Source organism: Salmo trutta, chromosome 36 (assembly GCF_901001165.1).
Source record: "Salmo trutta chromosome 36, fSalTru1.1, whole genome shotgun sequence".
NCBI classification, from domain to species: domain Eukaryota; kingdom Metazoa; phylum Chordata; class Actinopteri; order Salmoniformes; family Salmonidae; genus Salmo; species Salmo trutta.
The window spans coordinates 23,508,372-23,580,460 of NC_042992.1; the positions used below are offsets into that span (position 1 = coordinate 23,508,372).

The following is a 72,089-nucleotide window of genomic DNA, read 5'->3' on the forward strand; positions in this document are numbered from 1 at the left end:
CTTCAAACTCAGTGCCTCTTTGCTTGACATCATGGGAAAATCAAAAGAAATCAGACCTCAGAAAAACAAAAGGTAGACCTCCACAAGTCTGGTTCAACCTTGGGAGCAATTCCCAAACGCCTGAAGGTACCACGTTCAACTGTACAAACAATAGTACGCAAGTATAAATACCATGGGACCACGCAGCCATCATACCGTTCAGGAAGGAGACTGTCTCCTAGAGATGAACATACTTTGGTGCGAAAAGTGCAAAACAATCCCAGAACTACAGCAAAGGACCTTGTGAAGATGCTGGAGGAAACAGGTACAAAAGTATCTATATCCACAGTAAAACAAGTCCTATATCGACATAACCTGAAAGGCCGTTCAGCAAGGAAGAAGCCACTGCTCCAAAACCGCCATAAAAAAGCCAGACTACGGTTTGCAACTGCACATGGGGACAAAGATCGTACTTTTTGGAGTAAAGTCCTCTGATCTGATGAAACAAAAATAGAACTGTTTGGCCATAATGACCATCATTATGTTTGGGGAAAAAGGGGGAGGCTTGCAAGCCGAAGAACACCATCCCAACCGTGAAGAACGGGGGTGGCAGCATCATGTTCTGGGGGTGCTTGCTGCAGGAGGGACTGGTGCACTTCACAAAATAGATGGCATCATGAGGCAGGAAAATTACGTGGATATATTGAAGCAACATCTCAAGACATCAGTCAGGAAGTTAAAGCTTGGTTGCAAATGGGTCTTCCAAATGGACAATGACCCCAAGCATACTTCCAAAGTTGTGAAATGGATTAAGGACAACAAAGTCAAGGTATTGGAGTGGCCATCACAAAGCCCTGACCTCAAACCTATAGAAAATGTGTGGGCAGAACTAAAAAAGCGTGTGCGAGCAAGGAGGCCTACAAACCTGACTCAGTTACACCAGTCTGTCAGAAGGAATGGGCCAACATTCACCCAACTTATTGTGGGAAGCTTGTGGAAGGCTACCTGAAACGTTTGACCCAAGTTAAACATTTTAAAGGCAATGCTACCAAATACTAATTGAGTGTATGTAAGAGAGAGAAAAGAAAGGAAAAGAATGGAGAAATAGTATAGTGATATAGCATGTTCCAGGACTGAGTCTGTCTGAAAATGAGTTTGAGTTTAATGGAGGACCCTCTCTCCCTCGATCCCCCAGTTACAACCAACTTCCCCCAGACAGACCACGCTGCTCCGTCACACATACACACAGTAACAGGTTGTTGGTCGACAGGCAAACTAACAGTCCAGGTTGGGAAATTGGCAACTAGTACATTGTTACATGGTGGTCCTCCTGCAATACTTTTAAAATATCTTCTTTTTTTGGTTCTTTTCCAAGGTCCTGTAGGGCGAGAGAGAGCAATGTTGATTAAGAGGCAGAGCTCTTCATAAGGAGCTGTGTATACAGTATTGGCTGTGGTGTGTGCGATATCAAGGAGCATTTTGGCTGAGCCCTGTGCCGTTTTCAGACTTTCAACAGGTGTGTATTGTCTTAAAGGGTGTGTGTTTTGATCTCTGCCCTTTCCTCCAACCTTTGAGACAAGTCTGTTTCTCAACAAATGGACACTAAGTAATATTCCATCATATTCTATGAAGGTACAGGATGAGGTGAGGAGTAGAAAAATAAATATTGTATTATACAACACCACAAAAATAGGTTGAATAATTGTTCATGGTTCACTCCATGTAATGCTGTTGTATAGAAATGTGTTGTAGTAGTGTGTTGTACCTGGAGGAGTCTAGTTTCTGTTGCTCCAGCACCCTCTGCTGTGCCTCCCAGGTGTTCTTCTCATCCTCCAGCTGGCGTCTCTTCTCCTCCAGCTCCTTGTGCTGGGCCTCCAGGTTCTTCTTCATCTGCTCGTGGCGCCGCTGGAGCTGCAGACAGGATACAGGACAGTTTGCCTTATTTGCATGGCTGGAGTCGTGTGTGTGTTATATTCGTACGTGTGCGCGCGCATGTGCACATACAGTATGTGTGTGTGTCTGAGGGTGTGTTTGTAATTCAATCTGAAGTGCCAGAGTGCGCTTTGGACACAGGACGCTCTGGCCAAGGAGTAGGGTTGATCCGAGCGTTCTGACCTAACAACTGCAGTCCTGCACCCAAGCTAACTGGCCAACGTTGGCTACCTACTTCCAGACACAAATGAGAGAATAGCTCAATCTGACCGTTTTACTCGCCCTAGCAGAGCTGGGTTAGGTTGTTTTCATGTTATCCAGCGCATTGGTGACTAACTGTGCTGCTGGCAACAATTGAATTACGTTAACTAACACCGGTCATATTCAACGGGTGCTGAGCTTTCGTAAATTCATCAGTTATTCTGCGCTCTGGCACACTCAGACAAAAGTGCTCTGAAATCAGAGTAGATAGCCAGAGTGAATTTATGAACGCACCCTATGATGTAATCACAGCTATGACCATATTAAAACATTTCATCATGTCTGCTGTGAAGAGTCAGAGTTAGTGATGATTTGAAAGCATTCTGCCGTTCCCTTGGTGGTTCTAAATCCTAAGAATACATTTACATTTGAATATGATGATATCACAATTAAATAGAGCAACTTCAGTAGAATGATTTGAATTTAGAATGTTTGGTTGTAAGGCGCCAATGTGGATTTGGAACTCAGATTGGTGGCAACACCCCAAGACTGGACGTGACTTGTTTCTTCTAAGCTTGAGTGACTTCATCCAGCATTTTGTCCAGGCTGTACCATGGATGGCATCATGGATAGCAGAGGTTGAGGGAGACAGCCCGGGTCTCTGGCAGCGTGTGCAGTACTGGACATCCCAGCTCAGACATGTGACCATTCTCCTTGAACACAGCCAGCACCCGTCTGATTAGGAGCAGAACCTTCTGGTTGACTGGTACACGGAGGTGAGGAGTATGTTTCTCTTTTACAGAGCGACAGTGAGATAGACCCTGGACAGATTCATGCAGCATGAGAGGAGAAAGGCTTTGAAGTGGGAGGAGTGACCAACAGTTGTCACGTCCTGACCAGTAAAAGGGGTTATTTGTCATTGTAGTTTGGTCAGGTTTGGTCAGGGTGTGGCAGGGGGTGTGTGTTTCGGTGTTTTTCGTTTAGGTTCTATGTTTTCTATTTCTATGTAGGACCTCCAATTGGAGGCAGCTGGTTGTCGTTGCCTCTAATTGGAGGCCATATTTAGTTGGGGTTTATTTCACTTGTGTTTTGTGGGTGGTTGTTTTCCTGTATAGTCTGTTTCGTCGTTTTTATTTTGTTTGTGTTTTCTTTAAATAAATTAAGAAGATGAGCACTTTACCCACTGCGCCTTGGTCCAATCGTTACGACGCCCGTGACAGCAGTGGCTCTTTTCTTATGAGAAACTGGAAGCCATTCTGAGGGTGTTGGAGCTGCAGTGATGGGCTTCCTGTCTGCCTCTAAATCATCCTCTGATTGACAGCTCTAGCCCTCTATGGACTGTACCCATGTTGAATTACTAATGATGCATTTTGTAGTGGTAACTTCAGGTAAGATAAGGCCTATTATCTATTTTTCTGTTAATAAATTAAATCAATTTAACCATTCAAAATGGTGGTGCGTCTTTTTAGTGAGATCGCTCTATGGAAAATAAAGAGTATTTCAGTGATTTGTGTGAAGGTGTTCTGTTAGGTTCCTGTATCTCTTGCTCAGAGTCTTTGAGCTTCTGGATCTTCTCCTTGAGCTTCATCTCAAACACCTGTTCCATTTCCATCTTGGCCACGTGCTCCCTCCATCTGGGCCAGGGGACTCCTGCAGGGTTCAGGCACATGCACACACATCCATCAGTCTAAAGCCTTGCGCCCCAGCCCAGAGTAGTCAAACTCAGACTTTGGGCCAGGGTGGAAATTCCTGTCACGATCTCTTGCATACACTTATGCCTGGAGGAGGATGAGGACAGGCAGGGGAAGGCCCTGGATGTGGAAGACCCAGCGATTCAATAGCCATTTCTGCCTGTGTTAGCAAAGCCACCAACAAGCTCTACTGGTACGGATGCTGAGTGAAGCTCACAAAGCAAGCAACAGCCTAAACACAGGACAACTATTAGAGACTATTCTACCAACAAGTATTCAATGAAGACTTCTGGGCAGTTTGCTAGAGTGCCGTAGAATGATATCCATTTCATGACCTGGTAGGGGCCTCTAGCGTCAAATAAAGAGCAGCATCTCTATACAACACAGATATCTGTATGAGGGAAAAACAGAGAGGAGAGTATAGAAACATGGCTAACGAGGGGTTCTTGAAGAACTGAAATGACACATGCCTTCATTTGTGTCAAATCTAAAAAAAACAGAAACATACACACACTTAGCATGCTGATATTATGATGACCATGCATTAGAGAGCTATTAGCTAGCTAATGGATGCTGGTGGTTACTGTGATATTACGGTGCATCATTTTAGTGAGGTTCTCTGTACTTGACTGAATCTAAACTCAGCAAAAAAATAAACGTCCTCTCATTGTCAACTGTGTTTATTTTCATCAAACTTAACATGTGTAAATATTTGTATGAACATAAGATTCAACAACTGAGACATAAACTGAACAAGTTCCACAGACATGTGACTAACAGAAATGGAATAATGTGTCCCTGAACAAAGGGGGGGGGGGGGGGGGGGGTGAAAATTAGAAGTAACAGTCAATGCAGCTGGTGGCCACACCAGATACTAAGTACTGCAGTGCATCTCCTCCTCATGAACTGCACCAGATTTGCCAGTTCTTGCTGTGAGATGTTACCCCACTCTTCCACCAAGGCACCTGCAAGTTCCCGGACATTTCTGGAGGGAAAGGTCCTAGCCCTCACCCTCCGATTCAACAGGTCCCAGATGTGCTCAATGGGATTGAGATCCGGGCTCTTTACTGGCCATGGCAGAACACTGACATTCCTGTCTTGCAGGAAATCACGCACAGAACGAGCAGTATGGCTGGTGGCATTGTCATGCTGGAGGGTCATGTCAGGATGAGCCTGCAGGAAGGGTACCACATGAGGGAGGAGGATGTCTTCCCTGTAACACACAACGTTGAGATTTCCTGCAATGACAATAAGCTCAGTCCGATGATGCTGTGACACACCGCCCCAGACCATGATGGACCCTCCACCTCCAAATCGATCCCGCTCCAGAGTACAGGCCTCGGTGTAACGCTCATTCCTTCGACGATAAACGCGAATCCGACCATCACCCCTGGTAAGACAAAACCGCGACTCGTCAGTGAAGAGCACTTTTTGCCAGTCCTGTCTGGTCCAGTGACGGTGGGTTTGTGCCCATAGATGACGGTATTGCCGGTGATGTCTGATGAGGACCTGCCTTACAACAGGCCTACAAGCCCTCAGTCCAGCCTCTCAGCCTATTGCAGACAGTCTGAGCACTGATGGAGGGATTGTGCTTTCATGGTGCAACTTGGACAGTTGTTGTTCCCATCCTGTACCTGTCCTGCAGGTGTGATGTTCAGGTGTTGTTACACATGGTCTGCCACTGCGAGGACGATCAACTGTCCGTCCTGTTGTACTGTCTTAGGCGTCTCACAGTACGGACATTGCAATTTATTGCCCTGGCCACATCTGCAGTCATGCCTCCTTGCAGCATGCCTAAGGCACGTTCACGCAGATGAGCAGGGATCCTGGGCATCTTTCTTTTGGTGTTTTTCAGAGTCAGTAGAAAGGCCTCTTTAGTGTCCTAAGTTTTCATAACTGTGACCTTAATTGCCTAACATCTGTAAGCTGTTAGTGTCTTAATGAACATGTACCTGTGGAACGGTCATTAATTGTTTATTATTCGTTTAACAAGCATGGGAAACAGTGTTTAAACCCTTTATAATGAAGATCTGTGAAGTTATTTGGATTGTTGCGAATTATCTTTGGAAGTCAGAGTCCTGAAAAAGTGACGTTTCTTTTTTTGATGAGGTTAGTTGATGATCCCTGCTGTTTTGGGATATGACGGAGTCAGTAGTTATTCACTGCCCCCTGCTGGTAAAATATAGCGTGCATCTTGGTGAGAAAGACAATTCATTTCAGAAGACAGTTTATGGCTTGTAATTTCACTCAAAAGTGAGCTAAGCCACATCTTACCACAGTAATTCCCTTCCATTTTAACAAAAACCTTCAATAAAACCACGCTGAGTTGTATCATCACAAGTTTATTACGGGACTATAAAAACAAAACAAAAGACAAATAAAAAATAGATGCAGTACATGAACAGTGTTAAATGTCATGTTTGGGAAGGGAACCCCACAGTTGTTTATTACAGTCAATATAGACTTGTTTATTTACAGACATTGGAAATTGTAAGTAAACAACAATAACAACCATAGGGTTGTGTTAACGGGTTGAGTCAACAACCAAGCATTCCTCCCCACCGTCTTCTAAAACAGGGTTTCCTAGCCGTGGTCAAGGGGGCCTACTATGTGTCAGCTGGAGTGAAATCCAGTGTGCACAGTAGACCTCCAAGACCAGAATGGGAAACGCCTGCAAACAAACATGAAACGAATAATGAACAAATGATTACTGTAGCAGGGCCAATATAAGAGAACCAAAAATTTTAAACAGAAAAAATAATAATAAATCAAATGTTCTAACATGCCGTCCATGGCTAGATCATTTAAATTACAAGAGAGATGGAAGAGCATATCATTTTGGGATCAGGATTACAAAAATAAAAGCGACAACTAAATAACAAAAACGTTATAAAACAAAACGCCTGAGGTGTGTAGCTTGAGGTGAGTAGCTTCCTACTCTGCCGTTTGGTCATTTGGCGTTAAATAGAACACTACAACATAGCAGTGCAGTCTGTCTCCAAGGTCATTAACTAGAAAGAGAAAAAGGAGGTGAAAGAAAAACAGTTGTGGCATTCTGGAGTTTAAAATGAAAAACAAATCATGAAATCATGAAAGAGCTGATACCGGTGTGTTTTGTTTTTCTGTGTGTCATACTGAACCACAAAACATGATTGTACAACCATTTAATGTGCCCACTTCAGGAACAAAAATATATTTATATAAATAAAAAAGAGACAGAGATAAAAGGAGAAATAGTATAGTGATATAGCATGTTCCAGGTCTGAGTCAGTCTGAAAATGAGTTTGAGTTTAATGGAGGACCCTCTCTCCCTCGATTCCCCCAGTTACAACCAACTTCCCCCAGACAGACCACGCTGCTCCGTCACACATACACACAGTAACAGGTTGTTGGTCGACAGGCAAACTAACAGTCCAGGTTGGTAAATTGGCAACTAGTACATTGTTACATGGTGGTCCTCCTGCAATACGTTTAAAATATCTTCTTTTTTTTGTTCTTTTCCAAGGTCCTGTAGGGCGAGAGAGAGCAATGTTGATTAAGAGGCAGAGCTCTTCATAAGGAGCTGTGTATACAGTATTGGCTGCGGTGTGTGTGAGATCAAGGAGCATTTTGGCTGAGCCCTGTGCCGTTTTCAGACTTTCAACTTGAGGTCGACCGATTAATTAGGGCCGATTTCAAGTTTTCATAACAATCGGAAATCGGCATTTTTGGATGCCGATTTGGCCGATTTTTTATTTATTACATTTTTTTTAACCTTTATTTAACTAGGCAAGTCAGTTAAGAACACATTCTTATTTTCAATGACGGCCAAGGAATGGTGGGTTAACTGCCTTGTTCAGGGGCAGAACGACAGATTTTTACCTTGTCAGCTCGGGTGATTCAATCTTGCAACCTTACGGTTAACTAGTCCAACGCTCTAACCACCTGCTTTACATTGCACTCCACGAGGAGCCTGCCTGTTACGCGAATGCAGTAAGAAGCCGAGGTAAGTTGCTAGCTAGCATTAAACTTATCTTATAAAAAACAATCAATCATAATCACTAGTTAACTACACATGGTTGATGATATTACTAGTTTATCTAGCCTGTCCTGCGTTGCATATAATCGCTTAGGTACACGTTGCTCCAACCATAAACATCAATGCCTTTCTTAAAATCAATACACAAGTATATATTTTTAAACCTGCATATTTCGTTAATATTGCCTGCTAACATGAATTTCTTTTAACTAGGGAAAATGTGTCACTTCTCTTGCAAACAGAGTCAGGGTATATGCAGCAGTTTGGGCCGCCTGGCTCGTTGCGAACTGTGAAGACTATTTCTTCCTAACAAAGACAGCCGACTTTGCCAAACGGGGGATGATTCAACAAAAGCGCATTTGCGAAAAAAGCACAATCGTTGCACGACTGTACCTAACCAGAAACATCAATGCCTTTCTTAAAATCAATACACAGAAGTATATATTTTTAAATCTACATATTTAGCTAAAAGAAATCCAGGTTAGCAGGCAATATTAAACTAGGGAAATTGTGTCACTTCATTGCACATGCAACAGTTTGGGCCGCCTGGCTCGTTGCGAACTAATTTGCCCGAATTTTACTTAATTATGACATAACATTGAAGGTTGTGCAATGTAACAGGAATATTTAGACTTAGGGATGCCACCCGTTAGATTAAATACGGAACGGTTCCGTATTTCACTGAAAGGAAAAACATTTTGTTTTCGAGATGATAGTTTCCGGATTCAACCATATTAATGACCTAAGGCTCGTATTTCTGTGTGTTATTATGTTATAATTAAGTCTATGATTTGATATTTGATAGAGCAGTCTGACTGAGCGGTGGTAGGCACCAGCAGGCTCGTAAGCATTCATTCAAACAGCACTTTCGTGCGTTTTGCCAGCAGCTCTTCACTGTGCTTCAAGCATTGCGCTGTTTATGACTTCAAGCCTATCAACTCCCAAGATTAGGCTGGTGTAACCGATGTGAAATGGCTAGCTAGTTAGATGGTGTGCGCTAATAGCGTGTCACGTCCTGACCATAGTAAGACGTTCTTTTCTATGGTAGAGTAGGTCAGGGCGTGATAGGGGGTGTTTTGTGTTTTTCTATATCTATGTTTAGTTCTAGTTTTCTATGTTGTTTTTTGGGATGATCTCCAATTAGAGGCAGCTGGTCCTCGTTGTCTCTAATTGGAGATCATACTTAAGTAGGGGTTTTTCCACCTGTGTTTGTGGGTAGTTGTCTTCTGTACCTGACTGAACTGTGCGCTTTCGTTTTCTGTTTGTTATTTTGTCTTTAGTGTTTTGAGTTAAAATACATTTCATCATGAGCACTCAACATGCTGCGCTTTGGTCCCCTCTCTACGACAGCCGTTACATAGCGTTTCAAACGTCACTCGCTCTGAGACTTGGAGTAGTTGTTCCCCTTGCTCTGCATGGGTAACGCTGCTTCGAGGGTGGCTGTTGTCGATGTGTTCCTGGTTCGAGCCCAGGTAGGAGCGAGGAGAGGGACGGAAGCTATACTGTTTCACTGGCAATACTAAAGTGCCTATAAGAACATCAATAGTCAAAGGTATATGAAATACAAATCGTATAGAGAGAAATAGTCCAATAATTCCTATAATAACTACAACCTAAAAGTTCTTACCTGGGAATAATGAAGACTCGTTAAAAAGGAACCACCAGCTTTCATATTTTCTCATGTTCTGAGCAAGGAACTTAAACGTTAGCTTTCTTACATGGCACATATTTCACTTTTACTTTCTTCTCCAACACTTTGTTTTTGCATTATTTAAACCAAATTGAACATGTTTCATTATTTATGAGGCTAAATTGATTTTATTGATGTATTATATTAAGTTAAAATAAGTGTTCATTCAGTATTGTTGTAATTGCCATTATTACAAATAAATAAATTTAAAAAGTAAAAAAAAAAAAAAAACGACCGATTAATCAACAGCGACGTTTTTGTCCCTCCAATAATCGGTATTGAAAAATCATAATCGGTCGACCTCTACTTTCAACAGGTGTGTATTGTCTCAAAGGGTGTGTGTTTTGATCTCTGCCCTTTCCTCCAACCTTTGAGACAAGTCTGTTTCTCAACAAATGGACACTAAGTAATATTCCATCATATTCTATGAAGGTACAGGATGAGGTGAGGAGTAGAAAAATAAATACTGTATTATACAACACCACAAAAATAGGTTGAATAATTGTTCATGGTTCACTCCATGTAATGCTGTTGTATAGAAATGTGTTGTAGTAGTGTGTTGTACCTGGAGGAGTCTAGTTTCTGTTGCTCCAGCACCCTCTGCTGTGCCTCCCAGGTGTTCTTCTCATCCTCCAGCTGGCGTCTCTTCTCCTCCAGCTCCTTGTGCTGGGCCTCCAGGTTCTTCTTCATCTGCTCGTGGCGCCGCAGGAGCTGCAGACAGGACAGTTTGCACCATTTGCATGGCTGGAGTCGTGTGTGTGTGTATATACATACACACAGTACGTGTGTGTTTGACTGAGTATGATGTAATCACAGCTATGACCATATTAAAACATTTCATCATGTCTGCTGTGAAGAGTCAGAGTTAGTGATGATTTGAAAGCATTCTGCCGTTCCCTTGGTGGTTCTAAATCCTAAGAATACATTTACATTTGAATATGATGATATCACAATTAAATAGAGCAACTTCAGTAGAATGATTTGAATTTAGAATGTTTGGTTGTAAGGCGCCAATGTGGATTTGGAACTCAGATTGGTGGCAACACCCCAAGACTGGACGTGACTTGTTTCTTCTAAGCTTGAGTGACTTCATCCAGCATTTTGTCCAGGCTGTACCATGGATGGCATCATGGATAGCAGAGGTTGAGGGAGACAGCCCGGGTCTCTGGCAGCGTGTGCAGTACTGGACATCCCAGCTCAGACATGTGACCATTCTCCTTGAACACAGCCAGCACCCGTCTGATTAGGAGCAGAACCTTCTGGTTGACTGGTACACGGAGGTGAGGAGTATGTTTCTCTTTTACAGAGCGACAGTGAGATAGACCCTGGACAGATTCATGCAGCATGAGAGGAGAAAGGCTTTTAAATTTAACCTTTATTAAACTAGGCAAGTGAGTTAAGAACAAATTCCTACTTACACCGACGGCCTAGGAACAGTGGGTTAACTGCCTTGTTCAGGAGCAGAACGACAGATTTTTACCTTGTCAGCTCGGGGATTCGATCCAGCAATCTTTCGGTTACTGGCCCAACACTCTAACCACTAGGCTGCCTGCTGCTTTGGAGTGGGAGGAGTGATCAGCAGTGGCTCTTTTCTGATGAGAAACTGGAAGCCATTCTGAGAGTATTGGAGCTGCAGTGATGGACTTCCTGTCTGCCTCTAAATCATCCTCTGACAGCTCAAGCCCTCTATGGACTGTACCCATGTTGAATTACTAATGATGCATTTTGTAGTCGTAACGTCAGGTAAGATAATAGGCCTTATCTATTATTCTGTTAATTAAATCAATTTTACCATTCAAAACAGTGGTGCCTCTTTTTAGTGAGATCGCTCTATGGAAAATACACAAATTAACATGGGAACAAACAGAGTATTTCAGTGATTTGATTGAGCGGTGTGAATGTGTTCTGTTAGGTTCCTGTACCTCTTGCTCAGAGTCTTTGAGCTTCTGGATCTTCTCCTTGACCTTCATCTCAAACACCTGTTCCATTTCCATCTCCATCTTCATCATCTTGGCCACGTGCTCCCTCCTCTCCTCCTCCATCTGGGCCAATGGACTCCTGCAGGGTTGAGGCATGTGCACACACAACATCCATCAGTCTAAAGCCTTGCCCCCAAGGCCCAGCCCAAAGCAGTCAAACTCAGACTTTGGCCAGGGTGGAAATTCCTGTCACCATCTCTTGCATACACTTATGCCTGGAGGAGGAACATGGGAGAGGAAGACCCAGCGATTCAATAGCCATTTCTGTCTGTGTTAGTAAAGCCAAGCAATTGCGTCGCTGAGTTAGTGAACACCAAGTCACCAACAAGCTCTACTGGTACGGACGCTGAGTGAAGCTCTACTGGTACGGACGCTGAGTGAAGCTCACAAAGAAAGCAAGAGCCCCTTCACAGGACAACAAATACGATTTTCCAGGAAGACTATTGGAGACTATTCTGCCAACAAGTATTCAGTTTAGACTGGGCAGTTTGCTAGAGTGCTGTAGAATGATATCATCCATTTCATGACCTGGTAGGGGCCTCTAGCGTCAAATAAAGAGCAGCATCTCTATACAACCCATATATCTGTACGAGGGAAAAACAGAGAGGAGAGTGTAGAAACATAGCTAACAAGGGGTTCTTGAAGAACTGAAATGACACTTACATGCCTTCATTTGTGTCAAATCTAAAAAAAAACAGAAACATACACACACTTAGCATGCTGATATTATGATGACCATGCGTTAGAGAGCTATTAGCTAGCTAATGGATGCTGGTGGTTACTGTGATATTACGGTGCATCATTTTAGTGAGGTTCTCTATACTTGGCTGTGAATTAGCAGTGGCTCAGGGTTATGAGACTGTGTTAGATCCAGCCCAGATGCTGGGCTGTGTGTGGATGACTGCGTTAGTCCCTGTGATCAGAGGAGTGGATTGCGTTAGTGCAGGGCTCGTCTCCTTCCCTTCATCCACGCTGTTACAGAAGACCTGGAATGGAGAGAAATGGAAAACAGAACCACATACAAACACCATTGGTCAACTTTTGGTTAGTACTCACTTGGTCATTGGTCCCTTGTTCTTGTTGTTGTCCACTCCGTTGTATGTGACGGCTGCCAGCTTCCTGCTGCGGTAGTTCTCATAGTGGACATTGTTGGTCACGTCCTTCAGGTCCTGCATGTGGGTTCTGGATCAAAATAAAACTTTATTTAGACGACATGTAAGTTCTGGAACAAGAAGACAGAACCACTGAAATCAAATACAACTTTATTTCAACAAATTAATCACAGCAATACACGTTACAGTAAAAAACGATAGTGACACTAAAATCCATTTAAACAGTCAGAGAGCAGTGAGGAATGACATGGCACTGAAAACTGGCACCATAATCTCCCTACCATCTGCTGCTGCTCATGCAGCGTTTAAACCAGGACACTCAGTGGAGCATGACCATAATGCAGAGGAGAGTGTGTGTGCTGTAACGGTACCTGATGAGCATGTTCCTCAGGATGGTGAAGTCACAGTGCTCTCCATTCTCCACTAGAGAGAGAACGGAGAAAGAGTTAGAGTACAGTCAGTAGCCACCAGGGGGTGTGGCAGTCACAGGAGAGAGAGAGAGAGAGCGCGCTCGAGAGCTAGGCTCAGCTCCAGGGAAGATCTTAATTGCATTCTCCTTGCAAAACCCATTAGAAAAGGTCAGAGGGGAGGGACCTCTGGCTTACTCATCCAATGGGTTCTGAGAAGGTGACGAGGAGAGAGGACGCAAGGAGTATGCAACTGAGATCTGTTCCTAGAGAGCTGTGGGGAGTAGACAGGGAGTGTATGGGTGTAATACTGTCAGCAGCCACAGGGTGGTGCCAGACACCACATACTCTTCCACATACACTAGTTCCTCTGAGGTTTCTGTTTGACTGCTGTAGGGAGTGGATCACAAAGCTGAAGAGTGGCCTTGCCCTCTCCCGCCCTCTCTATATTTACACACTTACATGGTGTCTGGAAAAAAAAATTCATTCCAAAACTCACTCCCCATGGGCGGGTAACATGCAACCACCACAAAGGTCTCATCTACATACAGGACTGCCTGCTCAAAACACACCTCTCCATCTAAAGGGCCCGTTCTATTGAATGGAAGTAGAACTAAATAGTTAGAATTTGATACATAGCAACAGTCATACGATCTCAATGCTTGTCATTTTTTTAGACATTAACAAATGTCATGTTCGCTGTATGCAATATGACATAAGTGCTACTCTATTTGTTTAGAACATTCCATGGTCATTATGTCACCAGTAGATAATGCTGAGTTTTAGCAGACAGAGTTTTATCACTCAAGACACACACACAGGGCCAGAGAAAACATAAGAATATGTTGATAACACAACATACCTCTAAAAGTCAACTGTTGGGCAGGAGGCTACTGAACTTAACCTGGTTCTAGTAATCTAATGTTTAGTATTGGAATAGTGTGACATTTTAATACTATTTTTGCAGCCATGCAAATACTTGTGTCACTTCAACTATGTGAGCTGAAACTAGAAACTTAGATGGGACTCTACGCTGGCTTCGGCTCGGGCTGATTTCAAGGTTTTACTGCTAACCTACAAAGCATTACATTGGGTAGGAGCAAGCCATCTTTCCGATTTGGTCCTGCCGTACATACCTACACGTACGCTATGGTCACAAGATGCAGGAACTCCTAACTGTCCCTAGAATTTCTAAGCAAACAGCTGGAGGCAGGGCTTTCTCCTATAGAGCTACATTTTTATGGAATTGTATGCCTATCCATGTGAGAATCTTTATTGAAGACTCATCTCTTCAGTAGCTCCGATGACTGAGTGTAGTCTGGCCCAGGAGTGTGAAGGTGAACGGAAAGGCCCTGGAGCAACGAACCACCCTTGCGGTCTCTGCCTGGCCGGTTCCTCTCTCTCCACTGGGATTCTCTGTCTCAAACACTGTTACAGCGGCTGAGTCACTGGGAATTTCTCCTGTCTTACCCGGTGTCTTGTGTGAATTTAAATATCTCTCACTCACAGGACCATGCCTCAGGACTACCTGGCCTGATGACTCCTTGCTGTCCCCAGTCCACCTGGTCGTGCTGCTGCTCCAGTTTCAACTGTTCTGCCTGCGGCTATGGAACCCTGACCTGTTCACCGGACGTGCTACCTGTCAGAGACCTGCTGTTTTCAACTCTCTAGAGACGGCAGGTGCGGTAGAGATACTCTGAATGATCGGTTATGAAAAGCCAACTGACATTTACTCCTGAGGTGCTGACCTGTTGCACTATTATTATCTGACCCTGCTGGTCATCTATGAACATTTGAACATCTTGGTCATGTTCTGTTATAATCTCCACCCGGCACAGCCAGAAGAGGACTGGCCACCCCTCATAGCCTGGTTCCTCTCTAGGTTTCTTCCTAGGTTCCTGCCTTTCTAGGGAGTTTTTCCTAGCCACCGTGCTTCTACATCTGCATTGCTTGCCGTTTGGGGTTTTAGGTTGGGTTTCTGTACAGCACTCTGTGACATCAACTGATGTAAGAAGGGCTTTATAAATACATTTGATTGATAGAAATGTGAGCATTTGCATTGAGACACAGAGCAGGCCTAAGGGGCAAAGCAGAACAGTCACTATAAATCAACATCACCTGCAGATGCACTTCCCCCAACACACACACACAGATGCAAACTATAGACAGAGTGCAGTTTCCCGGATAATGTATTGACCCCATAGTAGGGTGAGATAGCTTGTACTTCTTCCAGACATAAACCTTTCAAATTAAACCCATAGACACAGTATGTGTAGGACAACCTTGGTGCTAATATTGAATAACACCCAAAGACTGGTGTGTGTGTGTCTGTGTCCAGGCCAGTACCTGACTGTGACCTCTGACCCATGACTCCTCACCTTCCGCCACACCCCAGGGGTACTGCCTCCCTCGCACCCGCTTCTCGTTGACCACAATGATGGTGTTGCTACCAACAACAGCCAGGGGTAAGCGATCCTGCAGGAGGGAGGGCCAAGTGTTACACAGCTGACACACAACAAACAAAAATAAATGAAAACCTGTTAGACAAGGCTATCTGCACACACACAGTCTGCAGAAGTCAACTTTAGTGTGACCTTCGCTGCAGTGAAGTATATTCACCAGGTTTCCCTTTTTTAAATTAGATGGAAAACTGACTGGAGATAAAGTAGTGTATTGAGATCACACCAGCTCAGTGACAGTTGAGAACAGTGCTTAGTGTGTGTGTACAGTGGCTTGCAAAAGTACTCACCACCCTTGGCATTTTTCCTATTTTGTTGCCTTACAACCTGGAATTAAAATTGATTTTTGGGGGGGGTTTGTATAATTTGATTTACACCACATGCCTACCACTTTGAAGATGCAAAATAATTTTTTGGGGGGGGGAAACAAACAAGAAATAAGACAAACAGAAAACTTGTGTGCATAACTATTCACCCCCCAAAGTCAATACTTTGTAGAGCCACCTTTTGCAGCAATTACAGCTGCAAGTCTCTTGGGGTGTCGAGCCACTTGGATTTTTGCTCATTCTTCAAGGCAAAACTGCTCCAGCTCCTTCAAGTTGGATGGGTTCTGTTGGTGTACAGCAATTTTTAAGTCATACCATAGATTCTCAATTGGATTGAGGTATGGGATTTGACTAGGCCATTCCAAGACATTTAAATGTTTCCCCTTAAACCAGTCGAGTGTTGCTTTATCAGTATGCTTAGGGTCATTGTCCTGCTGGAAGGTGAAACTCCGTCCCAGACTCAAATCTCTGGAAGACACAGGTTTCCCCTCAAGAATTTCCCTGTATTTAGCACCATCCATCATTCCGACCAGTTTCCCAGTCCCTGCAGATGAAAAACATCCCCACAGCATGATGCTGCCACCACCAAACTTCACTGTGGGGATGGTGTTCTCGGGGTGATGAGAGGTGTTGGGTTTGCGCCAGACATAGCGTTTCCTTGATGACCAAAATGCAAAATTTTAGTCTCATCTGTCCAGAGAACCTTCTTCCAAATGTTTGGGGAGTTTCCCCACGTGCCTTTTGGCGAAAACCAAACGTGTTTGCTTATTTTTTTTTCTTTAAGCAATGGCTTTTTTTCTGGCCACTCTTCCGTAAAGCCCAGGTCTGTGGAGTGACCGGTTTAAATATGTCCTATGGACAGATGCTCCACAGCGGAGATGGGAGTTTTGCAGCTCCTTCAGGGTTATCTTTGGTCTCTTTGTTGCCTCTCTGATTAATGCCCACCTTGCCTGGTCTGTGAGTTTTGGTGGGCGGCCCTCTCTTGGCAGGTTTGTTGTGGTGCCATATTCTTTAAATTTTTTAATGATGGATTTAATGGTGCTCTGTGGGATGTTCAAAGTTTCAGATTTTTTTTATAACCCAACCCTGATCTGTACTTCTCCACAACTTTGTCCCTGACCTGTTTGGAGAGCTCTTTGGTCTTCATGGTGCCCGCTTGCTTGGTGGTGCGCCTTGCTTAGTGGTGTTGCAGACTCTGGGGCCTTTCGGAAGAGGTGTATATATACTGAGATCATGTGACACTTAAATAAAGTCCACCTGTGTGCAATCTAACTAATTATGTGACTTCTGAAGGTAATTGGTTGCACCAAAACTTATTTAGGGGCTTCTACACCTGCATTGCTTGCTGTTTGGGGTTTTAGGCTGGGTTTCTGTACAGCACTTTGAGATATCAGCTGATGTATGAAGGGCTATATAAATCCATTTGATTCATAGCAAAGTGGGAGAATACATATGCACGCACCACTTTTCCATCAATTTTTTTTATAATTTCTTTAAACAAATTATTTTTTAAATTTCACTTCATCAATTTGGACTATTTTGTGTATGTCCATTACGTGAAATCCAAATAAAAATCTATTTAAATTACAGGTTGTAATGCAACAAAAATAGGAAAAACTCCAAGGGGGATGAATACTTTTGTAAGGCACTGTATATGTGTGTATATGTTTCTGTGTATTTGCTTGCGTGTATATGCTTGCGTGTGTGTGACACAATATAAGTGCAGAGTGTGCTGGACCAGTAGAGGACATGTGATTGTGTGACCTAATCAATACTAATTCTACCTGTATGGCCCCTATGGTAGCTAGTTAACTTCTCTGTATATCTCTATGACAGCTAGCTAACTACTCTGTGTGGCCCTATGGTAGCTAGCTAACTTCTCTGTATGGCTCTATGGTCAAAATAAAATGATCACTTTTTTTTACGGTAGCCAACGAACCAGTCAGTCTCCATGGTAGCTAACGAACCAGTCAGTCTCTTCTCTTGTCAATACTGGGGCTGGTGGGGCCAGTTCAGCCAAAACACTAGTGTTAGATTTATTGGATTTATGTTATGGGGGCTGTAAACATGACATATCGCAATCGGGATAAAGATAGTGATGCGTGTTCATGTTTGTTTGTCATGTCAAGTTTTTTCTCCTATTCAATTCCATCTTTTGCGTGGAGAATAAAAGCAGTGTGTGTGTGTGTGTGTGTGTGCGCGCATGCGCACACTGGGAGACACCAAACCTTGATCTTCTTGACTATCTTGTTCTCCTCCTCATCGTCAGTTTCTGGGAACTCGTAGATCTTGATTTTGTGCTCTGTGATTTCTCGCATGATCTATAAAGAGATTAGGGGAGGGAGGGAGGAGGGGAAGAAGAGAATGGGAGGAAGAGAAGAGGGGAGGAGAAAAATATAGAAAGGTGAGAGCAATGGGGGTGGAGAAAGAGACCGATGAGACAGAGAGCTAGAGATGACAGATGAGACATAGGAGACCGAGAGGGGAGACTGAGAAAAAGTGAGACAGATGAGATAGAGATGACAGAGATAAAGACGAGACAGAGACGAGACAGATGGAAACAGGTGAGAGAGGAGACAGAGAAAAAGTGAGACAGATGAGATAGATGACAGATGAAATGGAGATGAGAGAGAGAGACGACACAGCGACCGAGAGAGCGAGACAGCGACGAGACCGAGACAGACGGCGACCGCGAGACAGACGGCGACCGCGAGACAGACGGCGACCGCGAGACAGACGGCGACGGCGACCCCGAGACACGGCGACCGCGAGACACGGCGACCGCGAGACACGGCGACCGCGAGACACGGCGACCGAGAGACGGCGACCGAGAGACGGCGAGACGGCGACCGAGAGACGGCGACCGAGAGACGGCGAGACGGCGACCGAGAGACGGCGACCGAGAGACGACGAGACGGCGACCGAGAGACGACGAGACGGCGACCGAGAGACGGCGACCGAGAGACGACGACCGAGAGACGGCGACCGAGAGATGGCGACCAAGAGACGGCGACCGAGAGACGACGAGACAGCGACCGAGACGGCGACCGAGAGACGACGAGACAGAGCAACCGAGAGACGACGAGACGGCGACCGAGAGACGACGAGACGGCGACCGAGAGACGACGAGACGGCGACCGAGAGACGACGAGACGGCGACCGAGAGACGACGAGACGGCGACCGAGAGACGGCGACCGAGAGACGACGACCGAGAGACGGCGACCGAGAGACGACGAGACAGCGACCGAGACGGCGACCGAGAGACGACGAGACAGAGCAACCGAGAGACGACGAGACGGCGACCGAGAGACGACGAGACGGCGACCGAGAGACAGCGACCGAGAGACGACGAGACGGCGACCGAGAGACAGCGACCGAGAGACGACGAGACAGCGACCGAGAGACAGCTACCGAGAGACGACGAGATAGCGACCGAGAGACAGCGACCGAGAGACGACGAGACAGCGACCGAGAGACGACGAGACAGCGACCGAGAGACGACGAGACAGCGACCGAGAGACGACGAGACAGCGACCGAGAGACGACGAGACAGCGACCGAGAGACGACCGAGAGACGACGAGACAGCGACCGAGAGACGACGAGACAGCGACCGAGAGACAGCTACCGAGAGACAGCTACCGAGAGACGACGAGACAGCGACCGAGAGACAGCTACCGAGAGACGACGAGACAGCGACCGAGAGACAGCTACCGAGAGACGACGAGACAGCGACCGAGAGACAGCTACCGAGAGACGACGAGACAGCGACCGAGAGACAGCTACCGAGAGACGACGAGACAGCGACCGAGAGACAGCGACCGAGAGACGACGAGACAGCGACCGAGAGACAGCGACCGAGAGACGACGAGACAGCGACCGAGAGACAGCTACCGAGAGACGACGAGACAGCGACCGAGAGACAGCTACCGAGAGACGACGAGACAGCGACCGAGAGACAGCTACCGAGAGACGACGAGACAGCGACCGAGAGACAGCTACCGAGAGACGACGAGACAGCGACCGAGAGACAGCGACCGAGAGACGAGACAGCGACCGAGAGACAGCGACCGAGAGACAGCGACCGAGAGACAGCGACCGAGAGACAGCGACCGAGAGACAGCGACCGAGAGACAGCGACCGAGAGACAGCGACCGAGAGACAGCGACCGAGAGACAGCGACCGAGAGACGAGACAGCGACCGAGAGACAGCTACCGAGAGACGAGACAGCGACCGAGAGACAGCTACCGAGAGACGACGAGACAGCGACCGAGAGACGAGACCGAGATGAGAGTCCTGCTCCCCTCTCGTCTATCTAGGCCAATGAGTCACAAATATCAATATTCACTCACACTGAAGGGTCAGTCAATACACAGGATGAGGAAACTGTGCTCAGCACACACACACGCTCTGTGCAATAACTGTGCATCACTTATTTATTGCATGTGTTCTCTCCCACAGGAATAGTTTGCATAAACTACTAATCACACACACAAACGGTTGACTTCTGCATTCAGAGAAAGACGTGTTTTCTTTAACAGAGCCAACCATAAACACACATGCCACCCATAGAACACGGTATGTACACAGAGCCAACACACGCACACACCTGCTTCTTGAACTGTTGGCACTCCTCAGGAGTCATTGTGTCCGCTTTGGCGATGAGGGGGATGATGTTCACTTTTTCATGTAACCGCTTCATGAACTCTATATCAAGAGGCTTCAACCTGGAGAGAGAGAAGAGAAAAACTCAGATTGCACAGCTTGGCCGACCTCGGGACTAAAAAACAGCATTTCTTGTTTCCAGAATGAATCTCTCTCTACGGCAGCATTGCTGCTGAAACTGCACTGGCCGGCCCACAACACACTGTAAATCCACTGAGCAGAACAGGATTCTTCTGTTCTGTCTGCCTGAAAACAGCTCTAATTTAAACAGCCATCATATTGGTATTTCATACAGAGTTACAGACTCCAGACTGTTTGTGAAAGGAGATGCTGGGATATCTAAGCAACGTTGAATCCTGGCACACAGACAAGAAAAAGTTAAAGGGCATGCCAACAAGTACAAGTCTCCGGTCTGACTTGGCTGGCTGTGGCTAGATGAAACTTTACGTTCAGAGAGTTCGCTCAAAAGAACAGAATGAATCATCGGACTTTGAGAAATGATTGCGTTTTAGTCTTGAAAGATCAGTTTGTGCACACACACACACACACACACACACACACACACACACACACTAGGCCTAGATACACACTTTGCTCTCTGCCTTGGTTCCAGCTGTGCTGGTAATGTGTTGTGAGAGTCCCGTGGGGACACAGAGGAGGAGACAGATGTTAATTGTGAATGGAGCCATACGGTGCTAGTCCTCTTGGATGACCACAGACTGCTGCCAGCCAGCCAGGCACATGAAGAACAGAACAAGAACTTGGTCAGAGATAGAGACACTTTGGGCCAAGATGGTGAGGGGCACTGACACCCAAATGGAGAGAGCGCTGGCCTGTCAAATGACCCTTTGTTCATGGGGAGCACAGAGCAGCCCAGTGTAGGGATGTAATGTAACAGCAGGGACAGCTGTGTGTTGAGCAGAGCACAGACTGGAGCCAAGATAAAGAGGAGAAACAGCCTCAAACAAAGTGAACCCAGGAGAGGACAGATTACATAAATGTTGTCCCTGTGTGCCTCTCAGCAGTCCCAGTAGGGGTTCAGCGTGGGGTCGAGGGTGGGGCAGGCAGCTAGGCCTAATTGAAAACTGACAGCTGTACTCCTCACCAGGGGCAGGAGTGTGGATGACCAGCTAGTAACATGTAAACAGTCTTAGGCTACACAGTAGTTGTACTACTGATTTCATCCAGTGACCAATACCCCGTCTGCCCTGTTAGGGAACATTCAAGAGCTATAGGATCATGCTCAATCTCAAATGAGAGAAGGAAAATACTGGATTCTTCACCCTTGAAGAATTATTCACATTTTGAGAAGCGACACAATATCAACTGTGATTCAACACTGAATTTCAATGTTGTGTTTCAGAATGGAGCCCATACCAGCTGCAGTACCTACCCATGTCCAGAGGGGGTGATGAAGTAGAGGCAGCAGTGCACTCTGTTGTCAGGCATCTGCCGTCTATTGACCCGGGACTCTGAGTTGAGGTAATCCTCAAACTTACTGTCGATGTGATCAATGACTGGCTGCCAGCTATAGGAGAGCAGAGCACAGACATTACTCAATGTCAGGTAACAGCGACTACATTTAATGTAGAATATACACATTCAGATAGAGATATAGGGCAGGTCAGTCAGTCAGACAGACGTACCAGTCAGTCAGTCAGACAGACGTACCAGTCAGTCAGTCAGACAGACGTACCAGTCAGTCAGTCAGACAGACGTACCAGTCAGTCAGTCAGACAGACGTACCAGTCAGTCAGACAGACGTACCAGTCAGTCAGACAGACGTACCAGTCAGTCAGTCAGACGTACCAGTCAGTCAGTCAGACGTACCAGTCAGTCAGTCAGACGTACCAGTCAGTCAGACGTACCAGTTACTGTTGTCGACAGCATCTCCGAACCCTGGTGTGTCAACGATGGTGAGAAGAAGCTGAACTCCTCCTTCCTTTACCAGCACCTTAGACTGCTCCACCTGAGATTGTAGAAAACAGTAAATAATTACAACAAAGACAGCACGGAATCATGGTGAACTTCTAAAAACACCATGACATCAATATCTCCCCATTTATGGTTCATTTGAAGGGTGGGGGTTCCCAAACTCGGTCCTCGGGACCCCAAGGGGTACACATTTTGGTTTTTGCCCTAACACTACACAGCTGATAAAAAATTAAAATAAACTAATCATCAAGCTTAGCGCAAAACAACTAAAATATGCACCCCTTGGGGTTCGGAGGACCGAGTTTGGGAAACGCTGGAATAGGGACATGTACAAACATGCATTGCATCATAGTGTGTGTATAACTTGCGCTAATCGTGACAGTTTGCAGGATCTCCACCTAAGAGCACTTCTCCTCTGAAGGGATGGGCTCAGACTCAGGGGCTTGGTTAGGAAGTCTGACATAGTCCTTTCATCTTTATCTAGAATGGGTCTGTTCGGAGAAGTTAGCTATACATCAAACTACAAAAGCCCAGGTGAAAATGTTTTGAGCATTATTAACAAATATAAATCACAGATGGCGATACACTTGTGGAGGGTTGCCAGCCTGGGAGACTGAAGATGAATCCAGCAACATGGTCTTAGAAAATCTTTGACCTCAGACCCAGAGAGAGCTCTAGTTATATTTGGCTGCCCACCTGGAGTGTCCAGTACAGGGTGTACAGAGCTGCTTGCAGATTGGCCTCTTAGCTGATCAGAGAGCTTTAAAATCAGCAGGCGATCCAGACCAGCCCTTGTAATTAGCAGATGAGCTGCACTTCAATGATTAAACCACGAGGAACAGATGAGTGCATGTCGTGTTCCGCTCAGATTGCAATGGAAGCCGTCATTGCGTGTGTTAAATGCAGCTCTCTGTACAGTAAAAGCAAGCTCAGTTTTATTAGTTGTACACAGACCACAACATAAAACACTACTATACCTCATGCTTTCACACACACACACACACGTCACAACCGGATGTACTTTGTGATATAAGCGGCCTTTTGTTTACTTGATGGCATGCTTCATTGATGTAGGAACATTTTGACAAAACCAGCCCAGCCGGCAGCCCATGGTTTCCCAAAAAGCAGCACATTTGAGTTTAACCACAGGCAGCTAAACTGAGCCGTCACCTTCCACTTAGACAGAACCACAGAATGCCCGTGGTCTGGGCCTGAGGCTGGGTTATGGCTGCTCTCACTCAGCCCACTAGCTGGGCCCTGGCTAAAGGCTTCCTCTCCCCCACACAGCCCCACTGTGGGCAGGCCACCCCTTGACCGGGTAACACAGAGCAACGCCCTGAGAGCTGATTTAGCTAGACCACTGAAATAAGAGAGAAAACAACTAGTGTGTTTTGGTAGGTGATAATCAAGCTGATTTAGGTGAGAGAGAAGGGAGAGCGAGAGAATAAAAGAAGAAAAACTGATTCAAAGTCCCCAAAAAATGACCATAAAAAAAAGGAGAGACTGAGGTAATAAAATAGAAAACAAGTGTTTAGTGGGTGAGCATCTATTTCCAGTCAGCTAGTGAAAGGGATCAGTGTTGAACCTAAAGAGGTGTGTCCTGCCAGGCCGCGAGGTCGGTCTGCTTTCTGGGTGGGTGACTCATGTGTCCCAAATGGCATCCTATTCCTTATAGTGCACTACTTGGACCAGGGCCCATAGACCTCTGGTCAAAAGTAGTGCACTATGTAGAATGCAGACATATGGCTGTTTGAACAGGCCACAACACTAATAATGAAACCATTTAGAACAGCTGGCTGGCTAGGCAGAAAGAAAACACTAAAACAGGTGTAACTTTCACTTATTTTTCACAGGTATCATCTTATCAGTTCATCTACGTACATCCTCAACAGTTTACAGAAAATACTGCTAACTTTGATTTGAAAGACTACATTCACAAGCAGGAAATGGATACTTTAGACAACCATTCTTGACCCTGAAAAATTGCATACTTTTCAAAACCGATGGGTTCTCTTCTGACGCAAGTTTTGAAAACAAAGATAAGTCACATGTGTGAACTGATGTGTGTGTGTGTGTGTGTGTGTGTGTGTGTGTGTGTGTGTGCTCTAGCCACAGAACAGTTTAACTACTAACTGCAGGGAAAACGATGAGGGAAAAATTGCACAGTTCGCTTTATATTTATTTCCAGGCAGTAAATCTACAGAGTCATCGGTTGATGAGAGTCACTCAATCGTCAGCGCTGGAATGCACACAGCTTTTTTTTTTTTAATAGGGCAGCGTGACAACATGCCTGTCTCCCTCTGGAGGATTCTTTACTGTGTGTGTGAAACGTTGACCTCCTTCCTCATCCATTAAACCCTGCTAGAACCATACATTAAAACCAGTAGATGGTGATAGGAATACGTGAATGACGTCAGTGCTATGGAAAACTCCCAATGTCGCATGAAGCCAGAAGTATTTGAATTTGAAGTGCGCCATTTTGCTGAATGGGGCTGAATGGCACCAACAACAACAAAACATTTATAAGGATCATGGTCAATGTAGTCATTCTCATCCTGCCCGAGAGAGTCAACCGGGAGACTCCCGACCCGTGATTGGTCTGTGTCAGCACATGGTCCTGTGTGACGAGAACGTAGTATTCAGAATGGTTTTCTATTTAATAAAATATCTTGATTTTTAGCGACAATTTTAATAATTCACAGTGGGGATCAAACTTCAAACTAATTTTAGCCCAAAACCGCAGTCGCCAACAAAAATTGTGGGGGTCGTTCTGGCGATTTTATTTCACATAGGCTTCAAGGGCAGACCAGGGCTTTCGGCAACGCTAGGTTGCTATGCACCAGACCGGACACTGGGGGTAAAAACATGGCTGTTCATTCCAGCTCACAGTGTGTGTGTGTGTGTGTGTGTGTGTAGTGCTGCCTTTTACTGTCCTACCCTTACATTTACAGGAATCCATCAGACTGCACATTAAATTCCTCCTTTCTCTTTACTTGACCTCTAACCCCCTATTCATAGACCTCACCCTGGTCCTTTAAGCACCATCAGAGTAGGACTTTTCCACTCTATTTTTTCCCCTCTCCTCTCTCTCTCGGTCATACTCACTTTCCCACCCTCAACTCGTCTGTCTTGTTGTAACCAAAACTCAACTGGTTACAGATACAGTGGAAGTGGGAAGTTTACATACACCTTAGCCAAATACATTTAAACTCAGTTTCACAATTCCTGACATTTAATCCTAGTTAAAATTGTCTGTCTTAGGTCAGCTAGGATCACCACTTTATTTTAAGAATGTGAAATGTCAGAATAATAGAGAGAATTATTTATTTCATCACATTCCCAGTGGGTCAGACGTTTACATACACTCAATTAGCATTTGGTAGCATTGCCTTTAAATTGTTTAACTTGGGTCAAACGTTTCAGGTAGCCTTCCACAAGCTTCCCACAGTTTGTTGGGTGAATTTTGGCCTATTCCTCCTGACAGAGCTGGTGTAACGGAGTCAGGTTTGTAGGCCTCCTTGCTTGCACACGCTTTTTCAGTTCTGCCCACAAATGTTCTATGGGATTGAGGTCAGGGCTTTGTGATGGCCACTCCAATAGCTTGACTTTGTTGTCCTTAAGCCATTTTGCCACAACTCTGGAAGTATGCTTGGGGTCATTGTTCATTTGGAAGACCCATTTGCAACCAAGCTTTAACTTCCTGACTGATGTCTTGAGATGTTGATTCAATATATCCACATCATTTTCCTACCTCATGATGCCATCTATTTTGTGAAGTGCACCAGTCCCCCCTGCAGCAAAGCACCCCCACAACATGATGCTGCCACCCCCGTGCTTCATGGTTGGGATGGTGTTCTTCAGCTTCCAAGCCTCCCCCTTTTTCCTCCAAACATAACAGTTGTCATTATGGCCAAACAGTTCTATTTTTGTTTCATCAGACCAGAGGCCATTTCTCAAAAAAGTACGATCTTTGTCCCCATGTGTAGTTGCAAACCATAGTCTGGCTTTTTTTTTTTTTCCTGAGCGGTATGACGGCTGCGTGGTCCCATGGTGTTTATACTTGCATACTATTGCTTGTACAGATGAACGTGATACCTTCATGCGTTTGGAAATTGCTCCCAAGGATGAACCAGACTTGTGGAGGTCTACAATTTGTTTTTCTGAGGTCTTGGCTGATTTCTTTTGGTTTTCCCATGATGTCAAGCAGAGGCACTGAGTTTGAAGGTAGGCCTTGAAATACATCCACAGGTACGACTCAAATGATGTCAATTAGCCTATCAGAAGCTTCTAAAGCCATGACATAATTTTCTGGAATTTTCCAAGCTGTTTAAAGGCACAGTCAACTTAGTGTATGTAAACTTCTGACCCACTGGAATTGTGATACAGTGAACTGAAATAAATCTGTCTGTAAACAATTGTTGGAAAAATTGTGTCATGCACAAAGTAGATGTCCTAACCGACTTGCCAAAACTATTGTTTGTTAACAAGACATTTGTGGAGTGGTTGAAAAACGAGTTTTAATGACTCCAACCAAAGTGTATGTACACTTCTGACTTCAACTGTATCTTCTCAGGCTCCATCATAGCAAAGATGATTGACAGTGGCATAAATTATTATTCTTTTTTTAAATGGTTTTATTCATGCTATTCAACCAACTGCACCCTTTACAGTGTCATGAATGGCAGGAGCTAGTGTGAGACGTTGAATGAACAAAAACAACTGACATGGACCACTCCCTGTGTGGCATGAGTTAGATGGTACTAAACAGTGTAACGGTAGGAGGAGAGGGATCTTCCCTGTGTGTGTGTGACCACAGTGACCTCAGACAGACAGACAGGGAAGAGGAACAACACGGACCGTTTCGCCACACTCCTCTCCACTACGGTTGGTGTGCTCAGCTGTGTTACACGAGGACATTGGGCTGACAGACTAAGCACGCTAAGCACTAGCCTCGTCCCATACCCTCTCCATCTGTTCTTAACTAACCGACAGACGCCTACCCTAGCCAGGTCCACATTTGTTCAGCCAACTCCTATGGTCAGTGGCAATGAGCACTGGAGTTGGCTGAACAGGACAAATACATCTGTGACCAGGCTAGTGCTGTCCCTCCAATAACATAATATAGCATAACATAACCCTTATCAGGCTCTAGTCATTCATCCCTCCTCCTCCTCTAGGATAAACAAGCATAGAGTTCCCACTAACTACTCTTTCCTTCTTGGATGCTGACCCTGCCAAGTTTATCACCAAACCTCTGGCATAACGCTCACTATTGGAGCCAAAGGAAGCAGAGAAATCACATATACACTCTAATAAGTGCTTAAGGGTGTGTAATGTACAGGTAAACACATTGGCGGGTGCTGGGTGAAAGCAGAGCAGTGCTGTCTGGGCTTAGTGGAGATTTAGACTAGTGTTGAGAGGGAACAATTCAAGAGAAGTGCTGGAGCTTCTGTGGGTGAAACCTAGCTACATGGAATACCACACACCCAGGCAGAGGCTGTTTCTATTGGCAGTGAATCATAGAAACGGGATCACTTTCATGCAACTTCAAAAGGGAGGTACAATACTATGTGGGCATTGTTCTTGGAGGGATATTTCTGTGAAGTCTGAAAACGAGATAGCACACCTACTGTAACCTGATGCTGAAGGCCCAGGAGAGGAAGCAGGTCCAACTAAATGGCTAACCATTGATCAGGTGATGATGTCATCATAAGACAGTAAACCATAAGTCTGGCACCTTCAGTACTACTTCTTGTTAGTACTATGACTACTTCCTCTTCTTCAACTGGCATGGCGGCAAGTAGTGGTAGTACTGACACTCAGAGAGATCAGATCCTCCCGCTCCCTTCTCTTTCTTCCGCTCTTTCCTTGTCAGTCTCCCTCCGTTCCTCCCTCAACCTTCAGATCCAGAACCCTTAGTAAGGACTGGGACTTTTACTGCCAGTGCTGCCCCAACAAACAAATACACAAACAACCTGGGTAGTCAACCCAGGAGCAGAGGAGAGATTGACTGCATCACTTCTTGTGTTACAAATTCCAAATTGTCTATTCAAATCAGCTAACATAAGGCATGCAACAAGTTTCTTCAAAGTCCCAAAATACAAAACTAAGACAATGCGACGCAAAGTATTATATAGAGGCATGATTGACAAGAACTACCTGCCTTCTCAAATCACTCAAGCGCACAGCAAAATTTGCTTTCAGAAAACAAATTAACCAGCACCTCACAAAACAACGCCTCTCCTTACTGAACAATTAAAAAAAAAAAAAAAAAATCTATCCACTCCTCTTCCTCCCAAGAACATCTGGTGTTTGGGTTAAAGATAAGATGTGCCATTGGCACTGTGAACTCAAACAGGCTGTAAGAGAAACAGTGGAGAGATAGGAACAGAGAGATATTAGATTTAGGTCTCTCCGTGTCTTTTTCGCCGCATGACATTAGCTAGGCTTTAGCTGGAGGAAACTGATGTATGGGACTGTGTTCATTTTGTGAATTGCTCCACCCCAGTGTGACTCTGTTCAGCACCACTAACTTACACTTCAACCCACTATATCTGGAGGTGACTAAAATTTTACAAAAAGTCAAGGCCTTCACAGTTGCTGAGGCAACATACAGTACATATGGGATTGGGTAAACGGCTCCAATCTGGTGTGACTGAAAAACATTGAAGAACAACTCCACCAAGATTACCATTATACCACAAGAGAACCACTATGACCCACTGGGTGGTATTTAACATATTACGATTAATGAAAGTGTATCCATGTGCCAGCTTTTGTGTAATGTTACTAAGCATGGACTGTTGAGACTTGTGTATGAAAGTGTGTATTGTTTTCAATTTAGGGAAAGGGGGAGACCTAGTCAATTGTACAACTGAAATGTGTCTTCTGCATTTAACCCAACCCCTCTGAATCAGAGAGGTGCGGGGGGCTGCCTTAATCCACATCATCGGCGACCAGGGAACAGTGGGTTAACTGTCCTGCTCAGGGACAGAACGACAGATTTGTACCTTGTCAGCTCGGGGATTCGATCCAGCAACCTTGAGGTTACTGGCCCAACGCTCTAACCTGTCCATGAGCTGTCAATGTCTATAATGTTCTGTATTATGTCATGTTTTGAGTTGACCGCAGGAGGATAACGGCTTCGTTAGCAGCAGCTAATGGGGATCCTAACAAAATACTAAAAGTGACTCACCAGCAGACTGAGGATTGCACAGCTATGAAGCAACAGGCTGGCAGAAGTACAGTACATCATCCTGGCAGGACTCAACCACTTTACTAACCTCGGGCCCTCTACAGGCACACCAGGACCAGCCCAATGTACAACCTCAGGCCCTCTACAGGCACACCAGGACCAGCCCAATGTACAGTACATCATCCTGGCACGACTCAACCACTTTACTAACCTCGGGCCCTCTACAGGCACACCAGGACCAGCCCAATGACATCATGACCATCACTACAGCACTATTAACACATGCATCCTCACCTACCTTAGCCTGGGTGCCAGTTGGTTTCTGCTCTCTTGCCAACTCCTTATGGGATTGTTGGCATGACTGAAAGGCTGACACCCAGGTTACTGCTCCCTGGCATGTACACAACATTACAAACTGTCATCCAATGACAAATCATACTCCTATTGACAAACCTTCAAGCCAAGTAGAATATGGGACTAATAATGATCTGTCATCGGATAGGTGTGGTGTCATAATATTATGAGGAACTGTTTGTGTGTGTACACACACACACACACACACACACACACACACACACACGTGTGTCTTCAGAGGCATGTAGGCCAGCTCTGATAAAAGAGACCCATGCTTTATCACCCGTTCAATCATCACAGGAAACAGTCTGTTTGGAGCGCCCCTCTGTGCTGTGATGCGCGTGCATAGCCAATCCAATGGCATTCACACACACACTGCAGGCCATTTATGGCTTTCTACACCAGGAATTGGCCTGGAGGCCATACTTGACATGAAATAAGATCCAACGACAGACAGAGCTTGCGTGTGTGCACGCGAGTTAGGGAACTCATTCAGGCAGCAGCAAGACAAACAGAATAAACCAAAAGGATGGGACATTATTGGGAATCCTCTTAACTATACATTAGCTCATTAAAACAGATAGACAGCTCTCTCAGCAAAACTGACATTTACAAACAGGTGTCTGCAGTGGTGTAGACATGTTGCAAATCAACTATGTGATGTTTTAGAGACACTTCTTTCACAGACGTTTGAATATTCCATATACAGAAACATGGCAGTGTCAGTGATAAAACTGGATGGGAGAAGACAAGTATTTGTCAACATGTGGGCAAATAGAGTAGGAGGGAATATCTATAAAATCACTAATACCATTCATATCCCACTGTCAATACCACTACCACTATACCAGCAGCAAAACACTGGTTTGGACCAGTGTAGGTGAATCCATAATCCTACACAAAAATATAAAATCTCTCAACCATTTCACTGCTTCTCAATGAAAAATGACATTGTGAGCATGTGTGTGGTCTGGTTGGTTGTAAACTGATTTCCCAGATCCCTAATCAGACTAGACTAACATTTCCTCCTTGCAGACTAGAACACACACAGTGGAAGTGGGAAGTTTACATACACCTTAGCCAAATACATTTAAACTCAGTTTCACAATTCCTGACATTTAATGGTTGTAAAAATTCCCTGTCTTAGGTCAGTTAGGATCACCACTTTATTTTAAGAATGTGAAATGTCAGAATAATAGTAGAGAGAATGATTTCAGCTTTTATTTCTTTCATCACATTCCCAGTGGGTCAGAGGTTTACATACTAATTGAGTGTATTTGGTAGCATTGGCTTTAAATTGTTTAACTTGTGTCAAATGTTTCAGGTAGCCTTCCACAAGCTTCCCACAATAAGTTGGGTGAATTTTGGTCCATTCCTCCTGACAGAGCTGGTGTAACTGAGTCAGGTTTGTAGGCCTCCTTGCTCACACACGCCTTTTCAGTTCTGCCCACAAATTTTCTATAGGATTGAGGTCAGTGCTTTGTGATGGCTACTCCAATACCTTGACTTTGTTGTTCTTAAACCTGTTGGGGCTAGGGGCCAGTATTGAGAATTTTGAAAAAAATATGTGCCCATTTTTAACTGCCTCCTACACCAACTCAGAAGCTAGGATATGCATATTATTGTTCGGGTTTGGATAGAAAACACTCTGAATTTTCTAAAACTGTTTGAATGGTGTCTGTAAGTATAACAGAACTCATATGGCAGTCAAAACCCTGAGACAAATTCTGACAGGAAGTGGATACCTGATGTGTTGAATTACCTTTAAGCCTATGCCATTGAAACACACAGGGGCTTATTAATCGTTGAGCACTTCCTATGGCTTCCACTAGATGTCACCAGTCTTTACAAAGTGGTTTGAGTCTCCTACTGTGAGATCTGACCGAACAAGAGCCTTGGAACGGTGGTGGCCGATAAGACTCTGGCGCACGAGTTCATGTTGGGTACTCTCGTTCCAATACGTTTTAAAAGAGAATGCAATCGTCCGCCTTGAATATTATTCAAGTTCTGGTTGAAAAAGGCACTAATGATTTATGCTATACAATGTTTGACATGTTTGAACGAACGTAAATATTTTTTTCCCCCTCTTTCATGAAGACAAGTCCGGCGGGCGTAGTTCATGTGCTAACAACACGGAGCTTTTTGGACATAAATTATGAGCTTTTTCGAACAAAACTACATTTGTTATGGACCTGGGATCCCTGGAAGTGACATCTGATGAAGAGAATCAAAGGTAATGGATTATTTACATAGTATTTTCGATTTTAGATCTCTCCAACATGGCGGTTAGTCTGTATCGCAAAGCGTATTTTTCTGGGCGCAGTGCTCAGATTATTGCAAAGTGTGATTTTCCAGTAAGGTTATTTTTAAATCTGGCAATGCGGTTGCGACCAAGAGATGTAAATCTATAATTCTTTGAATGAGAATATAATATTTTACCAATGTTTTCGAATAGTAATTATTTAATTTGTTGTGCTGATTGACTGGCGGTATTGGAGGGAAAATATTTCCTCAACATCAACGCCATAGTAAAACGCTGTTTTTGGATATAAATATGAACTTGATAGAACAAAAAAATGCATGTATTGTCTAACATAATGTCCTAGGAGTGTCATCTGATGGAGATTGTCAAAGGTTAGTGCATAATTTTAGCTGGTTTTCTGCTTTTGGTGACGCGTGTCTTTGCATTGACAAAACATTACACACAGCTATTTTCAATGTACTGTCCTAACATAATCTAACTATGCTTTCGCCGTAAAGCCTTTTTGAAATCGGACAACGTGGTTAGATTAAGGAGATGTTTATCTTTCAAAGGGTGTAAGATAGTTGTATGTTTGAGAAATTTGAATTATGACATTTAATTGTTTTCAAATTTGGCGCTCTTGATATTTCACCTGTTGTTGATAGGGTGTACCAGGGGTGGGACGCTTGCGTCCCACATAGCTCATAGAGGTTGTTCTTAAGCCATTCTGCCACAACTTTGGAAGTATGCTTGGGGTCATTGTCCATTTGGAAGACCCATTTGCGACCAAGCTTTAACTTCCTGACTGATGTCTTGAGATGTTGCTTCAATATATCCACATAATTTTCCTACCTCATGATGCCATCTATTTTGTGAAGTGCACCAGACTTGTGGAGGTCCACAATTTTTTTTCTGAGGTCTTGGCTAATTTCTTTTGATTTTCCCATGATGTCAAGAAAAGAGGCACTGAGTTTGAAGGTAGGCCTTGAAATACATCAACAGGTACACCTCCAATTGACACACATTATGTCAATTAGCCTATCAGAAGCTTCTAAAGCCAAGACATAATTTTCAGGAATGTTCCAAGCTGTTTAAAGCCACAGTCAATTTAGTGTATGTAAACTTCTGACCCACTGGAATTGTGATACAGTGAGTTAAGTGAAATAATCTGTCTGTAAACAATTGTTGGAAAAATTACTTGTGTCATGCACAAAGTAGATGTCCTAACCGCCTTGCCAAAACTATAGTTTGTTAACAAGACATTTGTGGAGTGGTTGAAAAACGAGTTAAGGATTCCAACCTAAGTGTATGTAAACTTCCGACTTCAACTGTATATATAAAATTGTTTGGTTTCTTTGACCTTCAGAGGCTGAGCTACAACCTAAAAAAATACTTTGCTTGGGAAGTTAACTGTCACTATCAATTGACTAAGCTATGCACTTTCTGTACAATAGAAGATGTTTAAACCCAGACAGCTTTAAGAGAAACACTTGTGACCTTGTCTCGTTGGGTTAAACCACAGAAGAATAGCAGCCAGCAGTTAAATCTTACATTTTTTTCTGCGTTGGAAGGCCTACTCTGTCTGGGTGGAAAGGTAGGTCTAACTTTTGAAAGTATCATGCTCAGTCAGATTCCTAATGACATCTCAGATTTAATTATTTGCAAACAGGGACAGTTTCGTTGCAAACAAGGCACACTGATTTGGCATTGGAGAAATATGGTCAGTCCCTGGATGGGAGACCAGATGCTGCTGGAAGTGGTGTTGGGGGGCCAGTAGGAGGTACCCTTTCCTCTGGTCTAAAACAAAATACCCCAATGCCCCAAGGCAGTGATTGGGGACATTGCCCTGTGTAGGGTGCTGTCTTTCAGATGGGAAGTTAACCAATTGTCCTGACTCTCTGTGGTCACTAAAGATCCCATGGCAATTGTCGTAAGAGTAGGGGTATCCCTGGCTAAATTCCCAGTCTGGCCTTCATACCATCATGGCCACCTAATCATCCCCAGTTTACGATTGGCTCATTCATCCCCCCTCCTCTCCCCTGTAACTATTGCCCAGGTCATTGCTGTAAATGAAAATGGTGTTCCCAGTCAACTTACCTGGTGAAATAAGACAGACCCATCTTTGTTCATTCTTGGCCTGTAATTCCAGTAATGTGTGTGGTATTAAAAAAGATTCTGCTAATATGTAAAATGACATAGAATTACATGAAATGTTTTTAAAAAGGCAATTTCTCAAACCTGCAAATACGATGATAGATTCATGCAATGCTTTTACTATGAAGGAGATCTTTCCACCCATAGTCTTGTTCACGGTGGTCTGCGAACCCACAACCTTCTGGCCCGTAGCCCTGTGCGCCATCAAAATTCCTGCGTTGCCATGTAATGCTTAGAGAATGAAAAACTGCTTCTAAAACAGCATATCTAAGGCTCTGGTCTGTCCAATAAGTGATGGTAAATGGTTCTCTGCTATCCACTTTGTTTTAACTATTATTTTGGGTATAGGGGAGTGTTCTTATTTTTTATTTAACTAGGCAAGTCAGTTAAGAACAAATTCTTATTCACAATGACAGCCTACTCCGGCCAAACCCCGATGACGCTGGGCCAACTGAGAGTCCCATAGGGCAGCGCGCAATCACGGTCGGATGTGACACAGCCTGGATTCTAACCAGGTACTATAGTGACGCCGCTTGACCTGAGATGCAGTGTCTTAAACCGCTGCGCCGCTCGGGAGCAGGCAGGGTCATTTGTATTGTTTTTTATTTGACTTTTTTTTTTAAAGCTTTCACAGAGGGTTTAGGTAAATATATATTTTGTTGAAGGGAAGGCCATCCATTTCAGAGATGTACGATTTTCTCCATGTAACCCTTATTATAAATAACGTTCACTCCCTTAGCGAGCTCAACTAATTTCCCCTGACCTGAGCATCATCTTCTGTCTCAGTAGTCAGTACTATTACACCAACAGAGAGGAGGAACATGACTCCAGTTATAATGAAATGTACTAGTTCTCTTTCCAGCAAAAACTCCCTGTTGCTATTTGTTTTGCACACTATTAGTTTTCCCAGTGGATGAGTCGGTCGCCACCCCCTGATATTCTGTATGGTTACAGAGGCCCATCTCTTTGCAGTCAGTCATTCCTCCTAGTCTAAGTAGATGAACTGGTTGTAGGCCTTGTTATTCACAGACAGATGGCAGGGCAGCGGTGGTACCAGGTTATGAGTGGCCTAGCCTGAAGCATGTCAGAGAGCAGGTATGAAGTGGAGGGAGGGCCAGGGCTGTGAAAGGGCTGGGTGGGAGCTGGCTGGGGCACATCAGATCATTTACCAGAGAAGAGCAGGCCGTTTGTGGCCAAAAGAGGAACTTATGGGTAAGTTAGACAGGATGGAGACACGTTACCTAGCTACCACCCTGCACTTAAAGCAACAGAAAGGGGAAACAGATTTTTTAATGTGGCGAGTGAGCTGAAATATTTATCTTCTTTGAGAAAAAAACAGTCATTTCCTTTTAGAGGAGGGAGAGACGGTATCTTCTAATCGGTTACAAAAGGGACAGAAGTATAATGTTTTCTCCTAGAGAGAAACACAAGTAGGGTGTTGAAAATGAGTTGAAGCTATGGTGCAACATATAATGAATAGTTTATTCATGGTGTTTCTATCTGTTCCCATTCAAATATACCATGAATAAATCAAATAGATAGGGCATCTTAGTGTTTACCTGTACAGTCTTCTTGATTCTGTGGGAGGGACCAGGGTATTCAGGAGAATACAAGTCTGTCAGGAAGAGGGAATTGATCAGTGTAGACTTCCCCAAACCAGATTCACCTAGAGAAGGGGAGGAAGCAAAGAGAGGGGTAGGAAGATTAATTTCAAGAGTATACACCATCCAACGAATTGCTTACTTGCAGGTTCCTTCTTGATGCAACAATAAGAAATAAAAGATTATACAAACAAAGTAAATGGCTCAGTAGAATAGAATAAACATTTTATCATAAGTATTTTACAGGAAGGCACGATTTATAGTCCAATATTTACACTTGTAAATTGTGCAGTGTTTAAATTTAATATGCGATGGAGAGAGACAGGCGAGGGAGGGAGGGTGGGCTGAATATCTTTCCTCCCAGTCAAATTATTTTCCTGTCTGCATTTCGGGAATCTAATCAGGGATTCTTCTGATGAGGGAAGCCTGGGGGGTGGCAAAGTCATCATACTGTTACAGTGACTAAGTCTAACCACAAAAGACTTAGGGAATTTGTCTTCGATACAATAACAGTTCAACTTCATTTTGGGTCTCCCTTTCCAACATGCTGTATATTGAAACAATATCCAACCTTTTTCCATGATTTTAATTGACTTAGTGTATTTCAATGAACATGACCAAATATTTGTTCCATAGTACTCTCATTCAATAATATGCTCTGGAATTGGTATAAGGGCTACATTTTCCTTCAACATCTTTGTCAGATTTTCAGAGAACAATCCCAGGTGCCTCCTTATGTCTGGGTAGCCCAACGCCATCAACCGTATACATAGCAACGGTTGGCATGGGGACGGGGGCAATGAGAGCGGCTGAACAATGGGAGCTGTGTGATGAAGGGGGCGGGTCTGGAGTCACATGCTGGGCTGGCACAGGAGCGCATCACACTGCTGCTGCGTGCACCAACCGTGCTGCCCCTGCGTTTTCCTGACCTTTAGAAGAGTGCTTAGGCCCAGCCTCCAAAAACAACTCACTACTGCCAATTAACCAGCTACTGAACACTTGTGTGCAGGGAAAGAGAGTGAGACCGAGAAAGAGGCAGATGGAGAGAGCAATAGAGACACCACACAAAGGAGAGCACTCTTTCGCTCTCCATCCCTCAAAGAAGCTCTCTCAACTCACTCTTTCACATGGTAAATGTTTTCTGCAAGGGCTGCAGCCACACCGACCTCACAATAACGGAAATGTTTTAGCGGTTGGGCTGTTGAGGAACAACGTGGATATGATCATCTGTGTGGATATTTCTTCAGGACGGAAGTCAGGATTTAGGGCCTACTCCCCACTGAGAGCTGGCTGGAGAATGATGGAAGGTGGGGAGGGGACGTGTTGTGGTCTTGTGAAAACAGCGGGCTGAAATACGCCTGTCTTGAAAATGTCAGCTTGCATTAGGGAAACCATAAGCTGACAGAATGGCAGACCCAAGCGGATTCAGCCTTCAGTGTCTGTGAAGCTGGTCCAATACAGATTCAGATCCAGCAGCATTGATGGGCAGAGAGAAAGGAAGCTTAGCTCTATGGCCACATAGAAGACAGGAGCCAGAACACTACACATCGCTCTGGGTGGGAGGATGGAGTGAGGGATAGAGAGAAGGAAGGGAACAGGAGGGATGGAGCAAAGAGGGGGATGGCGGGATACCAGAGAGCAAGTTGTCTATTCAGACTTCAGAGCTGGGTCTGCTTGTTTTCTGAGGAGAGAGAGGGAGGGAGCGATAGATGAAGAAAGGATGGGAAAGAGGGTGAGGGAGGGATATCAAAGCTGATATAAGCTATTCAGAGCTGGAGTTGCAGAATTTGTTTGCGGAGTAGGCCTCTGAGAAAGGCCTCTTAAATCCCTATGGTCATGGAAATGAGAATTGGGATTTCCCTACACTGGGCTATAGCTGGGGCCTGGGAAGGGATCTCCCTGCACTGAGATGGGATCATTCACAGTGGTCTGATGACAGGGAAAACCGGCGAATTAGCATGGATGCTACTGTTGTAGCCTAACCCCCAACTCAAAATGTGTCATCGTTTGAAAACCAGTCAATTGATTATCTATCTACAAAGGGCAATAAATAGACTTAGCCTTGAAGCACTGCAGTGTTTGTAACGATGTGACAGATATGACACATGAACAGTATTAGGTGAAGCCTCTGATTGTACAGCTAGAACTGGATGCTATGCTGGTTTATGGGATGGGCCCTGCCTGGCCCATCCCCACCAGTGGCACTCCTTGGTCAGTAACCAACCCAGCCAGCAGCACACTTCCTTTAAAGGAAATGTCCAGCAGCTGTGTCAACCATGGAGGCTTATTCAGAGGAACTTCACCCTGCTCTGCATGCAAGGAGAGAGAAGCTTCCTGGGGCGGGGGAAGCAGGAAAAAGTTTGGATTGCAGAGAGGGAGGGGAGACAGTTTGTTAGTTCATTTGACGGCGCTGCCTTCTACTGCAGTGACACGGGACTGAAAATACACTGACTGCTAAAATTAAAAGTGCTTCTGTTCAGAAACTGGCTGAGGTAACCCTGCTTTCACTATATTTAACGTTCAGGTAAAGTATGTCTCAGATGATAGCGCGCATGTGTGTTTGTTGAAAAAGGGGATTTTCCCTTCAAATAGGGAACAGGAAAAAAGACGATAAAACTTTATAAGTCTGGCTAGCACATGACAATACTCTTTAAATATCTTCTGGCAAACCCATCAATTTCCTTTAACGAGTCAGCGTGCGAGTCAAATCCTACTTGTTTGTGGGGGACATAGTTTCCAGAGAAGATAAATACTTAAATGCATAAAAAAAAGTGTGTCAACAAAGGGCAACCACAATGAGCTGAACTACGGCAGCCTGCGGTGCAGTAGCCATTCTGGCCAAGATCAAGGTCAAACATTGTAAATCATTTGCAAATATTGACTTTTACCGATGGATGCAAACATCTGACTGCTGTGGCCCACTTTCACTGACTTGGGCTGCTGACAATCAGTTCTGACCAAGAGAGCCTAAAGCCTGTCGCATGCTTGCTTTCCAGTCGAAACAGTTCACGCATATATTATGACAATTTCGTGACGTTTTTGTTCATTTTAGTGTCCGGCAGTTTTTTGGGGGGCTGTTCGTGCACACAACTTTTTCACTTGAGGCAAGTCGAAGTTCAGTAGCCGAAATCTATGCCTCTTCGTTGGTGATTGGTCAACAGTACTACTCCTAGGAGTAGGAACTATGGATGGGATTCTTCAATGAAATGCTTGTTGTCATTCAACGAGAGACTGGTTTTCATGCGCTTTTTTCCACTTGAGAAATACTACAACAAACATCTCTGATGTAAAATTGCTCAAATAAGACCCCCTCTAAAAAAGTCAATTTTATTACAGACTCTTCTTTTACCCCTTTTTCTCCCAAATTTTGTGATGTCCAATTGGTAGTTAAAGTCTTGTCTCATCGCTGCAACTCCCATATGGACTTGGGAGAGGCGAAGGTCAAGAGCCATGCATCCTCTGAAACACGACCCTCCCAAGCTGCACTGCTTCTTGACACACTGCTCGCTTAACCCGGAAGCCAGCTGCACCAATGTGTCAGCGGAAACACTGTCCAGCTGGCGACAGTAGTCAGCTTGCAGGCGCCACAAGGAGTCGCTAGAATGTAATGGGACGAAGAAATCCCGGCCGGCCAAACCCTCCCCTAACCCAGACGACGCTGGGCCAATTGTGCGCCACCACACGGGTCTCCCGGTCACGGCCGGCTGTGACACAGCCTTGGATTCAACCAAGGGCTGTAGTGACGCCTCAAGCACAACAATGCAGTGCCTTAGACCGCTGCGACACTTGGGAGGCCTAATTACAGATTTCTTGATTTATCTTTGATTAATTTTGAATATTTTGAGCAAGTGTATACTGGCTGTTGTTAATACGGCATCTCAAGAGGGACAAGCAGTACGATTGCCGCTTTTCTCATTTTTCAAGCGAGAGGTCTTTTAACGAAGTATGCGAGACATTCGCGTCACCTTGCAGAGTTCTGCTATGAGCAAATTAAAACTAGTATGCGGTCACCTCTAAAATACTTTGGCACTCTTCACATTGCAACCAGGGCCATTACATGAGTTCTCTGGTAATGAAGAAAACGCACAGAGCGAAACACACCCCATAGAGCAGCAGAGAGTAAACAACATGCACTACTATCAGACGATGCATCTCCTACAGCATGACATGAGCTCAGCTTCAATTACCCTGCCATTCTAATTACATGCTCCAGACAAAATTGAACCTATAACTGTCTTTTTCCTGCGAGCGCAGCAAAGGGGAAATTCCAGGGAGAGACCACTTGAATGCTTCAACTCTACTCAGACTGACAGCAGTGGGTCTGGAATAACAGGCAGGCATTCCCCCTCTTCTCCTCCTCCCTCGTTATTTCTCTTGCTCCCACTCTCCTGGCCCTGGGGCAGGTGGGCATGGGTTGACTCGACAGCCCGCCGCCAACCACGGGGCCAGGGGACAGAATATGACCTCATTAGGGTGTTCACAGCCATTTCCTGTACAACCAAGTTTGGTACAGTGCCTTCAGAAAGTATTCATACCGCTTGACTTATTCCACATTTTGTGGTGTTACAGCCCAAATTCAAAATGGATGAAATTACTTTTCTTTTTTTTCACCCACCTACACACAATACCCCATAATGACAACATAAAAATATCTTCTTAGAAATGTGTGCAAATGTATTGAAAATGAAATAGAGAAATCTTATTCACACCCCTCAGTGAATAAATGTTAGAGTCACCTTGGGCAACAATTACAGCTGTGAGTCTTACAGGGTAAGTCTAAGAGCTTTACACACCTGGATTGTAGAATATTTGCACATCATTCAATTTTCAAGTTCTGTCAAGTTGGTTGTTGATCACTGCTACACAGCCATTTTCAAGTCTGGCCATTGATTGTCAAGCCGATTTCAGTCAAAACTGTACAACATTCAATGTCGTCTTGGTAAGCAACTCCAGTGTATATTTGGCCTTGTGTTTTAGGTTATTGTCTAGCAGAAAGGTGAATTTGTCTCCCAGTGTCTATTGGAAAGCAGACAACCAGGTTTTCCTCGGATTTTGCTTGAGTTTAACTCCATTCGGTTTTTTCTAATCCTAAAAAAATACTCCCTGGTCCTTGCCGATGACAAACATTCCCATAACATGATGCAGCCACCACCATGCTTGAAAATATGAAGTGTTAGTCAGTGATGTGTTTGCCCTAAACATAACGCTTTCTATTCAGGACATAAAGTTCAGGCATCCTTCTTTTCACTCTGTCATTTAGTTTTCTTTTCCAATTTTTTTGCAGTTTTACCTCAGTGCCTTATTGCAAACAGGCATCCTTTTTTGCACTGTCAATTAGGAGGTTAGTATTGTGGAGTAAATACAATGTTTTTGATTCATCATCAGTTTTATCCCATCACAGCAACTAAATGTTTTAAAGTCACCATTGGCCTAATGGTGAAATACCTGAGCGGTTTCCTTCCTTAGGAAGGACGCCTGTATCTTCGTAGTGACTGGGTGTATTGATACACCATCCAAAGTGTAATTAATAACTGCACCATGCTCAAAGGGATATTCAATGTCTTTTTTCCCCCCTCTTCCAAATAGGTGCCATTCTTTGCGAGGCATTGGAAAACCTCCCTGGTCCCTGTGGTAAAATGTGTTTGATATTCACTGCTCTACTGAGAGACCTTACATACAATTGAATATGTGAGGTACAGAGATAGTCATTCATACAGTTGAAGTCAGAAGTTTACATACAGTTAGGTTGGAGTCATTAAAACTTTTTTTTCAACCACTCCACAAATTTCTTGTTAACAAACTATAGTTTTGGCAAGTCGGTTAGGACATCTACTTTGTGCATGACACAAGTAATTTTTCCAACACTTGTTTACAGATTATTTCACTTATAACTCACTGAATCACAATTCCAGTGGGTCAGAAGTTTACATACACTAAATTGACTGTGCCTTTAAACAGCTTGGAATATTCCAGAAAATGTCATGGCTTTAGAAGCTTCTGATAAATTATGTCAATTAGCCTGAGTCAATAGGAGGTGTACCTGTGGATGTATTTCAAGGCCTACCTTCAAACTCAGTGCCTTTTCGCTTGACATCATGGGAAAATCTAAAGAAATCAGCTAAGACCTCAGGGGAAAAAAATGTAGAACTCCACAAGATGCTGGAGGAAACGGGTACAAAAGTATCTATATCCACAGTAAAACGAGTCCTATATCAACATAACCTGAAAGGCTGCTCAGCAAAACTGCCATAAAAAAGCCAGACTACAGTTTAACTGCACATGGGAACAAAGACCGTACTTTTTGGAGAAATGGCCTCTGGTCTGATGAAACAAAAATAGAACTGTTTGGCCATAATGACCATCGTTATGTTTGGAGGAAAAAGGGGGAGGCCTGCCACCCCGCATCATGTTGTCGGGGTGCTTTGCTGCAGGAGGGACTGGTGCACTTCACAAAATAGATGGAATCATGAGGGAGGGAAATTTACGTGGATATATTGAAGCAACATCTCAAGACATCAGTCAGGAAGTTAAAGCTTGGCCGCAAATGGGTCTTCCAAATGGACAATGACCCCAAGCATACTTCCAAAGTTGTGGCAAAATGGCTTAAGGACAACAAAGTCAAGCTATTGGAGTGGCCATCATAAAGCCCTGACCTCCATCTTATAGAACATTTGTGGGCAGAACTGAAAAAGCGTGTGCAAGCAAGGTGGCCTACAAACCTGACTCAGTTACACCAGCTCTGTCAGGAGGAATGGGCCAACATTCACCCAACTTGTGGGAAGCTTGTGGAAGGCTACCTGAAACGTTTGACCCAAGTTAAGCAATTTAAAGGCAATGCTACCAAATACTAATTGAGTGTCTGTAAACTTCTGACCCACTGGAAATGTGATGAAATAAAAGCTGAAATAAATCACTCTCCACTATTATTCTGACATTTCACATTATTAAAATAAAGTGGTGATCCTAACTGACCTAAGACAGGGAATTTTTATTAGGATTAATTGTGAAAAACTGAGTTTAAATGTATTTGGCTAAGGTGTATGTAAACTTCTGACTTCAACTGTACATGCAACTTATGTGAATTGTTCAGCAACGTTTTGCTATAACAACAGGGTTGAATACTTATTGACTAGACATTTCAGCATTTTTCATTACAATTGTAAACATTACTAAAAGTATCATTTCAGTGACACACAATCTTAATTTAATCCATTTAAAATTCAGGCTGTAGCAACAAAATGTGGAAAAAGTCAAGTGGTGTGAATACTTTCTGAAGGCACTGTACCTCTGGGCAGGACTTATGGAACAGAGAGGATGGAGTGGAGAATGGCAGGGTTGTAAAGGTGCCTACACCCTGTGTCTCTTTCCCTCCATCCCTCTCTCTCTTCAGATGTTCAGGCTCCAACTCTGGCTGCATGAATGGAATTACAGGAAACCTCCCACCCACAATCCAAAAGGCACATTATACACACACCTCAAACACCACACACCTCGCACACACACAAATGTACAAACACATTCCACAGTATGGGGGAAATAAACCCTGCCTACCCTCCATTGCTCAAGCACATTTGTTTAAAATATGGTTTCTTCAAGTCCCGCTTTACATTCAAGACAAGTTATCCCAACGCAACAGAAAGCATCGCTAATGCATTTTAACAGCCAGCTGCCAGCACTATGGCATGACAACATTCCTGACTGTAAAATTGAACACTGCTGGACTGAACACATGAACGTCTATGGCCATGTGTAGGCTATATTAGATATCCACATACATTTCTTACACAGATGTGTCCGCATCTTTCGAACAGAGACGGCACCCTATTCCCCACACTAAACTACTTTTGATCAGCACTCTATGGACCCTGGTCAAAAGTAGTGCACTACATAGGGATTACAGTGCCATTTGGGACACAGTCAGTGCCTCTAACAGTCATTTTCATGCATACTTCACTGATCCATTCAATAATATGCAAACAGCTTTTTACACAGCAGTAAAATCTCCATCTGTTTACCCAGATGAACACCGGGTTCTTTTTTCTGTTGTTTTAGGGTCTTACTTGGAAAAGAGCGGGAGACTTAAAATAGGCTGCAAAGATCTCTACTTACCAACGACCATGAGAGTAAACTCGAAGCCTCTCTTGACAGACTTTCTGTACACTTGGTTTGGGAGATTGGCAAAGCCCACATAACCTTCCAGAAGCTTCTGTTGCTGTAGACCAAAACATCAGTTAATGCTTTTCCCCAACTGTCCGGGCAGGTAACAAGGCTAAACAAAAGTCTGGTTACCAACACCGTTGACTTATTGCTTCAGTAGCTGGGATATCACTTGCCTATAAAAACTGATGACTTGACGTGTTCAGGAAATACATTTAGGTGTTGGTAAAATACATTTAGGTGTTGGTAAAATACATTTCGGTGTTGGTAAAATACATTTCGGTGTTGGTAAAATACATTTCGGTGTTGGTAAAATTTTTTAAAAAAAACAGCAACATGGACAATTTGTTGTGTTGAATTCAATCATTTATCAGAATTTAATTCATACGCCCAATCTAACATTCTTAAACTATATATACACAAAAGTATGTGGACACCTTCAAATTAGTGGATTTGGCTAATTCAGCCACACCCATTGCTGACAGGTGTATAAAAACGAGCACACAGCTATGCAATCTCCATAGACAAACACTGACAGTAGAATGGCCTTACTGAAGAGCTCAGAGACTTTCAACGTGACACCCGTCATAGGATGCCACCTTTCCATCAAGTCAGTTCATCAAATTTCTACCCTGCTAGGGCTGCCCTGGTCAACTATAAGTGCCGTTACTGTGAAGTGGAAACGTCTAGAAGCAACAACGGCTCAGCCTCGAAGTGGTAGCCCACACAAGCTCACAGAACGGGACCGCCGAGTGCTGAAGGGCGTAGTCCGTACAAATCGTCTGTCCTCTACAGAGTTCCAAACTGCCTCTGGAAGCAACATCAAACCATTCTTGTGCTGTCAGGAGCGTCATAAAATGGTTTTCATTGCCGAGCAACCGTACACAAGCCTAAGATAACCATTCACAAAGCCAAGAGTCAGCTGGAGTGGTGTAAAGCTCGCCGCCATTGGACTGGAGCAGTGGAAACACATTATCTGGAATGATGAATCACTCGTCACCATCTGGCAGTCCAATGGACTAATCTGGGTTTGGCGGATGCCAGGAGAACACCACCTACCCCAATACATAGTGCCAACTGTAAAGTTTGGTGGAGGAGGAATAATGGCCTGGGACTGTTTTTCATGGTTCGGGCTAGGCCCCTTAGTTCCAGTGAAGGGACATTTTTACATTTAAGTTATTTTGCAGACGCTCTTTTCCAGAGCGAGTGGAAATCTTAACGCTGTAGCATACAATGACAATCTAGACGACTCTGTGCTTCCAACTTTGTGGCAACAGTCTGGGGAAGGCCCTTTCCTGTTTCAGTATGACAATGCCCCTCGTGCACAAAGCGCGATCCATACAAAAATGGTTTGTCGAGATCGGTGTAGAAGAACTTGACTGGCCTGCACAGAGCCCTGACCTCACTAATGTGCCCGCAGCAATCTTCCAACATCTGGTGGAAAGCCTTCCCAGAAGAGTGGAGTCTGTTATAGCAGACCAACTCTATATTAATGCCTATGATTTTGGAAAAAGATGTTCGACAAGCAGGTGTCCACATACTTTTGGTCATGTAGTGTCTCTTAACATTGTCAAATAAGTAAATATTATAGCCTAAAGGTACGGTACAGTGGAGTGGTGTAAGGTAATCAGTCACAATAATACTTACAGCTGGTTTGGAGAGTGTACAGGTCAAGATGGTTGACCGTGAGGTGGTGGTGGATGAGAGGAGATGCAGAATGATTCACAGTCCACGGTAGACAGGAGGAGCACCACACCATAAAGGAAAAAAAGAATTTGAAATACAGTATATCAGTCAAGACCAACAAATGAGTCCACCATCCATCTTGTGTCAGAATAACACATTCATGCCTGCGGATAAAAGCCCAGACGCACTCTCAGGTGTCAATCTCACTTTGACGGCATTTCAATGTGCAAGTGCAATCATGAATAAGAGATATGCCTACTCATATAGTAGTCAGAAAGGCATAGCTTGAGGTATAGCTTACCCTGGTAACTTCTAGCCTATACAATATACCTGATAGGTCTTGCTACTCTATTTTGCCTATAGCACTCAATCAGATCAGCAGATGTGTGGTGGTGGTACACATCATTTTGGTTTGCTTGATTAATGCTAGTTTCTGCATCTCTTTCACCAAAAATGTAATTTTTGACAAAAACTAAGGGTATAACCAGTCTTTTTCCACTCAGTTTCTTCATTCTATTTGAAGGGATTTTACCAATGTTTTATAGGGCTAGGTTATTTGTAGTCAAACCCACGCATAAACGTCTCAGACAGACAGACACACATACACACTACCGTTCAGAAGTTTGGGGTCACTTTGATGTCCTTGTCTTTGAAAGAAAAGCACATTTTTGTCCATTAAAATAACATAGAATTGATCAGAAATAGAGTGTAGACATTGTTAATGTTGTAAATTACCATTGTAACTGGAAACGTCTGATTTTTAATGGAATATTTACATAGGCGTACAGAGTCTCAACGTCAAAGGTGAAGAGGCGACTCCGGGATGCTGGCCTTCTAGGCAGAGTTCTTCTCTCCGGTGTCTGTTCTTTTGCCCATCTTAATATATTTTATTTTTATTGGCCATTCTGAGATATGGCTTTTTCTTTGCAACTCTGTCTAGAAGGTCAGCATCCCGGAGTCGCCTCTTCACTGTTGATGTTGAGACTGGTGTTTTGCGGGTACTATTTAATGAAGGTGCCAGTTGAGGACTTGTGAGGCGTCTGACTAGTTTGAGAAACAATCTAATGTACTTGTCTTCTTGCTCAGTTGTGCACCAAGGCATCCCACTCTTTCTATTCTGGTTAGAGCCAGTTTGTGCTGTTCTGTGAAGGGAGTAAGACATAGCGTTGTACGAGATCTTCAGTTTCTTGGTAATTTCTCGCATGGAATAGCCTTCATTTCTCAGAACAAGAATAGACTGACGAGTTCCAGAAGAAAGTTCTTTGTTTCTGGACATTTTGAACCTGTAATCGAACCCACAAATCCTGATGCTCCAGATACTCAACTAGTCTAAAGAAGGCCTGTTTTATTGCTTATTTAATCAGGACAACAGTTTTCAGCAGTGCTAACATAATTGCAAAAGGGTTTTCTAATGATTAATTTGCCTTTTAAAATGATAAACTTGGATAAGCTAACAATGTGCCATTGGAACACAAGAGTGATGGTTGCTGATAATGGGCCTCTGTACGCCTAGATATTCCATTTTTTGAATTGTTTTTTTTTTACATCAGCCCATTCCAGCTACAATAGTCATTTACAACATTAACAATGTCTACACTGTATTTCTGATCAATTTGATGTTATTTTAATGGACAAATTAATGTACTTTTCTTTCAAAAACAAGGACATTTTTAAGTGACCCCAAACTTTTGAACGGTAGTGTATGCATGTATGTATGTATGTATGTATGTATGGATGTATTTTCTTTAGAGAGGGTGTAAAACACGGAGATGGATCACAATTAATGACGAGTCTATTCTGGAAAACAGGATTTTAGCCTCAGATTATTTTACAGCTCCCTGGCTGCCAGTAAAGTGACATGAAAGACCCTCTGTAATAGGTCTTTACCTAAATACGATAGCAGCCATTACTGAAGAAGAGTGTGGGCTCAGAAGCCAAACAATGTTCTCTGTTAAGAGAAGAAAAATAACCTATTTACCAACTGTAACGACACAAACAAGTTCAGGCTAAAGCAGTAGGACAGCCAATGATGCTTGTTATTCAGCACATCAGAGAGAGGAAAACATGGTCAACCTACCTAGCATTCAAATAGCCTAATCCTCCACTCCTACAGCTCACTTCAGAGGGTCAGTTTTGTTGGAGTTACAACTCAAACTTCCTACAGTATTTTAGGCCCGTTTAAGGGAGCTGTCATTGGTTAATCCCAGAGTTGAGGTGATGCATCCTTCAGTCATTTCATCGGCTGATGTGAAATGAGATCCAATTGGCTACCAGCCCACAGCCGTGAAATCCCATTGGCCGACAGCCCACAGGCCTCTTCACACGGCTTCCAGCGTTGGAGAGACTGATGAATAGCAGATAGTCTCGAGTCAGTAGCTAGGCACCATGTTTCAGTCCTCACACTAACAAAAAGCAATTTCCTACATGTTTCGTCTCTCAAACATCGTAGTGTAAAACCATCAAGATCAGGGTGGCAAGAATTTGAGCATTCACTCAGGCTATCCCAGACCCAGACAGTTGGGCCAAAAATATTGAGATTATTAAGCGGATGAGCTGTTTCTGCCAGTAAAGCACTGCTCAGAGGAGGAGGCTGTTCATTCCTCTACAGTTTTTCAGCTCATTGGCTATTAATGACCCACTTCCACAGGAGAGGATGTGCCCCACCTAGCCTTTGAGGGTCTTTGAGGGTTATACATTGACAGATGTAGCCTACTGTAGCATGCCTCACCGCCCAAGCCACTTCCTCCTGTTGTCTGTCTGTGTCTGCCTGCCTGCTCTGGAGCAGAAGCGTCTGTCACGTATGCAGTATGACTGTCAGTGGTGACTGTCAGTGGTGCCTGTCGCTGATCAGACAAATGGCAACCACTTCAGCACATAGCTGAGACAGCAGCATCATCATCATAATGTTGATCTCTTTGTTAGCTTGCGCTGAGAAGAGAAATGTTTGATGTGCAAGTCAGAGCAAATAACAATGAGCCGTCCATACTTCTCCGTGAGTCCAAGGGGAGGGTCATAAAAGTTAGCCTTTATCTTATGAAAAAAAGGAGTGAAATATAGGCTACATCTACCCCAGCGTCCTGACTCATATAGCAGGCATAAGAGGCTTGTTGACATGTACTAAAGGAAGTTCAAGGCAACACCCATGATACATTTCCAATACCACTGTCAAGGTTGGAGAGAGAGCTTCCACCTAGGCCAGGGTCACTGAGAGGGACATGTGGTGTGGTGGACATCCGTGTCTTGCCTGTTCAGCTCAACCTTTTATAACAATTGCTTTAACAAAGGCCACTACATAGCTCCAGGAAAGCAGCGCTGCCTTCTCCTTTAGGCCTCCCCTTCCACCACTCTTCCCCATGCTTTTCAATGCACTGATAGCCTGATACATTATGTTCCCACTCACATTGCTTCCAGCAGAGTAGATTTGTTATTCTTCTTTGCTGGTGGTGGGTAAACTGCCGGAAGAGATGTGGTGGGATTAAGGCCAGTCTGCCTCAGAGAGCCCAAGGTTAGAAAGAGGTGTGTTAAACTAACCCCAAAGCAAGGCCTAGCAGGTTAGCCTAGCACAGTAAACTGACATTGGCTTGCAAATACTAGAGGATACACAGTAGAGAATGTTGTTCTGTGCTGCTGCAGAAAGTCTGACACCTCCCATGACCTTTCTGCACCGTCCCAGACACTGGACTTACCAGTGTGTGTGTTTGTGTGTACAGTTTTTCCTTCCTCTCCATCAGAGTCTGTCTTGTGTAACAGGGTTGGTTATGTTTCCACTTGCCTCTAAAGAAATTTGTACTTAATGTTCAAGCATTCGTATTGGTTGGTTCAACTGATGACAATAAGGTGTGTTGTGATTGGCCCCGCTTGCAGATAGGGGGAGATCGCGAACGTCAGGTCTTCCCAGTATGAAAATGTGATGCAAGGGGTAGGTCACGTTCTGAATACTGTTTTATATTTTATATTTTACAATGTGTACAAGTTTGCTGTACGTTACTGATTTATACATGTGTGGGTATATGGTACCTGTTAGGGATTGAGGGGCTTTCTGGAATGTGCTTTGGCATATGATTGCTGTAGATAAGTGTGTTAGCTAGCATACACCGTTGTAATGGTCACATAAGCCCACTGCTAACACAGTTGTCTTCATGCTACAGATTTTGCCATCGACAGCCATCAGTATCATTAAGCCCTGCACAACTACCGTGCTGTTTCTCATTTAACAACAGGAATAAATGATGCTCAACTGGGACCACTGGCTGATGTGATTTATTAGGAGAAAACACAACGCAAGGAGAGTACGATATACATCTGTTACACTTGCATGCTATAGAGTGTCTTCATAACAGTCCATTTTATTTCTATACTGTAATTTAGGAATAATGTTAAGTCTGTAGGAGTAAGACAGTCCTGAGCGGTCTACATGGACGGTTGATCCATTCTCCCTTCACTAGTAGAGTGATGGGGTGGATCTATACAGTTACATATCAGGATATCATCTTTGACGATATATCATATTGTTGACAATATGACAATATTATTTTTGTGCTAGTTGTCTGTAACTGCAGCAAAACTACAGTATTTTTCCTTCCTAGCTTGTTCTCAATCTTCTTTTTAAATAGGGAGCCAATTTGTTTTCAGTATTTTCATTTCTATGACTGATCAAAACTCATTTTCTCATGGTTCTATTTTGTCCCTCTACAGCAGACATACGGGGAGCAATAAGTTTGGAACATCGAATCGCAATATAGAATGGTGAGGATTGTACTACATATAGTATCGGCACCTAAGTATTATGACCACATTGTGAGGTCCCTCGCAGTTCCCAGCCCTATAACCTACCGGGCTCATCTGAGGCTAAATTCCAATTCTCACCCCATGATTGGATGCCATATTTCTCACACCAAAACAATGCTTTTAAAATCTTTGAGGAGGACTGAATGAATACGATAGAGGAAGAAGAATACAAAAATGTAGCTTTTATGGGAACCTAAACAAACTGATGTCATTCCCAGGCCTCGCCATGTGACACACTGACTCACAGACTGGACTCCTATTGTGTCACTGGGGACAATAGGTCATCCATCACACTGAGGAAGGCTTGGCGTGTAGTGCATAGGATACATCTGTCATGCATTCAATTGGCCTGCAACCCAGAAATGCTCACAGTTTCCAACCAATTAACATGACAAATTAATTTTCCATACTCCTCGTTTAGAAGAGCCTTTATCCTATGAATAACAAAACACAGGTGTCACCAACACCCCTAGCCCTGACTGACACAAAAGTTGTTAGGGAAAGGGGGATACCTAGATAGTTGTACAACTGAATGCCTTCAATTGAAATGTGTCTTCCGCATTTAACCCAACCCCTCTGAATCAGAGAGGTGCGGGGGGGGCTGCCTTAATCCACATCTACGGTGCCTGGGGAACAGTGGGTTAACTGCCTTGCTCAGGGGCAGAACGAAATATTTGTACCTTGTCAGCTCGGGATTCTATCCAGCAAGCTTTCGGTTACTGGCCCAATACTCTAACCACTAGGCTACCTTAGCCACAATAATGGGGAGATGGCAATTGTTCAATAACAACAGAGAGATATGGTGGGAAACTGCATTTATTTACTCAAGCTAAAGTAATAACATTGCATGCATTCCATAGCGACTAGAGAAAACATTTGAATGGCTAGGGTGACGATCTATGACGGCCTCTACACTCACTGCAAGCCATTCCATGACAGATGCTACAGGTCACATGGAGGAATAACTGACAGGCACAGTCACTCAGAGCATCCACTATGTGAGTACAGTACCACAGTATGAATCCAGTCTCATGTAAAGGACTAGGTTTTCTAAAAAGTAGATACTGCAGTCATCCTACCCCACTCCGAGGAAAACATTTTGTTGATGCTGAATAGAGAGTTTCTGTTTGACATTTTGATAGACACTCAAATGATGTAGGTATCCAACTAGATGTTTGAGGAACTTTGTAGATTCATAACTTTGCTCCAGGTTTCCCTCACACTGACTTTAGCATTGATTAAACCGATTTGAATGAACTAATGATTATTTGACCAACACTGACATTTTACATCTGATACCAAGCTAACATTAGCTACGTCGACTTTTCAGAATAACAGCTAGCAAGCAAACTGCGACATCAACTATCCAGGCATCACAACCTACTAGCTAGCTAGTTAGTGGCAAACGTGTTTATAACTAACCTCTTTCTATCTGTACTAGTAGCTAGTAAGCTAACTTAGCTATGTAACGTTAGTTTTGTTAGCTACTGTAGGTAAGTTGCTGTAGCTAGCTAGAAACGTAACTTAACGTTAGTTATGATGCACCTTTGTTGGGGTTGCCAACTCCTCACAAGCAACACAACTGGCATCTGAAGTTGCTCAGTTGACATTCTTCACCAAGCATATCCTTTGGCCAGTAGTAGTCAACTTCTCTGGTTGAACCAGATAAATTGACTACTGGCCAAAGGATATGCTGTGTGAAGAAGGTCAACTGAGCAACTTCACTGATCGTATCTCAAAATGCTAGTTAGGTATCTACCTACTGTATCGTTAGCTAAGTTAGTTATCGTTTGCTAGTACTAGCAGACTCTGTGCCAGGGACCAAACACACTTCAGTCGAACAAATACAGTTAATGCCACACAGTACTCAGTCATTTTCAAGCTATCGTTGTTTTTCTAGTTAAGCAAGTTAACATAGCTAACTAATTCTTGCAGGTTTTTTAGTAGCTAACGTTAGCTGACTACCCCGAGGACACAAACGATAACAAAAGTTCCTGTATGAATTAACTTACCCATAATGTTGCCGTTCCCAGGCGCTTCACTAACGGACCTTTCACCGTTCGGCATTCCCTTTCACGAATTCACCGGATACCACAAAACTGTAAAAGTCGTACGCAACTTAATTCGCGTAAGACCAAAAATGTCCACTGTCTGCTTGAAGTGAAGGAGACATAGAGATGGATAGAGGACTAGTACTGTAAAAAAAAAAACGTATTCTTCTTCTTCGGTGAGGTCTAATAGCGAACTACATACACAAGGAGTATTGTTGCCGCCAACTGGATGGGGGTAAAATAAAATGCACAAAATAAACATTAATTCCACACAGGCAGTGCTATTTACCACCCTTGCTATAAATGACAGAACAGTCCACTTTCTTCATATTAAAAATGTCTTGGTACTGCTGGTGATTCTCAGTCTGCGGTGTAGGCCTACCTACCCGGTTAATCTGAGGCTAAATTCCAAGTCTCTCCCCATGAGTGGATACCATATTTCTTACACCAATCCAATGCTTTTAAAATCTTTGAGGGGGCTGTAATATTCATATGTGAATACATACTGAATTATAATTGGATGCATTTTACCGCCGTATCCTACTGTGCAGTGATTGGTTAAGACCACGCAGACGGTTAGGGCATGGTCAGTTGATCGTGGTTGGAGATAAGCGAACATGTAGTTGTAGCTAGTTAATAAAGAGTTATGTTAAGAAACATCCTGTAGTTCTGCGTGGTGCTGGAGTCTCTGTCCCTCGTGGTTCGGTCCTGGTTCTGACTCGGGAAGGAAGAGTGATGGCTCCTGATCCAGGGTTCTGATCCGGGGCCAGGGTTTGTGACCAGCCGCTTCAGAGGTCCAGTCTCCCCCGCCAGCAACACCAGATTTCAGCAGGTCCTCATGGACTGCACACTCCAATATGTTGCCTCTGGTGTCGTCCCCGGGGCCTTGGCTGCACCCATCTGGGTCTGGGAATCCAAGATGGCCACCCAGTCTCCTCTGTTAGCCTCCAGCCAACAACCTTGCTCCCCCATCTTTAGTCCACTCAGCAGATCAATACTCTCTGGTTCGTCTTCTATTGTCTCCTCTTTGACCAGCAGCAGATCAGGCTTCCCTTCCTCCATGTCTACTGACTCAGTGACACTGTGTGTGGTCCTGTGCTGCTCAGCTGGTTCCTCTGTGGGTTCAGGAGGAGGTGTAGTCTGCTTGTCCTCCATGACCATGGCCTCCCCAGAGTTCCCCAGACCCTCCTCACACCCTTCCTCCTTCACCAGCAGCACCTCTGGACCCTCCTCCTCCTCCGTGATGCTGCTTCTGGTCCTGGGCTGCGCTGAGGCGGTGGTACGGTCCTCCGTGGCTACAGGGGGCATTCCAGCCAGTCCAGTCTGGATGTCACTGCTGTGCCGTGTGTCCTCTTCTCCTTCAGACCTCTCCAGTTTGACCCCAGACCCTTCTCACACCCTTCCTCCTTCACCAGCAGCATCTCTGGTGCCCAGAGAGCGCGTTTCAGAACGGAGAGAGACATAACTCCAAAACAGAGCGACACAGACTCAAAACGCCCCAAAACATGTGGATATTGTGGATACAAAGTGCATGGCGAACAACGAAATTGCCCAGCTAAAGGCAAACAGTGTACTAAATGTGGTAAATGGAATCACTTTGCAAAAGTGTGCAGAGCTTACCGTGGGAAAACAGTACACACAGTGAGTGAAGATGAAATGTCAATCAAAGAGTCAAATGATGATGAACTGTTTATTGATTCAGTGACACAAAAAAGTCACATATCAGAGACAGAGCAAGCCTTTGCTGACATTGAGATAGGAACACAAGGCACAAAGCTAAAGTTCAAACTAGACACTGGTGCACAAGTAAACATTATTCCTCTGAATAAGTACCGCAGCTTGACATCTGAGTGTGAGCTACAGCCCACCATGCGCAGACTGACTGGTTATGGTGGTGAACAGCTCCCAGTAAAAGGCACATGCACTTTCAAATGCAAATACAAGGAAAGTGACATGATGTTGGACTTTTACGTTGTTGACACTAGAGCACCTGCAGTGCTAGGTCTTAAAGCATGCTTCTGTGTCAGTCAACAGCTCTTGTGGTGTTGCAGGTAAGTATGGTGTATGTTGTGCTGTGTGTGTGTTTAGTCCATCACGTTCTCTTTCAGGGGAACAGTTCATCTCATCAGTGTGTTGTTCTTTTGTGTTCAGTAAGTGACGACGATTGCGGCGGTACACTGCTCCTTCTGCTGTGCGGACGTGATATGAACGTTCAGTGTCAGCTGGCTGGATGACGACTGCTGGTTTCCAGAGGCCATGCTCCTGGATTCTAACTGACTCTCCGTCGATCAGTGGTGGCAGTGGTCTAGCTGACCTGTCGTAGTATCGCTTTTGTTGTTGTTGTCTCTGTGCACGTTTTACATGCATTTCATTGTAGCTGACGACCTCAGGTTGCAGCTGCTGGTTGGTGCTGGGAAGGGTTGAGCGAAGTCTGCGGCTCATCAACAGCTGGGCTGGTGATCTGAAGTTGTCAACTGGAGTGTTGCGGTATTCAAGGAGACTGAGGTAGGGGTCTCTCTTGTCTGCTTTTGCTTTGTCCATGAGTGATTTAGCAATCTGCACAGATTTTTCAGCAAGGCCATTACTTTGAGGGTAATGTGGGCTTGTGGTGACATGTGTGAACTCCCATGCTTTTGTGAAGGATTCAAACTCATTTGATTTGTAACAGGGCCCATTGTCAGATATTAAAGTCTCTACAATGCCATGCCTGGCAAAGGCTGCTTTTAGCTTGTGTATCACAGCTGCAGATGTGGTGCTGTGAAGCTTGTCGAGTTCGAAGTATCTGCTGTAGTAGTCCACTGTTACGATGTAGTCCTCGTTGTTCCAGGTGAACAGATCGGTTGCCACGACCTGCCAGGGTCGGTCTGGGATACAGTGAGGTAACATTGGCTCTTTGGTGTTTGAGGGGCGTCTTTCAAGACAGATGGTGCATCTACCAACAATGTCCTCTATTTGTTTGCACATTCCAGGCCAAAACATAATGTCCCGTGCTCTCTGTTTGCACTTTTCCATGCCCATGTGTCCAGCATGGATCTTTGTCAAAATCTCTTCTCTGAGACTGGTAGGAATAATGATTTTCTCTCCTTTGAAAATGATTCCGTTGATCTGTGATAGTTCATCACGATGGTTCCAGAATTCTGAGACGCTCTGAGGGCATTTTCTCCTCTCCTCAGGCCATCCATCCTGTATGACTTCCCTCAGCTGTGTGAGTTGAGAGTCCTTTCCTGTTTCTGCTTGGATCTCCTTCAGTTTTGTGTCACTAACTGGTAAGTTGCTGTACACAGAAGCATGCTCAACATCATATCGCACAAGGTCAGGAAGAGAGGTCAAGCCCAGAGCTGTCCTCGACCTGTGAAATGTCAAAGGGTGTAGGCGGATACCTGCCCTAAAAGAGTTCCAGACTGTAAACTTGTTATTGAAAGTTCACTTGAAATGCTTTGGTATTGTATTTGTTTGAAATGTTAAGATGTCATTTCTATAGTGAAAGCTGAGTTGCTGAGAATCCCTTGTTCTAAAAGTAACAGTATGTTGGATCATTGTTTCAGAGTCTATGTTGATTCAGTTGGTGTGTTATGCAATATAAATGGTTACTTACCTTGAGTTCAAACTACAGAGCATGTATTCAAAAGAAAAGCTTAGAATATGTAAACATTTGTATTTTGTTTTAAAAGAAGGGGGATGTAATATTCATATGTGAATACATACTGAATTATAATTGGATGCATTTTACCGCCGTATCCTACTGTGCAGTGATTGGTTAAGACCACGCAGACGGTTAGGGCATGGTCAGTTGATCGTGGTTGGAGATAAGCGAACATGTAGTTGTAGCTAGTTAATAAAGAGTTATGTTAAGAAACATCCTGTAGTTCTGCGTTTTATTATTTGTACAAAGCGTACAAAACAAGACAGGGGCGTGAGCGAATACGCTACAGGATGAATACAAAAAATGTGGCTTTTATGGGCACATAAACAAACTCCTTCAGTGATATTTGATCTTTCTACCCTTTTGACAACTTTCGCATAGGAGACTCTCATAACTGCCCTGATTTTGCCAACCTCAGTCTCTTTCACCCAAATCGGGCATTTCAAAGATTTCTCTTCAGGTGCTCCACCCCAGTTACAAGGCTTTGCTCCTTGGCCATTCTCTTCTACTAAACATTCAACATCTCCTTCATAGTGATCTATCCCACACGTCCCACATCTCGACCTCTCCCGTCCAAACATTTTACAGCAAGAACATTGTAAAGGGTGGGGATACGAAAGCTCTGATAGGATAGTACACATATCCCAGCTGCACTACCCAAAAGCCTGGGCAGCACCACTGAGGACTTTCACCAGAGGTGGAAAAGGAAGTGAGACCTCTCACTCGCTGCTTTTTCCTGGTTCCTGGTTTCCTGGTATACAGTCAATGAACGAAGCAGACCAGACCCAGTTGCTAATGCATTGGTGCCTATGGGAGAACCACTCCTTAACCAGACAACAACTGTGACCATTTTTTCAATGGTAAATGGCCTGAGTGGGACATCTTCATTTATCCACAATCTTTGCTTACCACTCTGCATCCCACTGCTGGCTTGCCTTTTAAGGTCCTGGATGGGAGACCAGATGCTCCTGGAAGTGGTGTTGGAGGGCCAGTGGGAGGCACTCTTTCCTCTGGTCTAAAAAAATACATTCCAATGCCCCAGGGCAGTGATTTGGGACATTGCACTGTGTAGATAAATAAATCGGATGTTCTAAGTCCATGACAATGCTTAAACCACACCAGGAGCCCACTTTTAAGGTCTGGGAAAAATCTACAAAAATTCCATTTTTAAGTGTAGTTCCCTTTAATTCATGTGCACAGGCACTGTTGTTTGGTTACCTGTGTTTCTGTAGCACGAGATGGAGTTTGCAAAATAAATTGTCACTGCATTGATGCAAATAATCTTGATATCATTCTACCGTTTAGGCATAGGCTACTTTGTAACTAGTTAACATTTAATTGAGACAGTTTTTGGGAAAGCCTTTCCATCTACAAGAAGATGGTTAGGCCTATCATTACCTTTGATATATTTTTCTTGTTCCTTCATTTATTTACTTCCTACAGATGTAGGATCTTAATTGTATCACTTTTTTGTTGCTGAGAATGTTCCTGTACCGTAGAAAATGCTAACTTGTGGTGTATTCAAGGTTTCAAAAGGCTTCTAAAGTTTGCAATTGACACTTTAAATGTCAGACTTAATTTGCCCAAACGAAAAATGTATCAACCCTTACAAAACTATAACCATAATAATTCACATTTCCTGTTGCTGCAGGATATTTTCCTATGGAAAGAAAATGGCTCAAATTAAGATCCTGTATCTGTATTATGAGCATATCTTACCTTACTTCAAAGTAGCCTATAAATAAAATCCCACCATAGAAACATGGAAGAAATTATTTTATAAAAACTTCCTCATATATGTCCTCCTGTTCTATTGGTTTTCTTTCAACTTTATTTTATTGGCTAGCAGCCATATTAGCGATCCATGACAGTTGTTGCATCTTTAGATCTCTACATTTCTTATGGATATTTCCATTTCTGTTCATGAAACCGCTTGCATGTGCAGTGCACCTTTTAGAAAGGTGTTTTCCGCAAATTGCATTTTGGAACATTAGCACGTAGGCCTACCGCCATGTGCACATTGCTGCGCCTAAAATGTGAAGAAATAGCTTAATAGTTTATCAACATTTTAAGCTAAACATTCTGATTTGTTCCATCAGCCTTATTAATTGATACAGTGTACACTGCCTCTACACTCCTTTGATACACATCGTGGGGATTAACAAGTGACTTTGTGCAATGCCCACTGAAAAATAAGTGGGTATATGGTGTATACCTGCGTACACCCTCCACTACACCACTGGCTGGGACATCCTATGGGTTAAGGAAGGATCACATTATTCCATCCAGGTCACCGGGAGGGATCAGCCAATGAATTATACTTCTGAGCAAACATTACGTAACCGCAGGTGGCAGTAACCTTAGCTTTATACCTATTCAAACAACACTCTCCAGGTGGCAGTATTCACCCTTTCAGTTTGTTTACCAACTCATAGATGTAGTAGAAAAAGAAAATGGACTACTTCAATGGCGCAGCCCATGCTGCACAGAGCCATAATGGGACAGATACAATGTTGCATCGTCTAACTATCTCTATGGGAGGAGATTAGAAAAAATGCGGATGGTACCCTTGGTGAAGAACAATGGAGCGAAATGAGAGGAATGTATCGCGAGATTTTAGGACCACACCAGAAAGATTACTGAGCAGAGGTCCCAGATCATCACTCTTTCTTAAACCCCTGATTTACTAACAGCATTATAACTGACTCACATCAGCTATAAGGTATGTATATTGCCGTAAGCCTATAGTAAATTAGGTTATAAATCACTTTTGCCCGTATGCCATGGTTGGTTTATGAAATCCTATACCATGATATATATGATGGAATGATTCATTCATGGATTGAGAATATGACCTGGGGTGCCACCTAGTGGTTATTGTATGAAAGATAGACCATAATCAACAGGCAAACAGGCCATCTTTATTTAAAGAACGTCACAATATACACAACAGGATCTTCGTTCAAGAGGTCTTGACATCTATGGCACAGGAGATAGCATGCCTTCCCTATCACCATATTGTCACTGGATCAAGCATCTTGACTGCTCCCTTCTAAGTCCAACACATTATCTACATTTTTTAAAAGTATTATAATTGTTTTCTACTGTATTATTGACTGTATGTTTGTTTATTCCATGTGTAACTCTGTGTTGTTGTATGTGTCGAACTGCTTTGCTTCATCTTGGCCAGGTCGCAGTTGTAAATGAGAACTTGTTCTCAACTAGCCTACCTGGTTAAATAAAGGTGAAATAAAATAAAATAAAAAAATTGGTGGCAGCGTTGGGATGATGCCACAGTACCTCAGGACTTTGTTAAAATCATTACCAACACAGAAGAGGAAAATTGGACTGTAACATTGAGCCCTAAACAGCCTTGAAACCCTGAATACACCAACTAACCACATGACAACCTCTGTGTTGAGATGAAATGGGATGTGGCACTGTAGAGGAATGAGAATGTCACTTTACATATCTGATATGAGAGAGATCATCAGCTGAATGACTGACTTTGTGCCACCTGTGTGTGTGTGTTATTACTGTGGCATGGATTCAGCCCTTCTAATGAACAAATACTCTAACCAGTTATAGAGAAGTCTGAATATGTTAGTGTGAGAAAATTTACAAATTACAGGGCTGCCCGATGATGTAATTGAGGAGTGAATGGTTAAAGGTTACACATGACAAGTGTATTGGGGTAGTTACAGTGTATTTGTCTTTTGCTTTATCACACACTATAATTTGCCTTCTGAGACACACCCTCTCATTTACATATTCAGTATTCTAAATAAATAAAGCACTCAATTAGAAAAATATTAGTTATAGCATGAAACGGCCACAAGATGTCAGTGTTGGTGATATCAAATGCAACTGTATGGCCATGCGGTTCAGTATTTCTTCTCATAGGAGTGAACAGCAGCGGGATCGGCTGTACAATCAAATCTAGGTCCTGGGAATGGGCTCTCCTGTAGAGGACTGTTTATGTCTGAGTCATAAAGAGAATCGCCATTCATTCACAGTCGATCTAAGTGCAGTAATGACTGTAATGACTCAGACTCTTCTGAAACCCTCCACAGCATCTCATAGCAGAGCTCAGTCAATATCCTCCACTCACATAGTAGTTCTATAACATCTGAATTACACTGTGTGTGTGTGTGTGTGTGTGTGTGTGTGTGTGTGTGTGTGTGTGTGTGTGTGTGTGTGTGTGTGTGTGTGTGTGTGTGTGTGTGTGTGTGTGTGTGTGTGTGTGGTATGTTTTATATGGATATAATTTCCATAAACTTTATATTCCCTCATTCAAAGAAAGAGAACTGAGAGGTGATTGCTCATTCATTCATTATTTTACATGGATCCTGGAGTGCTTGGGAAGAAACCATGCTGTGAAGTAGCGTGCCTTGGAACAGGTGGACCTTTTCCTGCTACAATGATAAGAGACAATTATAGTAAATGGTATGTACATTTTTCATAGATTATCCCAAAATAGGCTCAGATATATAGGTATCATTTATTTAGTTTCAAGTCTATTGCAAGTTCTAAATGTAGGCTACCTTCCTATGAGATTTAAGTCAATGAAGTACAGAATATTTGTAGTCAGTGAAATAATGATATTCAGAACATGCATGTCCTTCATGTCATGTGTGTCCTTGCCTGTGTAAAACTGTGTTCGTCTATAATTATTCTACACCCACCTTTGTCACAAACCAATGTCACTGTTGCCAGTGTAGTGATCTTTTTTGTGTAATTTAAAATGTAAAATCATGAAACATGCATCCACTTCTGAGAATGGATATATCGGGTGAGTGTTAGTGTGGGCGTGTATATGGGGGTAATGCATGCATGAACATGTGGTGTGTGTACGTGCGTATGTGTGTGTTATAATACAAGCCATTAGAGACACTGCTTGTCATCTTCAGCCATAGCTCATTAGAGAGGCTAAAGAAAGAAAGCTCACAGCTCAAGAGGAAAGAGGAAAGAAAGAAAGTATATGGGGGGAAAAGTGTAGCTATGATGTGTGTGTGTGTGTGTGTGTGTCCAAACCCCTACCCATCCTACAGGGTGTTTTAATCAGTGGTGGAAAAAGTACCCAATCATCATACTTGAGTAAAAGTAAAAATATCTAAATAGAAAATGACTCAAGTAAAAGTGAAGGTCACCCAGTAAAATACTACTTGAGTAAAAGTCTAAAAGTATTTGGTTTTAAATATACTTAAGTATCAAAAGTAAATGCAAAAATGTACTAAGTATCAAAAGTGAAAATATACTGCTCAAAAAAATAAATGGAACACTTAAACAACACATCCTAGATCTGAATGAAAGAAATAATCTTATTAAATACTTTTTTCTTTAAATAGTTGAATGTGCTGACAACAAAATCACACAAAAATAATTAATGGAAATCCAATTTATCAACCCATGGAGGTCTGGATTTGGAGTCACACTCAAAATTAAAGTGGAAAACCACACTACAGGCTGATCCAACTTTGATGTAATGTCATTAAAACAAGTCAAAATGAGGCACAGTAGTATGTGTGGCCTCCACGTGCCTGTATGACCTCCCTACAACACCTGGGCATACTCCTGATGAGGTGGCGGATGGTCTCCTGAGGGATCTCCTCCCAGACCTGGACTAAAGCATCCGCCAACTCCTGGACAGTCTGTGGTGCAACGTGGCGTTGGTGGATGGAGCGAGACATGATGTCCCAGATGTGCTCAATTGGATTCAGGTCTGGGGAACGGGCAGGCCAGTCCATAGCATCAATGCCTTCCTCTTGCAGGAACTGCTGACACACTCCAGCCACATGAGGTCTAGCATTGTCTTGCATTAGGAGGAACCCAGGGCCAACCGCACCAGCATATGGTCTCACAAGGGGTCTGAGGATCTCATCTCGGTACCTAATGGCAGTCAGGCTACCTCTGGCGAGCACATGGAGGGCTGTGCGGCCCCTCAAAGAAATGCCACCCCACACCATGACTGACCCACCGCCAAACCGGTCATGCTGGAGGATGTTGCAGGCAGCAGAACGTTCTCCACGGCGTCTCCGGACTCTGTCACGTCTGTCACGTGCCCAGTGTGAACCTGCTTTCATCTGTGAAGGGCACAGGGCGCCAGTGGCGAATTTGCCAATCTTGGTGTTCTCTGGCAAATGCCAAACGTCCAGCACGGTGTTGGGCTGTAAGCACAACCCCCACCTGTGGACGTCGGGCCCTCATTACCACCCTCATGGAGTCTGTTTCTGACCGTTTGAGCAGACACATGCACATTTGTGGCCTGACATTTGTGGCCTTTTTTTGAGCAGTGTATAAATCATTTAAAATTCCATATGTTAAGCAAACTAGATGGCACAATTGTTCATGTTTTTTTTGTTTTTTACTGATAGCCAGGGGCACACTCCAAATCTCAGACATCATTCAGAAAGAAAGCTTTTGTGTTTAGTGAGTCCGCCAGGTCAGAGGCAGTAGAGATGACCAGGGATGTTTTCTTGATACTCTTAAGTGCGTGAATTGGACCATTTCTGTCCTGCTAAGCATTCAAAGTGTAACGAGTCCTTTTAGTTGTCAGGGAAAATGTATGGAGTAAAAAGTACATAATTTTCTTTAGGAATGTAGTGAAGTAAAAGTTGTCAAAAATATAAATAGTAGAGTACAGATACCCCAAAAAACGACTTAAGTAGTACTTTACACCATTGGTTTTTAATGTACGGATACACTACAGACGGACCATGACGCCTTCTCCTTCACGCCACGACCCTGCTTATGATGCCAGCAGAAAGGGCTGTATGGGACTCAAACCCCACTATGCCTTGTGAGAGGCTTCATTTGAATAAGCTGCGGCCCGAGGGCTGGGCACTGGGAGTGATGGGCCTACAGTTCACTGTTAATTCCAACACGTGTGTGTCCCTGTGCATGTATGTGTGTCTGTCTTCATGGGCTCCTTCATAATAACAAAGAAAGATCCTCCTGGACCTCTCAAAAGTGGCAACTTGAAAGCTGCATGAGAAAATCAGTAATGTTTTTTAAAACGAGAGGCTTACTCGAGAGAGAACAAGCATTGTTTTGGGGCCTGCAGGTGTATTTCTACGTAGGCACTCTGTTTTGTTCCCAATCCATGCGACACCTCTTTGTCTATATGTGAATACATTTGTCTCTGCCACTGCAGCAGCTTGTTGGCTTCTGTGTACCTGGTTCCAGCAGCCTCGCTGGCTTTGAAGTTTCCATGAGTTGGACATAAAACAGTCCTGTTGTCATTATTGATTTTCATTGGTGGGAGTTTTTGTGTTTCATACACTGTTAAGACATTTCTCCCGCTTGATCCCCTCGAGGCTGAGGCTTCTTTTATGTGCTGTCTTCCAGGCGACAGTAGGCTGGCACACGTGAGCAGTACGATGAGACAAGGACTCAGGAGAATTCAATGACAACAGTAATATGCAGTTATCTTCCATGAAATTCAAATAACATACAGTTACAGCAACAACACAGTTCTCCTGTCAACATGGTCTCATTAGAATACTTTATGTCATAATAGTGCCATTGAACCATTATACTTACATGTTACCTACAGTAAGCTGAGATATGTCTGACTCTGTCCTCCAATACTTTCCATGGACTAACTTAACTATGGGAGTTAATAGTCCCAGGCAGTGTTCACATGGAAAGATCTAGATCCTAGATGTCCGGGGGGGTCCACATTCTTCAGTATGATTAAAGACCCAGGGGTGTCCTGTCAAATCCATTAGCATATTCAGGGTTTCTTTAAAGAATAATTGCATATAACCATTCATCTGAATTAAATACCCTTTTTAGACGCTTTGGAATAAAGGGGAGGGCGTGCAGTGGGTAGGGAGAGAGTGCCTGTAAGGCCATCGGTAGGCATGGATCCTGGGAAGTTAAGTTTATTGGCCAGCATTTTCCAAACTAGGGGTCATGACTTGAATATGAGAGAAACTGAAATAAAATAAAATAATTTGCACTTGGTTTATAGAACTGGCGTTACGTCAGTAACCTCTGGTAGCTGCTAGATGTGGTTGTAATAAACAGAGAGCTTTCTGTTTTCTTCCTACAAATGGCTCTGTCTTTTGCATGGTTTAAGCTACAAAATAGTATGACCCCATCACTGAAAGATAAGACTCTCAGGAACACGTATGTGTCTTCTGTTTCCCTCTACAATGCCCACAAGCCTCATTAGAACAGAGTGGACAAGACCAGACACTAAAGCAGACTGGGGGGAAAACCCAACCAATGATGAGGTTCTTTTCTACACAGAAGATCATACAAAATTATTGCCTGATGATCTTCTGAACTTCCCAGTACCTTTCTGCTGAATTTCAGTCACTTCAAACCACACTTCCTTCATTTTGAAACACTGTCAAAAGTACTGTCATACTGATTTGTAATAGACTGTCATAGCCCCCAATTAAAAAAATAAACAATGGCCTTTGATTACATCACCTTTTTTTTTTACATGGTGGGGTTGCTAAAAAATGTTGATGTCAAAAAGGGCCACGGGCCCAAAAAGTTTGGTAACCCTGTATAGACCATCCAAGTGAATGAGTTCCTATTTTTTTCAGATGCGCTGTTGCTAAGGCCGTCCTCACTTCCAACACCAGATTAGTTGTGATTCACTGGCACCAATAGCTACACATGTTTAAGACAACTTAACATATATACAGAAACATTTTGCCGTCTCTCCACAAAGAGTAAGTAAGCATAGCATGTGTTTTTAAGTCTTATTTACTTAAGTTTGTCTTTATCCCTTGTATGCGCAAACCATGACATTGGTTTTGTGTCTCTCTTTCTCTCTCTGAAGAACTGACTATCATGCAGCCTTGCTCCCTGACCTGACCTCTATCCTACATGGTAGGATAGCATGAGGGCATAAGCGCCGTGCTGAAACGGGGATAAACACAGTTAACCATGATCTTGTTTATAAGCAACACATGCCTTGTTTGGCCCTATGAGAGGAAATCATCTGAGTATGCTAATGAAGAGTGTATTTACTCACAAACTGAACGTGAGGTTTTTAGAACCCTTATTATATACTGTGAGTCCTATAATGTTCTTTACATCCTTCAAAAACGTATGTAAATCGTGTGATTAGATACATCCAATGATGGGAAATTCAATTGGCAACATGTCAATAGGCAGTATGTTAATATCACTATCGACAGTGTCACACATGCAAAGTGTGCCCATATGGTGGTACACAGCTAATTTCATTTAATTAACGCCTTCACATCTAACATTGTTGTACCCTTGTGGTGTGCTCCCTTGTCATCCTGGTGTAGTGTTGTACCTGAGAAACTCTCAAATGTTTTACATTTACCCTCCTAATGTGGCTGATATCTACTTGTCATTGAGAAATAATTAGCCGTGGACTCCCTTCCAAACAAGAGACAACAAAAAATAGAATCTCAACTCAATAAACCCAGTATGGGGAAAATAAGCAGAATGAAAATTCAGTTCCGAAGCAAAAAGCCTTGTATTGTCAGAGAGACCTCTTTGCCAACTGGCTGCCAAAGCCTTCTGCTGGGTGAGTTGTGATGTGTAAGCTGTACTCCGCTAACAAGCTGCCCAAATCCCACATACAAGCAAACAGACAGACAGTGGCACAAGCTAGCTGGCTGTATTTACATATTCCATCCTCTCTGGAAGAGAAGAGACCCTAAAGTCTGTCGAGAAACTGATGATCAACACACTGAAACGAGACCACAAAAACTAGAAAGAAAATACAAATATCTGAGTCTTGTCCACATGTTGAGGAGGACAACATTCAGCAGTCAGAAACACTGTCAGAGCCAGTAAAGGGACATAGAGAAAAATACTTCTTATGTGTTGCTTTTCAATAGGAGCAGAATTGACATTTTCCACATGACTATAACATTGTAAGAAGTTGAACCTTGTTAATGTTATTCAGGGAAAGAAAGACTGAGATTAAGGCTTCTACTGTCTTTGACGCCACCTGTTTCACACTTTAAAATAGCATCTTATATGCATTTCTTCACAGGGAAATAATGATGTCTGGTGGAATGGTGTTTGGCTTGAAAATGTGAAACAAAATGAACTTCAAAGGTGATGGTTTGAGACATCCATTAGCAGTAGAAACCTCAAGTCAGTAGATCAAGTCTAATTACCCCGTAAAGGTTAAGCTGAGGACTTTCCCAAAGGATACAAGTTCCAAGAAGTCAGTGAGAAAGAGGTAGCACTATATATCACCAGAACAATGATCCTAAAACAGAGCCTTGAGGAACTCCATACACATCTTATTTCAACATAAATATGTTATGTTATAGTTCTCAGTATCCTTACATACAGCAAGGACCATCATTTGGCTATGAATGGTCTTGCTCCTTCTCGTGTTTGCTTTCTCCTATAGCACAGCACCACCATGAGAGTGCCATCTCCTTCATGCTAAATCGAGCTGATTATTGCAATGAGGTTTCACACCTTTGATTTCCTCCAGAGCCTTGGGGAGAGGTTGTGAAGATGATCATGAGAGGGTGAAAGAAACCAGGCGAGGTGGTGGGAGGGACAGAAGGAAGGAACATGGTGTGAGTGAAGACTAAAAACAGCATCCCTCCACAGGTGTGCCATGCTTCTTCCAGGTCAGCTGTGATACAGTAATGTACAGTTGATGAAAGATGTACTCCCTGAAAAATAGGCAATGCCTTCATCTCACAAGTAGCGTGCAAGAGATTTATGCAATTTGCAACATTTGTGGAGAGCTGAGGACTTGACAGAGTTACAATAATTCCAGTACGAATTTCTGAGTATCCAGACAGAATGTCTTCAAAAGCAGTCTGGTATTTAAGCAGAATAGGGAGCCTGGACCTTTGAGGTATTTCTGTAGCGGTGGACAAAGAAGCATATACTATTGTGTATATCCAGTCCTGTGGAGAGGGAATATGTTTCTACGCATACATGATTGTCACTTTAATTGCTGGTTTTCAAAATGTCATTTCTCCTATAATGTTTTTTCTGTGGATAGAGGTGTCAAACCCTGAAACTGGATCGTGTTATGCATTTTTAGTTTCAGGGGTCTGGCTTGGTATGATTAAAGTTATCAAGAATCCCAGGAACTCCCAGCTATTTGTTTGATTCCTGATTAATATAAAACTCCCTCACATACTGTAGTATCTAGGATTAGGTAGGTCCGTCTGACCATCTCAGGAAATCATTGTTAAGAGGCTACATTTGCAACGTGAATGAGGCTTAGTGTAAAAAACCCAGGTTTCAGAACCTAGCTAGGTACAATAATACCTGGTTCTAGCTAGTTTGATAGAGCTACCCACAGCTGGTTTGTAATCACCTGCACTACACACATCTTCAAATGCATGCAGGTTCATGTGACGTCTCTGCTAGGCTGGTTTAGTCACACAGCCCTGGCTGCTTAACTCCGATAAGGTGGAGGAGAGCCGTTCTGACTACACACACACACACAGACAGACAGACAGACACACACATGGAGCGGCCCTGTGGACATATTACACTGTGGCTTTCATTTCTTCGCCATTTGAAGGGCTTATTCACGCCAATTAATAGTCTGTTGCTTTCTCCTCATAATTCCACCCACCAACTTCCCCTACGGTTTTATTTACACTCACACTTCATGTGTTATCATCAGCTTAATGGCTGTGTTGGTTCGTACCTAATACACCTTGCATGGTTACATTAGTAAAATAGAGAGAGAGAAATTGTAAATGGCCAGGTAACATAACTTGTGTTGTCATTGAGTGGATTATTCCAGTGTTTGGGGGGGAAAAATATAGGGTGTTCATTGAATACATTTGTGGCATTCATTGCGACATTTGGACTTGGATAATCACTGGGCCAGGTCACTGGCATCACAGAGGATGACACAGAAAGTTCAATAATTAGGCCTACTGCCTGTTCTATAGTCTCATCAATGTGTTACTGGCTTTGCTATCAAAGGTGTAATAAATTCAGAGTTGATCATTTATGAGCATGTTTTTTTCCATAATAACGTCTGAGTAATTTAATGTGTGACATTTTCACATGGACAGCAGTCGTTTATCAGTCTCACTCTTTAGCAAGATACATGATGTTGTTAATTTCTTAAATAAAATGTATGCTATGTGAATGACTTTCATTATTTGTTAACCATTTATAAACCCTATGCATACCCTTTATAGATGGGACCTCCATCTTAGGTGATGGTGTTATGGTGTTATTTAAACATTCTGGACTTACAGTCGTCATACATAAACTCAGTAAAAAAAGAAACGTCCTCTCACTGTCAACTGTGTTTATTTTCATCAATCTTAACACGTGTAAATATTTGTATGAACATAACAAGATTCAACAACTTACACATAAAGTTCCACAGACACGTGACTAACAGAAATTGAATAATGTGTCCCTGAACAAAGGGGGGATCAAAATCAAAAGTAACAGTCAGTATCTGGTGTGGCCACCAGCTGCATTAAGTACTGTAGTGCATCTCCTCCACATGGACTGCAGCAGATTTGTCAGTTCTTGCTGTGAGATGTTACCCCACTCTTCCTCCAAGGCACCTGCAAGTTCCCGGACATTTCTGGGGGTAATGGCCCCAGCCCTCACCCTCCGATCCAACAGCTCCCAGACGTGCTCAATGGGATTGAGATCTGGGCTCTTCGCTGGCAATGGCGGAACACTGACATTTTTGTCTTGCAGGAAATCACGCCCAGAACGAGCAGTATGGCTGGTGGTGTTGTCATATTGGAGGGTCATGTCAGGATGAGCCTGCAGGAAGGGTACCACATGAGGGAGGAGGATGTCTTCCCTGTAACACACAGCGTTGAGATTTCCAGCAATGACAACAAGCTCAGTCCGATGATACTGTGACACACCGCCCCAGACCATGACGGACCCTCCACCTCCAAATCAATCCCGCTCCAGAGTACAGGCCTCGGTGTAACGCTCATTCCTTCAACAATAAACGCGAATCCGACCATCACCCCTGGTGAGACAAAACCGCGACTCGTCAGTGAAGAGCACTTTTTGCCAGTCCAGTTCAGTCCTGTCTGGTCCAGCGACGGTGGGTTTGTGCCCATAGGCGACGTTGTTGCCGGTGATGTCTGGTGAGGACCTGCCTTACAACAGGCCTACAAGCCCTCAGTCCAGCCTCTCTCAGCCTATTGAGGACAGTCTGAGCACTGATGGAGGGATTGTGCGTTCCTGGTGTAACTCGGGCAGTTGTTGCCATCCTATGCCTGTCCCACAGGTGAGATGTTCGGATGTACCGATCCTGTGCAGATGTTGTTACACGTGGTCTGCCACTGCGAGGATGATCAGCTGTCCGTCCGGTCTCCCTGTAGTGCTGTTTTAGGCGTCTCACAGTACGGACATTGCCATTTATTGCCCTGGCCACATCTGCAGTCCTCATGCCTCCTTGCAGCATGCCAAAGGCACGTTCAAGCAGATGAGCAGGGACCCTGGGCATCTTTCTTTTGGTGTATTTCTGTAACGCCCTGGCCATAGAGAGGGGTTTTTGTTCTTTATTTTGGTTAGGCCAGGGTGTTACATTGGGTGGGCGTTCTATGTTAATTTTTCTATGTTTTTGTATTTCTTTGTTTTGGGCCGTGTGTGGCTCCCACACATAAGGAGCCTGTGACACATAAGGAGCCTGTTTTTCCTTTGGGTTTTGTGGGGGATTGTTTCTGTTTAGTGTTTTGCACTTGACAGGACTGTTTGGCTGTCTGTTTTCTTGTTTTGTGTGAATAGTGTTCTTACGTTTATTAAAATTCAAAGATGAACACTAACTCCGCTGCACCTTGGTCTACTTCCACAGACAGCCATTACAGAATCCCCCACCAACAACGGACCAAGCAGCGGAGGAAGGAGAAGCACCGGGAGAGGGGAAATATGGACTCATGGACTTTGGAGGAGATGGAGAGGTGCGTTCAGGATTCCTGGAGATGGGAGGAATTGCTGGACGGTAAAGGACCATGGGCTCAAGCTGGGGAGTATCGCCGCCCGCAGTGGGAGATCGAGGCGGCGATAGCTGAGAGTTGCTGGTATGAAGCGAGGGAGCGCAACAGACACGAGAGGCAGCCCCCAAAAAAATTGGGGGGGGGGGGGGCACACGCGGAGATTGGCGGAGTCAGAGCCCAGTTCACCCACTGCCTGCGCTCCGCCCTTGCCGGGCCAAAGTGCGCATTCAGCCTGGAGTGTGGGTAAAGAGCCTACGTACCAGAACTCCAGTGCTCCCCCACAGCCCGGTTTATCCTGTGCCTCCTCCTCGGACCAGGCCTCCAGTGGGTCTCCCCATCCTGGTCAGTCCTGTGCCTCCTCCACGGACCAGGCCTCCAGTGGGTCTCCCCATCCTGGTCAGTCCTGTGCCTCCTCCAGGGCCAGAGCCGCCCGCCAGTCCGGAGCCGCCAGAGCCGCCCGCCAGTCCGGAGCCGCCAGAGCCGCCCGCCTGTCCGGAGCCACCAGAGCCGCCCGCCAGTCCGGAGCCGCCAGAGCCGCCCGCCTGTCCGGAGCCGCCAGAGCCGCCCGCCTGTCAGGAGCAGCCAGAGCCACCCGCCAGCCTGGTGAGTCCTGTGCCTGTGCCCAGGGCCAGGCCTCCTTCATGTCTCCCCAGCCTGGTGAGTCCTGTGCCTGCGCCCAGTGCCAGGCCTCCTTCATGTCTCCCCAGCCTGGTGAGTCCTGTGCCTGCGCCCAGAGCCAGTCCGGAGCCGCCGGAGCCGCCCGCCAGTCCGGAGCATACACTACGTTGACTGTGCCTTTAAACAGCTTGGAAAATTCCAGAAAATTATGTCATGGCTTTAGAAGCTTCTGATAGGCTAATTGACATAATTTGAGTCAATTAGAGGTGTACCTGTGGATGTATTTCAAGGCCTACTGTCAAACTCAAAAGAAATCAAAAATTGGAGACCTCCACAAGTCTGGTTCATCCTTGGGAGCAATTTCCAAATGCCTGAAGATACCACGTTCATCTGTACAAACAAAAGTACGCAAGTATAAACACCATGGGACCACGCAGCTGTCTCCTAGAGATGAATGTACTTTTAATTTTTAATGAACATTTTTTTACCTCCTTTTTTCTCCCCAATTTCGTGGTATCCAATTGGTAGTAACTCCCGTACAGACTCGGGAGAGGCGAAGGTCGAGAGCCATGCGTCCTCCGAAACACAACACAACCCAACCCAACCCAGCCGCACTGCTTCTTGACACAATGCCCATCCAGCCCAAAAGCAGCCGCACCAATGTGTCGGAGGAAACACCGTACACCTGGCGACCTGGTCAGCGTGCACTGCACCCGGCCCACCACAGGAGTCGCTAGTGCACAACAAGACAAGGATATCCCAGCCAGCCAAACCCTCCCTAACCCGGACAACACTGGGCCAACTGTTCACCGCCCCATGGGCCTCCTGGTCACGGCCGGCTGTGACAGAGCCTGGGCTCGAACCCAGAATCTCTGGTGGCACTGCAATGCAGTACCTTAGACCACTGCGCCACCCGGGAAGCCGAGATGAATGTACTTTGATGTGAAAAGTGCAAATCAATCCCAGAACAACAGCAACCTTGTGAAGATACTGGAGGAAAAACGTTCTTAAGTATCTACATCCACAGCAAAACGAGTCCGGGCTTTGACTAGACCATTCCAAGACCTTTAAATGTTTCCCCTTAAACCAGTCGAGTGTTGCTTTAGCAGTATGCTTAGGGCCATTGTCCTGCTGGAAGGTGAACCTCCGTCCCAGTCTCAAATCTCTGGAAGACTGAAACAGGTTTCCCTCAAGAATTTTCCTGTAAATAGCTCAATTTTAGTCTCATCTGACGAGAGAACCTTTTCCATATGTTTGAGGAGTCTCCCACATGCCTTTTGGCGA

The 72,089-nt window shown here is 44.0% G+C and overlaps 1 protein-coding gene across 3 annotated transcripts; it reads right to left on the reverse strand.

Moving 5' to 3' along the window:
• Positions 1–1,275: 1,275 nt before the first annotated feature.
• On the reverse strand, positions 1,276–52,772 carry LOC115175682 (septin-7-like). 3 transcript variants are annotated; one of them, XM_029735115.1, is made up of 15 exons: positions 52,584–52,769; positions 51,908–51,909; positions 44,050–44,152; positions 35,899–36,005; positions 22,328–22,428; positions 21,853–21,987; positions 20,404–20,521; positions 18,023–18,115; positions 15,388–15,484; positions 12,974–13,025; positions 12,547–12,672; positions 12,154–12,174; positions 11,434–11,569; positions 10,077–10,222; positions 6,126–7,311 (listed from the first exon to the last, which is right to left on the reverse strand). In XM_029735115.1, exons 1-15 carry the CDS (start codon positions 52,636–52,638, stop codon positions 7,275–7,277), a joined length of 1,329 nt encoding a protein of 442 aa, XP_029590975.1. In that variant the 5' UTR covers positions 52,639–52,769; the 3' UTR covers positions 6,126–7,274. The 3 variants fall into 3 exon arrangements, with proteins under 3 accessions (XP_029590978.1, XP_029590975.1, XP_029590976.1); XM_029735118.1 differs by lacking the exons at positions 6,126–7,311; positions 10,077–10,222; positions 12,154–12,174 and adding exons at positions 1,276–1,357; positions 1,745–1,890 and having other exon boundaries at positions 52,584–52,772; XM_029735116.1 differs by lacking the exon at positions 12,154–12,174.
• Positions 52,773–72,089: the final 19,317 nt, after the last annotated feature.

Coding starts and splice junctions, on each gene's coding strand:
- LOC115175682 (XM_029735115.1), bottom strand. CDS start 52,638: ATGCCGAACGGTGAAAGGTCCGTTAGTGAAGCGCCTGGGAACGGCAAC. Junction 36,006..44,049: donor GTTTACTCTCATGGTCGTTG/GTAAGTAGAGAT, acceptor CCCCTTCTCTAG/GTGAATCTGGTTTGGGGAAG. Junction 7,312..10,076: donor CAGAAACTAGACTCCTCCAG/GTACAACACACT, acceptor CTCGCCCTACAG/GACCTTGGAAAAGAACAAAA.